The sequence below is a fragment of the Protopterus annectens genome, chromosome 11.part0 (assembly GCF_019279795.1).
Source record: "Protopterus annectens isolate FY-2018-M chromosome 11.part0, PAN1.0, whole genome shotgun sequence".
In the NCBI taxonomy this organism is placed as follows: domain Eukaryota; kingdom Metazoa; phylum Chordata; order Ceratodontiformes; family Protopteridae; genus Protopterus; species Protopterus annectens.
Genome location: NC_056745.1, coordinates 930,110,421 through 930,182,509, shown reverse-complemented (window position 1 = coordinate 930,182,509; position 72,089 = coordinate 930,110,421).

Genomic DNA, 72,089 nt, shown 5'->3' with positions numbered 1-72,089 from the left:
TGTATTTCAAGAAACAAAATTATTTAAAAATATAAATAAAAGCTTTTTACCATCTCTAAAGTGGCATCCTTTCCTGTCAAGCCTAACACTATTCTCTTGGGAGAAAGAAGCCATCCCTTCTTTAACTACGATACCTACACAACTCAAATAAATACGCACAAAGATTTCTGGACTTTATTAATATCACCTTCATAGATCAAATGGTCGCATCTAGGGTTCAGAAATATTGGATGTAGCTCTCATAAATATTTCCACCCTATGCTCAATAGTTACAGTTACCATGTCACTGATCAAATTAGATCATTCGCTACCACTCCCTATGAGAGTAAAACCTGACTTATACAAAACCCTTCTGTGTATAGAAACTACTCTTAAGGCAAACCTAATCTAGCTAACTGATTACCTAATGAAATTTAAGTGCCTTCCTGACCTCAGTGATCCTATCTCACATGCTGAGACATTTGCAAATGATTTCTATGCCCACTTCAAAGAATGCATTGAGGCATCTTTCCCCATAAGACATAAATACAATGTCAAATTTGGGAATAAACTTCTGTGGTGGAACCCTAATATAAATAAACTATATGGTTTACTATGATATAAGTAAACCAGACTATGTTGAAACCCACAATGTTGAAATGCTAAAATATGTCAAATGCTGAATCTTTACTGTTATAGAAACAAATACAAACACTGGTCAAGAAGAGGAGGACAAGTGCAGTCATTCCATTATGTGGTTTTTGTAATTCCTGGCTAGCAACCTTTTTGAAGTGTCATTGTGGGTTTCGGCATAGTCAGGTTTGATGACACCATAGCAAATTAACTATACAATAAGAAAAAGAAACTCATAACATGTAAAAGTGAAATTAATTCCCCGTCAACTAGTGATGAACTCAAAAACATCAACAAAGAACACAGAAACAAAATCAAATCCCCTGGAAAAAAGTATGAATTGAGAATTGCTACCTCTGCTTAGGATAACCACAAAGCCTTCTGCAGCTATGACAGAAATCTGAGAGGTAATCCTTACTAATGCTTAGAGGTAATGTATAATAACAACAACATTTACTTGTCCCCCGAGGACATAATTAATATATTAGTGGACAAATTCAGCTCAGATGTTATTCTGCTATCTTCTCCTAACTATTCCCGTCTTATTAGCACATCCACACCACCCCCTCACCTCCAAGCAGGTCTTGAATCCTGTCCAGGAGGCAATCCTGTAAAGGTTTACAGATATTTTAATTATGTGTAAACCACAATGCTCATGTAAATTTCTTATGTATAGTATTTTAGCAATTGTTCTGGAGCTTTTCTCCCCAGGCCTTCACTGAAAACAGACAGCTCTGTCCAGTCAGATATCCCCGGTAAACAAATGTGAAATAAATAAATAAAATGTTACTTGTTATTTAATCAAGTAGTATATTTAATATAATCAACCCAATAAGTCCTGTTCAAACTTAAAAACATGAACAGCTAAAAGTTCTGGAACAAGAACTATAAGATTACTGTTAGAACTCACCTTCCAAGTTCAAATTCTGGGAATCTCACAGCTGTCTGTTAGTAACAGTTTAGTCAATCAAATTATATATCTGACTGCATTTAGTCAAAGGTATATTGTCAGAAACACACAGAAGTAACACAGATTAACTGGTCCTGTCTATTTTGGTTAGTTGCTGCTAGAGTAGAGAGTTGATTATCCAAACGTTGATTATCCGAAACATCAATTATCCAAACGGAGCCTTTCAAAGTTTTCAGGTAGGAAAAATCATGAAGTCTGAATATGTAAACATTACATATATTCACTTGTGTGTGATTTTTGAGCTTGTAGCCGGCTCGTGTGTGAAAAATATTCTTTATCGCCCACTGGATGTATTCCCTCTGTGCAGAAAAAACAAGATTTTAGAAGTTTTTTATCCAGTTCAATGTATGTTTGATTATCCAAACAGTTTGATTATCTGAACTACCCTAGGGTCGTTAGTTCAGATAATTGTCTCTCTACTGTATGTATCACAGGTGACTACTGACGTGTAAACAGAACTCACTATCAATCAAAGATGTAGTAGACTGTCATCTAGGCACACTCTACAGCTACTCAGTCCACCATGGAGCTGACTGCTGTGTGTGGCATTCATGAGGATGTCATCAAGCACTGCTCTATACTCTTTGATGACACAGAGTTCAGGGCCATTGTAATGATTGGTCTTCTGAGGTATGAGGTGGCATACATCACTTCTATGTCCACCCGTATGCAGAAAATTGTCAGTACCACCATCACCTCCAAGACTGGAAATATTGGTGAAAGTCAGAGCAGGATAGAAATTCAGGGTGGCTGTGTAGAGGTCAGTTTCAGAATACACTGCCCTCAGGCAATGAATGGCATTCCTCCGTTATTCATCATGGGTGATAATGGCAATCAGCCTTCACTGGTAGAACAACTCACCAGTAGAGTCCATTCAAATCAGTGTCCTACAGTTACCCACCATTCCTGCCTAAAGAAGCCCTGAGATATAATATACCAGGTCAGCAGAGTAGGCCAGGTCATAGTCATTTAGTGACAACCGTGACCCCATCTATATTACAGAGGGGAGTTAATCCCTGACACAGATTACCTGTTTCTTTAAAATCTCTGTCATTGCCTCCTGTTACATGATTTCTCCAGCCAATGTGTGTTGACAGCCATGTGTCACTGGGTCCAAAACTACCCATGAATATGATGTTGATGACTATGATCTACTCTCCCTTCTCTTCTGAGTAATGTATACAGAGATGTCTAATGCACAGTGTGGCCTGACTATGTACTGACCAGTATAACCTGAGCATGTATTGATCAGCATAGCCTGGTAATAAGATTACAGGTTTCCTGTTTGTTCTGTATGACACTGTACTGTCACTATATGCTTGTCTGGGCTCATTGTTCTGGAATAAATGTCACCACTTTGCCTGCAGTGCTATGCATTGTTCCTGTGCTTTCTGATGGGAATAATGCAGTTGCTGCCTTACATCTTTTCTTTCTCACTATTGTCAGCCAATGTCAATAAGTCTTCAGTGTCAGTCACTTATATGCATGGCCTGACTGTATTCATATCTCAAATTTCAGCTGCTTACTTCCTTCCAATCATACTATGTAGCATGGCACATGCTAGAAACATCCTGGAGGTCATGGCAGGATCATAGTGAAATGCTCTTCCTCAGACATATTAGGCTGCAAAAGTGGTCTTTGAGCCAGCTGAACTCATGTTTATGCATGCTCTAGGGCTTCCTTAGCTACACCATTTGTCTGGGCTTTAGTGATAATTCAGCATCACCTATAAAACAGTTACAACATATTTGAGAGGATTCCTGCATTTAGATACACAATATATTTAACCTTATACGTTTTCTTTATCCACAGTGCAGACTGTCAAATTACAGGAAGCAGCAATTAAGTTGAGATGTATGCTATACATGTGAACATCACGCAAAGTGTCTGGTTGCTAAGGGGACACATTGTTTATAATATCATATGCATCACATGCCATCTGACATTTCACAGAATGGTAGCCTTTTCTATTCACATACCTTTTTGACTATGGGCCAGAAGGGGTAGTTATTGTTAACTGCAAAGAATATATAGCAGATAATATGGCAGGAAGGTGTGCAGTGTGATAAAGAACATACTAAGTGGTATCTGTCTCCTAAGATCAGACATGCTAATCAATACGTTGAAGAGTTAGGCTGAGGATCCCTCTCAGTATTCTAGAGGCATAGGCCTGAAAAATACCTAAAAATCAGAAGGATGGTTAGGGTAGGGTGAAGGGGGCAGCTACCCTGGATGCAAGGTGTTAGGTGGAGTGATTGGTTGGTAATGCAGTACCTGTATTCAGAAATGTTGGTATGGAAACGAATTTACATTTATACTGATTTTACTCTCAGGACTGAAGTGCTTTCTTCAGCACTTTGTATGTGGTATACGTCATAGCAAATTGCTTGCCACAAATGTAGCAAGTGCTTTGCTATAATTTTTGAAAGTAGAAAAGCCCTTTTAGAGCTGACTAAGAATGTTAGATCATGGAATTGGGCCTTTTTAAACTAGAAAAGACCTTTATTTTTTATTATTTTATGCTCAAGTTGGATTTCAGGGGAAAAATGATCTGGCTAAGAATACTACATAAGGGGGATGGACTTTTTGAAAGTATTAAAAAATAAAAGCCTTTATTTATTTATTTATTTGTTTGTTTATTCGTATATTTGTTTATTTATTTATTTATTTATTTATTTTACTGCTCAACTTAGAGTTGAGAGGTGCCGGATCATGAAGTAGTACTGGGCAATCAATAAGCCAGCTAAGGCTATGCTCAACATGTTCCACGTTGATCTCTGAAACATCACTGTAGCTATCATGGAAGCCATTTATATACTTTTGCTGCAACATGGAAACCATTTATACACTTTGTCTGCGACAAGGATACAGTGGCCAGTCATTCCTATAGATTCCTTACATGCGCAATACATATCAACTAAGCTCTGGTAATGCCCTAATCTACAAGTAACTAATATTCTCCAGTAAAGTTATGGAATGTCACAAGCTGCCAGTAGCTTTTCATTGGCAGCAGATGCCTTCTTGAGCATACAAGAGGGACATAGTTGTGCTAGCAGCTATTAAATGCTGTTCCACAACTGCTCTGCTATCCTGAGCCTCTGATATTTTCAATTTACATTAGCCTTATAGTCTGATGTATTTTACTGTGCAGCTCCCACCTTCCTTATGACAATTAACCTTGAGTATCTTCATTTTGTATACATTAATACTTCACTAAGGCCTCATTTACATGCCTGTTTTCCTTTGCAAACCATTACAGTGTCATTTGCATATACAATCTGCCAAATACTTTTGCTCACTGCACTGTAGCATAGCATTTCCCTTTGGATTGCTAACACTGTGTGCATGGCTGGTTCTTAAGAAATTACAAACTCTGTACTATGAAATCTGTTTAAGAATTCCAAACATTACATTACTCGATTTTAAAATTCACAATTTAGTCAGTTATTTTGCTGTCTGAAAATATCTTCTCTTTTTAAACTGTAACTGATTTAACATATGTTCAGGCTGTTTTTCTAAACTATCAGCTTTTTCTCTTAACTCTCGCCAAACAGCACCTAATGCAAACAGAAATACAGCTGTGTACACATTTGCAAAATATTTGCCAGCATTGTTTTTCTTTTCCTCTCTACAATATATCTAGCTACAAATTCACCAAAATGAAAACATCCAGGCTCCTTTTCCTGCAAATCACAAAAAACATAAATAAACAACTTCAAAATATTTAAAATATTTTTATACCAACAGTTTCTTAATTGCTTCAAAATTCTGCAATGAGTTTAATTAATTAAGAATCAGGTATTCATACCAGAGTTATAACTTATTGCTGTTAATGATCTATTCCGGAAATGTAAATATTCTGCCTGTAATTAAAACTTGGAAGAGAAATTCCTGTCTCCTTCCTTTGTTGAATTCAAGCCTTCCTTGTTGTATAACTACCAAACACACAGACAGAGAGAGATACAAACACATGCATGCGCGCGCGTACACAGACACACACACACACACACACACACACACACACACACACACACACACACACACACACACACACAAGCAAAACTTTACAAAAAAACATTTTTTGGCTGTCCACTACCACTGCTACTTCATTACAGTGGTCTGGCACTGGTACCTGTATGCACTGAGTCTACCAGCTGTTTGTCTCCTACCCTAAGCTTGATTTGTTGTTCCTGGGTCTAGTTGCAGAATTAGGCATCTGGGGGCTCAGTGCATCTGTGCATATGTCTGGGGTGTGGTTTATTTATGACCTACCTGTTTTCCCATCAAACTGTGGACCTAATGGTATGCCTGGGAGTGGGTGTGCAATGGAGATGCGTGACTTATACCCTGCCTATGCAACAGTTCAGCCATGTCTCCACCCTATAGCCCTCTTTAGGCACACCTACTAGTGTGCTTCTCCAGCTTTCACCAATGATAGACACAGTAGGCACCAATATGTACACCCACCCCCCATTCCGAGATGGTAATGCCCATCCCTCCTTGCCATTCAGTCAATTGTGCCAGAGTGTCTATATTATAAGCTCGAATGCTTAAAAGAGAAAGCATTCTTTTATTGAGCTGTAAACAATGAAACCACTAAATAGTGAAGACACGGAACAGCGATTTTTTTTCCCCAGGGAAAAAAATCTCTGCTTCGCAAAAAAAAAACAAATGCAAACACAAAATAAAGTGGGGGACTTTGTCCACCACACCCCTGCTACATAAATATACCAACTCTGATATAGCACCACAGTGGAGGAAATGGCAAAGTCTAGAAAACGGCCCAGTGATTTTTTTCCTGGGAAAAAAATTGCTGTTCCTTGTCTTTGCTATTTAGTAGTTTCGATGTTTACAACTCGATAAAACAACATTCACTATTTTAAGCTTTTTCGCTTCAGATATAGACCCGTGCCAGATGCTAATTGAACTCAGGCTTCATCACTGTATGCCATTAGAGCAGCATCTCACTGCCACTTTTAACACTTCTTATCAAAAAAGAAAGAAAGAAAAAACAAAAATATACATCTAAAGAAAATAAAAGACTCCTTTCATTCTTTAGGACCTTCTTGTAGCAGTAAATCACTATTTCAAGGGAATTAGACATAACACACTATCAGTAATTAACAATAGTCATCAGGAAAATGTTTCTTGCCTATCTCAGTGACTTTCCTGTGTGCTTGTACAATTAAAATGTGCAACTCGCCTTTGCTGTTGCAGTTCCCAAGTGCTCTTGACACAAAGATTATATTGTACTTTCTTGATGCAAAAAAAAAAGCAAGATGCCACTTGGGCTACTCACACTGTTAAGAATTTGCAACCTAATGATAACAGGCTCCTTGAAAAATTAACAACGAAGTAAAACCATATTAGCATGTAACCAAATTGGAATAACAAAGTACTCATAATGGCAACACAAATATATCTTTTTGTGGTGAGAATGATTCACTGCATTGGAGTGCAGGGTTATTTATAAGAAAAACTTGGCAAATGGAACACTACAATAACTAGCAAACTGCAGTACTTTTTTTCATTTGGATACTAATATCACCACAGCAGTATTCTGAGAGCTAAGTCTACACAGAAATGGAGAAAGGAGATGTTACCAACAGGGATGACTGTCAGTAGTGACATAGAAAATAGGCGAGTGTCATAGATAAACTCTCCCAGTTAAATGTTAATTCCTATGTAACTCATTGGATAACTGGCTCACAAACAGAACCCAGAAAATCAAGGTGTGCAGTACTACTTTCGCCAAAAGACCTGTCACCCACCCGAATTTCCTGGGTTCTTTTTGTGGGCCAAATGGTTATCTGTCAAGTTATGCCTTCTATAAACACCATCTTGCTATGAATGGGATTATCCCTCTGAAATACAGACTTGAAAGTTACTTATGAGCACAGCTGCACCTCTGTGCTGAAGTGGATGGCTTATATAGGCAGACTGAGAGTTGAGAGGCAGCATAAAGAGACACAAAAATTGATAGCATGAGACTTGGAAGGGCAAGGTTATAAGACTAATAATGTGGTGTGATGGTAGTCACAGAAGTAATAAAGAGTGACAACAAAGGGAGCAAAACAGGAATTAAGAGGGAAGGATCATGACTAGTGTTAAAACTTTAGGTTAAAAAACCAAGGAAGCTGCAACTGATATTAATGTGTGTGGAGTTAAACATAGTGGATTGGCAGAAATCTAAGTCAGTGATAAATATCTTGAGTGTGGAAAATGCAGGCGTTGTTTTTAGAAGTTAAACATGTCAGCTTATATAGAGGAATGCTAATCTAATTGTGATAATACATTGGCTGTGAAGTAACTTAGGAAATGACAGGAGACAATCACAACAGGAAACAAAATGCAGTTCCCAAGCACTCAGTGTACATGGGATTCAGGGGCTGGTAGATTTATATATATATATATATATATATATATATATATATATATATATATATATATATATATATATGTGTGTGTGTGTGTGTGTGTGTGTGTATATATATATATATATATATATATATATATATATATATATATATATATATATATATATATATATATATATATATATATATATATATATAGATAGATATATATATGGATCCACTTTTAAATCTCGAAATACTGAAAAGTCGAATTTCAGTATTTCTTGACCAGAATGTTGAAAGTGCAGTTGCTCAAAACTGTACTTTAACGAATCTAAGTTTCCTGAATCCGTGGTAGATGTGATTTATTCTTTGCTGTCTCTTTAAGGAGTAGTGTGGTCTGGGATTTCCACATGGCGGCCAATGTCTGATTCAAGTAGGTGTTTAGTTTTTTAGGGTTTTGGGTAGAAGTGTGTTCGTTTTTTTTTGGGGGTGGGGAGTTTTAGGTGTAGGTTGAAAGTGGTGATCTTTGTACATGTGTAGTGTGTGTGTGTGTTATTAATGAGTGTAAGTATGACAGTGTGCAATGGGAGTATAGGGCACAGAAAAGTAGTTTTTTTTTTTTTTTAGTTAGTGCAACCTTGGAGTTGGTATATATATATATATATATATATATATATATATAAGTAGCGGGGGAGTGGGGGGGTGCAGGGGGGGGCTTGCTTCCCTGCAAAAACATATGCTAGACATTAAAAAGGCATGTAATATCTGTCAAGCAGTTACAGAATATTTTCAAACTGTATGATATCCCAGATACAATGTCTAAGTCTCTGAGAGGTATTTATGATAATGCAACTGGCTAAGAGGAGAGATAGAATTTAAAAACGAGGTACGTCAGGGATGCCTGATAGGTATCATACTTTTTGCTATGGTAATAAATGCTATTAAAGAAAGACTAGAAGAAAACAATTATGAGGCAAATTTGATTTACAAGTAAAATTGCTTATAATGATGTGTTATGCAGGTGATACTGTTAATAGCTAAAATGAGGTATGGTTAACTTTTGTCATGACACATTTGAGCTTTCTACTGATGATGGCTGGATTAGATTTAAGTAGAAAAATATAAAAGATTTGCAGAAATAAAGAAATAGGTGGTATTTATTTTAGTAGGCATGATACTGAAGTGTTAGGCATTACATTTGGATATAGATAATACTAAAGCAATGAAATTAGTTAATACAAGACATAAAGAACTTGATTGCTGCATGGAAATCATAATTTTCTGAATGCATTTGGTAATATTTGAAAAGTTATGCTACTTAGGTAGAGTATTTGTATTCAGGAAGACTTGAAGAGGATCAATTAGAATTTCATATTCATCCAGTTTGAGATTTTAGATTAAATCCTGTAAAAAAAATATAGTATTCAAAGCAAAAGATAGATGAGGGCTGGGTTTAATAAATCCAGTAATTCATTTTGACACATTATATTTATTTTGGGTGATGAATGTCATTAAAAAAATAAAAAAGATGTGACTAAAATATTAAGTGTAAAATATGAATGTGTTTTCAAATTTGTGCAGTCCAAGAAGTGTAAACGCCATGTAAAAATTGAAGGAGAAGCTGTTGAATACCCGAATAAAAAAAAAGAATGGAAAAGTTACATAACAGAAGTGACAAAAAGTATGAAAAGTTGTATGCAAACATTATGCTTAAATGTTACAGAACTGACCCTTGACAGGGAATAGAAAGTGACATTGCAGAAGCTATTATAAACAGGAAAAAAAGTGTTGGGTATATTAAAGAATGTGAAGTTTTTAATAAACTTCCAGTGAATTCAGCCATGAAATACAAATAGTAATCTGAAAGGTTATGTTGTATGGACAATAAGAAACAAACACTTGGGCATTTATTTAGAGCATGAAGGAGTGAGATTAATGGTAGAATGGAAAAATGAATATATATATATATATATATATATATATATATATATATATATATATATATATATATATTATAAAGAAATTGAAAAACATAGTTGGGATATAATGGGTAAAGAATTCTTTACATATATTTGCATATTTGCTTGGTTAGATGCAATGAAGATTTATATAGTAAAAAATAGGATGAGTATAAAAAGAAAAAGGCAGAAAAGTGGTTATTGCAGAAAGGGAGGATAAGGAATATAAGGTATTATGAAGTTTATCTTTGATATTGTATGTTTTTGTAAATATAAAAATGGAGAAAGGATGTTGAAAAATTATTTTATTTTAAACTGAGGGTTGTGATTTTAAGTTTTGTGTGATGTTACTTTGATTATTTAAGTAAAGAGCTCCTACACCTTTTGATAAGTCCCCTGAGGTCTTTTTCATCCACCTGACCTGCCACCTAATCAGACAGATGGACCTTTGTTTTATTATCTCATCTGAAAGATGGCACACTTAGAAGTGCAGCACCCCCTTATGCTGCACTACTGTGCCAGTACTGGGCAAAGTAATCCAGCTACCTCACGCAGAAATAGAGTCCACAGCATTCTGCACCAAAGGAAAGTGTACTACCTGTTGAGCTACTGAAACTTCGAAATGTAAAAATGCACATAGCTATTGTATGCATTGCATATTTACTAATGGTGAAAATCAGACCTACTTTACTTCTCCCTGATTAGATTGCTGACCTAGGTGAATACTCCTGTGCAGTGTATAGGAGTATGTATGTGAACATTTATAGTAATATGTGCGTGTGTGTGTGTGTGTGTGTGTGTGTGTGTGTGTGTGTGTGTGTGTGTGTGTGTGTGTGTGCATGTGCATGTGTGCCTGGACTCATGTGCAGTTTTGTTTTGTGCGTGTGTGTGTGTGTGTGTGTGTGTGTGTGTGTGTGTGTGTGTGTGTGTGTGTGTGTATGTGTGTGTGTGTGTGTGTGTGTGTATATGTCTGTATACATATGCATATGTGTGTGAGAGCATGTTTTTTGCCCCCCCCCAGCAAACTATCACAACTATAAGTAGAAGACTGCCACCCATGGCATGATCCCATTCTGAGAAGTACAGAATGAGGTCTACACTGTGTTGCTGTTCTGTCTGGTAAAATGCAAAACATAATGCCACAGCTGTAGTGAAAGAGCTATCAAACCAGCTGTCTTATGCCATGAATTGACAGCTATGTAGTCAGCTATCACAACAGATTTCCAGTTGTGGCTTGTTTCTATTCCAAAACTAAAAAAAAATGTAAAAACAAGATCGGCTAACCACTGATTTTAGTGTGTGTGTGTGTGTGTGTGTGTGTGTGTGTGTGTGTGTGTGTGTGTGTGTGTGTGTGTGTGTGTGTGTGTGTGTGTGTGTGTGCACATGTGCGTTTGTGTCCATTTATACATTTATGTCACTGTAAAGTGAAAGAAAAAGTATTACATCTCACAAAAAAATTAATCATCCTGCAATGTTACAGCTCTATGAGCAGTCCAACAATCCAACCACCACATGAAGGGATGCAAAAACATAAAGTTTAATGAGGTAAGCGCTTTCACTACAACTGCAGCTTCATCAGACCATTGATAACAAATGACAAAATCTATTTAAACAATCAAACAGTGATGTCAGAAAGCAGTAACAATTTAGCCTTCACATAAAACAACACACCCTCTTAAACTTACAGTACTATAAAAATTCTATAAAAACTTAAAACTTTTCAGCTCACATAAAAGCATTCAATAAAAATGCAGTCTATAAAATATTATATAAAACATTAAAACTAATGGAGCATCTTCCTTCTCCTTAAAATGGGCTTGCCATTTAAACCAGGAAAAGTGTCAGCTTTAAACTGATTTATCCAATGTAACTCTGCACGCTCTGTTCTAGTTTTCAAGTCCCCCCTCTTGCATTACTAGTCATAGGTTCATAGGTTCATAGGTTCATACTAGGCTATCTGCCCGAGGGCATTTACAAGCCTAGCCCATAGTTTTGTGGCTTACGCCACCCCTTTAGTATGGGGAACTATACCCATTATTTTGCTGTGCCTCTGTCGAGCAGTGACACTGAGGTAATCCCTGGGGTATATCTGCGATCTCCCATCCATTGGTCAAGATTTCTCTTGAACAAGGCCAGCGAGGTGCTCTGCCTCACATATACCGGGATTTTATTCCACAGCATAGGGAGTCTTTGGGTGATGAATCTATCCCTCCAGCACGTCCTATTAATAGCCGTGTCGAGGTTTAAGTCTTCCGCCCTTGTGGCTCTGACGGATCTAGATTTTTTGAGGTGAAGCATATTCATCAAATCTGGGTTTGACATGGCCTTGTATGTTAGGCAAAGGTCACCTCTGAGCAAGCGGTGGCGACTGAATAGAGCTGGAGTTCTTTCAGTCGGGCAGCATAGGACAGATGTTTGAGACCCTTTATCCTTTTGGTGAGGAACTTTTGTGGCCTCTCCAGCTGCTGCAAGTGTCGGGTCAGATACATTCCGAATGGGGCATTGTACTCAATCATTGGTCTGATGAGTGATGAGTATAGGGAGACTATGACCTCCCTTGATCTAGATGAGAATCCCTTCATGATAAGGTGGGCAATGTAGAAGGTCTTCCTAACTACTTTAGCTACATGGGTGTCGAATGACAGACTACTATCAGCCTGGGTCCCCAGGTCCCTGATAACTTCTTCTGTGCTCAGTGGATTGCCACCTATTTGGTAGCTAGGGGTAACCTTGTTTTTCCCGAAGGGTATGACTATGCATTTCTTGGCATTTAACTTTAGGCCATGGCTCTGGCACCAGTTATCCATTTCTGTGAGACCCTTCTGAAGGATATCTGTGTCAGATGTGTTTTTACTATGGCCCAGTTTGCAGTCATCTGCAAACTTTGTCAGCCATAACCCTCCTGTGTTTGCTTGTACTTGAAAAGTAGATGCCAAACAAGAGTGGGCCCAGGACTGAGCCCTGTGGTACACCACTTGTGACAGGCTTTGAGTCTGACATGGCGCCAGCAACTCTGACCCTGTGGGTTCTGTCACTCAGCCAGTTTGCAACCCATCTTGTGATGTATGGGTTAACATTTAAGCTGATGAGTTTTTCAATGATACCCGAGTGGGGTATTGTATCAAGGCCTTCGCCAGATCGAGGTAGGCTGTATGGACTGCCTTTCCCTCATCAATGGCTTTGGTGACTGTTTCAAAAGTCAACCAAGTTTAGAAGGCATGATCTGCCTTTGACAAAGCCAAACTGGGATGGATCCAAAGTCTGCAAATTCCCTATGTCTTTATTTATGAGGTCCATTATGATCCTCTCCATGGCTTTGCAGATAAGGCTTGTCAAGCTAATGGGCGGTAATTTCCAGGGTCGGTGGAGGCACCGCCTTTGTGAAGTGGGACCACAGTTGCAGTGCGCCACTCCTGGAGTGCGTATCCAGAGGTAAGACTATGATTAAACAGCTATCCTAGCTGTGGGTTTAATTCCCGTTGAGTTAAGTGGAGCACACAGCCGGGGACACCATCAGGTCCCATGGATGCTGTGTTTTTGCTTTGGAGAGCAGTTCTCACTTGGGCGTTGGAGATGTTTGGGGGCTGCAATCGCTTGGTATAGATATCTCTCCTTTTGGGGAGGGGAGAAGTTTGCACTGAACCTGTCAGCCAGTATGTTGGCAATGTCTGTAGGATCAGTAATCTTCACATCATTTTGAACTAGTTCTGAGCATATCTGGGAGTTTCCTCCCAGGTTTCTAACATAGCTAAAGAAGGCCTTATGATTGTCTTTTGAGTCTTTAGCTATTTTTCTCTCAAAATTTGCTTTAGATGATTTTATGAGAGCTCTTAGTTTTTTACTTATAGTGATCAAGGGTGTCTTACCTTTTAAGGATTTTGCTCTATCTTGTAGTAGCTTCCTCCTTTTGTTGTAGAGTTTGTTTATGGCTGGGGTCCACCAGACTGGACGCTTGTCTTTGGTACAAAGAGTCTTTGTTTTGCTTGGGATTGCCTTATCCATGCAGTCCTGCAGGTGCTGGTAGAAGGCATTTGTAAGTGATTCAGCGGCTTGAGTACTGTTTTCCGCCAGCTCGGGGGCCTTAAAGGAGACCACACTAGTCTTTAGAAGTGTGAAGTCGGCTTTCGAGAAGTTCTTTACTGTGGTCTTTTTTATTTCAGGTGGGGTGGGATGAGGACCTCCAGCGAGATTAGTTTGTGATCTGATCTCACCAGTGAGGGGTATACTTCGGTGTTGAACATTGTGCTCCCATGTTCGTGATGATGAGATCAAGTATGTTTTCTCCTCTTGTGGGATGGTGACTAGTTGTTCCATGGCATTTGAGTTTATGAATTCCAGGAACTTTTGGGCTAGGGTGTTTGGGCTTGAGTAGTGTTCCCAGTCTATATTAGGGTAATTGAAGTCACCTAGTATGATGGTGTTTGGGGATACATTTATCCCTCTAGTGTTTTCAGGAAGGCCATGTGAGGTTCCTGAGTTTGTGAGGGTGGCCTGTAACATGCTACAATTTGCAGAGCAGTCTTGCCTATGGTTAATTGCACCTGGATGGTCTCTGATGCATCGTGCGTTGCCACCAGTCTTGAGGTGTGGGTGTCCTTGATGAATATGGATACCCCCTCCTTTCTTGGTATTGTCCGGATTTTGGGGCGGAACGCATGATAAGAGGTAAAACCTGATAGTGCTGGGGTGCTCTCAGGAGCCTTGAACCAGGTTTCTGTCACTGCACAGACATCGATGTTCTCCATACTGAGAAGGGCCTCGAGTGCGTGCATTTTGAGATTTAGACTTCTGGCATTGAGCAGCATTACCCTTAGTTTTTTCCTTTTTGTGTTCTAGGGTGGTAGGTTTAGAATTTGAGCCTTGCCTAAAAAGGCACTATGGGGTGGCAAGAGCCTTTGCCAATATCCGAATCCCAGGGTGACAGGTGCAAGCCGTCCCTTGCGAAGCAGCGTGGCTTGTCCAGCATGTCATCCCAGGCAGACAGACATTGATCCCCTTTGAATGACACCAGAGTTTAAGCCAATTGTTAAAGCTGATCATCTTATCTCTGTATTGTGGCATCATTCTTGGTGAAGGTAGGATACTGCTCAAGGTCAGGGTCATACCTGCCTGGGCTACATAATCAGAGAGCTCCTCAATGTCTCTTTTCATGTAGTCCAAGGAGGTACATCTCAGGTCGTTTACACCAGCGTGGACAATGACTGAGTCGATTTGTACCTGCTGTTGAGAGACCCGAGTGCTTGCGTTATGTGGCGGATTCTAGCGCCCGACAGGCAGCTTACTGTGACCTTCTCCTTACTCAGTCTGGTGAGCGGGACGTCAGTGTGTCTGACTATGGAGTCACCAATGACTAGTGTGTCTGGCATTGTGTTTGGCCTTAAGGGCTGTGACTGTTTGACACTCTGACTGTGAGGTCTATGTGTTGCAGGTGTTGTGTTCTGAGGTGGTGGTTGTTTGGGTGTCTGCTTTGGTGGCCTCTGCTGTTTTGGTAGATTTTTGATCAGAGCCGAGTATGTCTTTGTGTGTTTATGTGTATGATTTGAGGTTGTGATGGTACTATGTGAGACTGGGTCTATAGTGTGTGTGGTAACCTTCTCCTCCTGACTGGTCTTGCCAGTCCTATGTTGAGAGAGCTCAGCCTCCAGTTTGGCCGTATAGTTGCATCTCTCGCATGTATTTGTGTTTTGTGGGAGGAGGAGAGGGTTGTCTGTGTACATGAGGCAATTGTAACATTGCCTCAATATTCCCAGGTTCACCAGCTGAGCAGGAGAGGACACTAGCAACTGATCCCTCGACATGCTAGAAGGACTAGACAAAAACTTTAAAAGAGATTCCGGGGACGTGGGTGACCGAGAAATGGGGGTTTGCCTTTTTGGGGTGCTATCTATAAGAGTGCCGTATCAAGGTAATAAGTACTGTAGGAGCAAGTGCTAGGTTTAACAGATAGAGAAAAGTCTACTTGGAGTCAAGTAGAGATGATCTTTTTAGGTATTAGAGAAAGTGCTAGTAACAGGGATGCTTAAAGGTAAGATTGAAAAGAATGCACTCTGCAGTGTGCACTAGAGAAGTTAGATATCAAAGTAGGTAACTTGAGTTTTACCCGTTTAAAAAGTTAAGGTTTAGTGGAGAGTTACTATTTTTAAAACAGCAAGATGGACTGAAAGGGGTGGTTATTTTTGTATTTTGGTACTATGAAATACTGTAGGATGGCCAATAAATTTAAATAATTGAAGGGGTGGGATTTCAAAAGTGATGGTTTTGTGATTACTCACATAAGCCAGTGAAAGTAGAGAGAAATGAGATATATGGTCAGATTAACATAAGAGGCAGGCAACTAGAAAGACAGTGGTATTTAACAAGACAACTTAAATGGGTGGGAGGGAGGGAAAAATTCTGCCAGACTCAGAACAGAGAGAGCTGTGGTCTCTTTTGAAGTTTTTATATGCTGTTAAAACAGAATGCAAGCAAAACACAAGGTAAAGAAAACAAACTACAGTATTCAAAATATAGAAAGGCAATACAATACTCAGAACAGAGAGAGCTGTGGTCTCTTTTGAAGTTTTAATATGCTGTTAAAACAGAATGCAAGCAAAACACAAGGTAAAGAAAACAAACTACAGTATTCAAAATATAGAAAGGCAATACAATACTCAGAACAGAGAGAGCTGTGGTCTCTTTTGAAGTTTTAATATGCTGTTAAAACAGAATGCAAGCAAAACACAAGGTAAAGAAAACAAACTACAGTATTCAAAATATAGAAAGGCAATACAATACTCAGAACAGAGAGAGCTGTGGTCTCTTTTGAAGTTTTAATATGCTGTTAAAACAGAATGCAAGCAAAACACAAGGTAAAGGAAACAAACTACAGTATTCAAAATATAGAAAGGCAATACAGAAATACAAAAAATAACAGCAAACTAATCTTTCCTTCACAGCAAAGTGTAGCAGAGTCTGGATGAGCCTTTCATAACCTCTAAGACTGTAAACTTAAACTTATGTTCTGAACCTTTTTTGATAACATGTTTTGCTAATGCACTGCATTCATCTAATTTCCTAATGTAATAAACATGTTCGAGTATCCTCTCCTTAAAACTACGATTTGTTTTACCAACATAGTAAGCTTGACAGAGAGAGCACTCAGCATAATGAATCACATGTTCAGTTTTACAGTTTGCATAAAAGTTAAAATCAATATAACATTTGGTTATAGGACAAGCAATATAACTGCTAGTCCATACATATGTACAGTCTGAACAACCTCTACAGGGAAAGGTACCAATACACTGTGAGGTAATAATATTACTTTTTGTTCAATAATTCTTATAGCACAGCTGATGCTTAAGAGATTTATTATTCCTAAATGCAAACTTTGGTCTAGGACCTACAATCCGACCAACCTCTTCATTGGCTTGTAACACCGGACAGTATTTCTTAATAATATTACAGATGTCTGTTGTACCACTAGAATATTTAAAAACTAACCGTAAGTTATCTTGATGTTGTCTAGCAGGACCAACATCTGAACTATCATGTGCACCAAAATAAGGTTTAGCCACAGTATCTCTATCTGACAACACAAACTCACTCATCCTCTTAACATCATAGAATAGCATCTAGAGACAAGCCATTTTTCACCTGCAACAACAGCTTGTCAAGCTAATAAATAATTACTATGTAAATGCATCTTTCTCAGTAACTGTCCCTTAACAATATTCCTGGGGACTTGTCTTGGATGCATACTCAATTTATACAATATACTATTTCTTTTACATTGTTTCCTAAACACCTTACTTTCAAAACATAATCCATCCTTACTAATAGTGACATCTAGGAAATCAATAGAAGAAAACGAGTAAGTACACTTAAACTACAAAAAGGATGTTGAGCTGTGCAAATATACTAAAAACTCATCAAAACCATCTGTAGTACCTTTCCATAAAATAAATATATTGTCAACAAAACATCTAAAAAAAACTAAGCTGTCCAAAAATAAATTATTAATCTGTACAAACTCAAACTCCCATTGAACAAGGACGGAATTTGCATCAGAATTAGTACATGCCGTACCCATCACAACACCAACTTTCTGCAGATAATAATCATGCTGAAATATAAAAACTTTATTTTCTAGTATCAGCTCCAATAAAGAGCAAATCAACATCACCCTATTGTTGCTCATCCCACTCAGCCTTGTAAGAAACATCCTAACACTCTCAACTCAAATATAATTGGGAATTACTGTTAATAATGAGTTGATATCCAGAGTAACAAAAAGCAATTCTGACAAATCATTACATTCATTTTGCCATGCATATAAATTATGCAAAAAAACTTTTTTATCTCTAAGCACAGTAGGTATGTCATTGAGAAGAGACCGTAATGATTTTTCAACAAAAATTGACAGTGGTTCTGTAATCCAGCCTTGGCTGGAGACTATAGGTCGCATAGGGGGGGGTTATATACATTCTTATGTATCTTTGGAAGCCCATATATAAGGGGGACCAAAGGATGTTCAACCAGGAAATAATCATATAGTTCCTTATTAATAAGGTCTGTCATTTTTTGTTGTGTCTTCCGGCTTTTCTCGGTTAGGGGTCACCACAGCAGAACTCCGGTCCGCTAATGATTGGCAGTAGATTTTTACATGCCGAGTTGCCAGCCCTGACACACAACCTTCAATGAAGGTATGCCCATTCATGCAAGTCTTCACACAGAAGACGCTTTAGCTGAGACTCAAACAGGACAATGTCTTACTGTGAGGCGACAATGCTACCGCAGCACCACCAAGGTCTGTCATTAAAAGATCATAAATATAAAATTCAACTTTCCTCATTATGCCATTAATTTGGTACTTATATATCTTTAAATAGGTGGAGCCGTCATTAAGCATAGCACGCATTCATCTAACATAATCAATATGATTTAAAACAAAAATACCACCACTTTTATTACAGCTCTAGTCAGAACAATACTGCAGCGCCAAATGTGGCTGCCCAGACTCTTATATATTCATATACTCTCTCTCTCTCTCTTTCTCTCTCTCTATCTCTCTCTATATATATATATATATATATATATATATATATATATATATTCTCTATGTGTGTGTGTGTGTGTGTGTGTGTGTGTGTGTGTGTGTGTATATTTAATTTATATATATATATATATATATATATATATATACACACACACACACACACACACACACACACACACACATAATCCCAAAAATTCCAGAAGATCAGATACAGTCTTTAAATCAGCATTTTGGTGTGCTGTAATTTTTGATGTTCTTTGCATAACTGTTCTGTGTACCCAGCTGAGGGCTGAGGATTTTTTAGATAATTTTGATAAGGAGTATGCATGTATGTATGTATATGTGTATATATCTACATAGATATGCAGAGATTATCATGCAATTATGTATGTGTGCGTGTGTATGTCTGTCTGCATCTGTAATAGTGGAAAAGGAGACATGAAAGTTGCATGGATTAGTAAGGCACTCAGTTGAGCAGAATGTTAAAATTAAACATGTAAATGAGCTCTTAATGTGATTAAGTACTGTACTGAGTGTGCCTGTCTCTAAACTGCATTGTCAGAACAGTACAACTCACATTTTCTGGGCAATGTCAGTTTTGCTGCAGCAAAGTTGTGCATTTATTCTTGCAATACTTCAGCCACAGTGATTTAAGATGCATCTTTTGATAGGCACCACTAATTTCTCAGAACTACATTAAAAAAAATCAGTCAGTCCTGTTTATAATGGAAATCAGCCTCACCTTTATCCTGGTCACTGCCTCTTGATTTTCACTACAAACACTGATGGGTAGCTCATTATTTTTTATCAGCCCTCTAAATATGCTAGTAGGCTGCAGCAGTGGCTCAAACATGTAATAATTTACACTGTGAAGTTCTACAAATTTGGATTATTTACATCTGTTGCCACTCCCTGAAACACAGGCAAACCCTATATGTCAGCCCATCCTTTGGTAAAGTTATTTTCTTTTTTAAATGTAAATCATAACTTTAAATTGGTAGATGGATGTACGCCTGCAATGTTTGCAGTGTTTCATAGATATATTCCCGACTATCTATTATGTGTACACTGTAGCTTAACAAAAATATGGATTATTCTATCTCATCTGCATTCAATACATTAATAGAGAATCTACAAGCTACAGATTTGTTAAGGTAATGTGGAGGAGTAAACTACATATCCAATATGTTAGATCACGGGCAGAGGCACTGAATCTTCTTTTCTGCCTGAAATCTGTCAATGGAAGCTTCTCATCTTCTAATCCGAGTGTCTCATCCATAACACTACAACTGTTCTTTATTTTTCTTGAGTGACAGATCCTACATTTGTGTTCTGTAGGCATGTCTGCACTCCAGATCTCTCATGGATGACGTTACAGTTTTACATTTCAGAGCACATAGGTGATCTCAAACGAAGGCATCAGAAACATACAAGGGGTAGAAACAGTCTATTATATCTGCATTTCAAGCTAAATATGCAAACAGAATATCTGCTGTTTATTATAATGTTTGCACTGCACAGCAAATTAATTAATTTCAATGTGTTTTTCTCCTGACAAGGACTGTCCTTTTTTATTTTTCCTGGCGGCAGTCAGATTTGCTGCATGTACTTTGGAATGCATTTTTTTATTTTAATGATTTGTTTTTCTCTATCTACACTTTTGCAGCTTAGCAATGATTCAACTACAAGTTTCAGAACTTTTTTTTTGCTTTATGAAGCAATGGACAACTGCAATGCTGATCTAAATGTGAAGTGTATTAAATGATTTTTTATCGAATGACAGCTTATCCTAAATCTCAGAATAAAGTCTCTTCAATTTTAGACTTCTGTCAGATTTGAGTCATAACCTTAATGGTATTACATATTCCTTTCAAATAGTTTTACTGCACCCTAAAATGATTAGCTGAACTTTACATGCTGTGATTACATGAACACTCTTTAAATATCATAGAGCAATCTCTACTTTTCTTAGCCAGTCTGTAGTTGTTGACATCCATATCTTAATTTGCTTGTCGCTTTTGCTCGTCTACATTTTCATATATTTCTCTTCAAGTGGCAGGAATCCAAAAATATAATTTCCTGCACTTTTTCTTAATTCTGCTTTCAAGTTGTCTGCTGCAGTCCTAAATGAGCACTTATAGCCAGCCTTAGGATCATAGTATCATAGGAACTTAGCAGGCTATTGGCCCTGAGGCCCTTACAAGACTAGCCAAGAATTTAGCCCATGTTCCGACAAGTCAGCATCCAATGCCCCTGTCCAATAGGGGCAGGGGTGGAATCCCAGTGATGTATTTTCTGTTCCCCATCCAGTTATCCAGGTTGCACTTAAAAAGGGTTACGAGGTACTCTGCTTGAAATGGAGAGAGAGTCTGTTCCATAGAAAAAACAGATCTGTCCCGCCAAGTCCTATTGATGTCACAGACCAGGTTGAGGTTGCGTGTGTAGGTTACTCTAGTGGAGCTTGACTTGAAGATATGCAGCAGTCCCATCAAGGCGGAGTCTGAGATTGCTTTATAGCCAGTGTAACTTTCTCTCTGCTTTTTGTCACTAACATAGCAAACCCTTCAATAATTGTCCAGTGCAGTCCCTTTTGCTTAAATATGAAAAATAATGTACTATATCATCTCCTGTTTTTGCCTAATTCTGAACTCATCCATCTGGATTTGTTCCACTGCTGTCACTTCTCACTTTCTATCACTTTCAGTACTTATGTCAGGTAAGTTAAAAGCTAACACCCAACAATGTTCAGAGCTAGTCCTCAGTAATACTGCACACACCAACCCAAAATAAGTAGCTAATATCCTAGCTGACAAAATCAATTCACATTTTTTCCACCTATAGTTATAGCTATTCCACATATTCCACAATCCCAGACATCTCCTTTAACTGCTGTGAAATATGTCCTACCAGCCTTCTCAAAAGCTAAGAACACCTCACCCGTGTGCCCTAATGATATAACAGGTTGCCTGATTACCATTGTCAGAGACAGACTATCTACGCCCCTACTTAACCTTTTTAATCTAATCTTATCCATCTGTTATATACCCGGTACCTGGAAAATAGCCATGGTAATGCCATTACACAAGAGTGCCCAAATATGGACCCTAGAACTATAGTCCTAATAGTTTCACTAGCCATATATAAAAAGCTGTGGAGAGTATTATCTCAGAGCTCATTAAGCTGGACATTGAAAATCTCTTAACCCTATACCCTCATCAATTCAACTTTGCCAAAGGAAGGTCCTGCCTCCTAACCTCATTCATTTCTTTGAAGAAGTAACAGAAGTAATGTATAGTTGTTATGTCATAAATATAAAGTATCTGGACTGGTTAAGGTCTTTGATACTATTTCCCCCTGCAGACATTATTGATAGACTTGTAAATCTAGCTGAATTCTTATCAATCTATGCCAAACATTTTTAAATAAAATGACTGATAAACAGCATATATCAAAATGTTTCTAACAAAAATGATTGTTAAACTTCTATTATTGTGGAGCTTTTCTCCCTAGCCACCCACAAAACCTACTTAACCAAACTAAAGACAATCCAAATTTTACCAAACACAATAGTTATGGGGGATTTTCATTATCCCACCATCAAATGGGAAATCTACTTTAGCCCAAACTCACTAGCACAAACGTTCCTTGACTTTGTGAATTCAAATGCCCTGGAGCAAATTGTCCATACCCCAACAAGAGGAACAAACATTCTAGATATGGTCCTCACCAACATGTCAGACAGGTGCACTGCTGCAACTGTTGGACCCTCATTAGTTAAAACTGACCACAAATCAGTCACCTTCAAACTGACACTAACATCAGAACTCACAAAGGGTGAAATCAAACTAAAGAATTTCACCAAGGCAAATTATACCCTCCTAGGTGAAGGTATAAAAGCATGCCAAGCCCCACCCCAAGCTGAAAGTGGTAACTACGCTGAAGCTTACACTAAAGCCCTGTACAATCACTTGCATAAGTGTATAAACTCGGCTGTACCAGATAGAATCAAATCCAGAGCCCCAAGTAAAATCAAGCTGCCATGTTGGGCTTCCAGCATCAACAAACTCTACAATAAATGCAAAAGGCTGCTGTCCAAGAAAACAAAGACAAGGACCCAACAATAGAAAAGCACCCTCCTCAGCCTTAACAGGCAAAATAAGACAACTTGTCAAATCTTCCAATAGTTCCTTTGAAAGAAACCTAGCAAGTACTGCCAAGGATAAACATAAGACCTTTTACAGCTATGTACATAACCTAAAGGGTAGGACCCAAGCATGTGCAGAACTGGTGTCCAGTGGTATCACGCACACTGACCCCAAAGAGAGAGCGAACCTGCTAGGGATAGGTTTGGTGAAAATTTCACTCCCTTATCCCCTCATAACTTACAAAAAACCCTCCCCCAAAATCCCCCCACCTTACATATCTGAAGAGCAGGTCCTCAAAATCCTGTCCAATCCAAAGAACATGGCCTCTATGGGACAAGATGACATCCCAGGCTGTCTTCTAAACAGGCTAAAACATGAACTAGCATTACTGTTATGTACCATTTTCAATCATAGCCTAACCACAGGCTTTGTTCCTGTGGAATGGAGAATGGCTACAGTTATTCCCCTCCACAAAGGTGGCCTAGCAACAGACCTGGGGGAATTACAGACACATAAGCCTGACCAGCCTCATCTGTAAGGCCATGGACCATATCATTATGGACCTCATAAATAAAGACATAGGTGACCTCCAATTTGGCTTTGTGAAGGGCAGATCCTGCCTGTCACATCTGTTGGATTTCTTTGAAAGTGTGACCAAGGCCATTGATGGGGGCAAATTTGTGCACACAGCATACATCGACTTGGCAAAGGCTTTTGACATAATCCCACATTCAGGCTTCACCAATAAACTTAGTGAACTGAATGTAAACCTATTCATTGTAGGATGGATTGCTAACTGGCTGAAAAACTGGACACACTATCAAAGTGGGTGACGCCACATAAACCAGCAGACCTGTAAACAGTGCATTGCCACAGGGGTCAGTGCTGGGCCCCCTTCTGTTTGGTATATACGTCCAGAGGTTCAGGTCAAAACTAAAGGGTTGTGGCTGACAAAGTTTGTAGAAAACTGCAAACTAGGTGCAATCATTGAATCCCCAAATTATGTCAGTATACTCCAGGATGGTCTCACACAGACCAGTGACTGGTGTATTAGTCATGGTCTAAAACTGAATGCAAAGAAATACATCAAGATTCATCATTCCCTTTGGCATAAACAATGTCCCTTCACACTATCAAATTAATAATGATATTCTAAGTACCCATAAGTACCCAAAAAGTGGTAAGGGACCTGGTCTCACAGGTTGACTATGACCTTAACTTTGACTGCCGCATGTCTACTATTGTAAGGAAAGATTTCCAAGTAGCTCACTTGGTTAGTAAAGGCATTGCCTTGAGATAAAAAAGAGGTTATAACCCCCCTGTACTCAGCACTTATCTGGCCCATAATTGAGTATAATGCCCCATTCAGTTTTTACCATACCAAGCATCTACAACAATTAGGGAGACCTCAGAGGTTTCTAACAAAGAAGATCAAGGGCCTCCAGCATGTGCCTTACATGGACCAACTAAAATCTCTGTCACTATAGTCCACATCGTATAGACTTCTTAGGGGAGACTTATGCCTGGCCTACAGAGGAACCCAAGACCCAAAGCTTATCTTTTAGCAATTGTCACATCTTTGGAACATGCTGCCAATTCATCTGAAACAGAGCACCTTTATGACACTGTTCAAGAGATACCTGGATGAGTGGATGGGGCACCCTAAATTCTTACTGGGGATAGCACCCACAACCCTCCTGGACATGGGCAGTCATCACTAAATGCTATCTTGGGTATTGACTGGTACCTCTATGGTATTACATTAGGTTGAAACTGTTAGGCTTATAATGACCTCCGGGTCAATAGCCTAGTAATCTCCTATGATCCTATGATCTTATGATCCTATGATCCTCTGCTGAAAGTAGGAATTTCACCCAGTCAGACTTTCCTGGTAAACAAATGTCAATAAATAAATACAATTAATTTTTTCTGTGGTGTGGTGGAGAGTTAGCTGGTTGAATAATAGAAGCCATGTGGTTAGCAGATGCATAGCTAGGGTGGGAGAAGAAGACAGCCACCCCTGGTGCAATGTGTTAAGGTGATGATATTGGCAGATGGTGATTTATTAGTAGTGCAATACTGTTATTTATTTCCATAATAGGCATTTCTGAATGTGAGTACAGAAGTGAATTTTGATACTGCTTTTTACAGTTTTTACAGCCTGTCAGCGCTTGCTTCAGGTCTTTGTGTGTGGCATTAGTTGTAGTAAACCAGTTGCTACAAATATAGCATGTGGTTTCTTACAGATTTTAAAAATAGAAGACCTTTTTTGTTCCTCAACTTTGAGTTGAGGGGTATAGATTTGTGGAGTGACACTGGGGCTGGAAGAGGCAGCTATGGGTCTGGTAGTTAAAGTTGTAGTTACAATTTCTGAAAGCAAAAAAGTCATCAGTGGTGTACCACAGGGCTCATTGTTGGGCACTCCTCCTATCTGGCATCTATTCCTCAGACCTGACCTTCAAGCCAACATTCCTGACCTATGGTATACTATGTTTGCAGGCAACTGTAAATTGGATGTTGTTATGGAATCTTTCACTGACTTCCAGTTTCTCTAGCACAGGGAAGACCATGTTAATAATTGTTGCAAGGGCAATGGCCTCAGAATAAATGTGAAAAAATGTAGCATAGTTTATTTTGGTAAAAAAAAATCTACATTCCACATAGGTGACACAACCATTCAATCAGACATTATTTTAAGAAAACCATACACCCTTGATGATAATTCCTTATCACACATCCATCTTTAATCCTTTATCAGCCCTTCCAAAACCTCAAGAACAGGTTTAATCTTACTTTCTTACATCATCTTGCTAATCATCATTTAACATTTAAGTTGCCATTTCTTAAAACTCTTACTACTTCCTGGCATAATATTTGCTACACTAAACCAGTTGTGTTACTTTACCTGCTTCTTCTCATACCTGCTGACAGATGCCTCAGAGTGATGCATCAGCTACAACTTAAATACCTTTCATGTACTGGATGTTACCTGTTGCATCTTATTATCTTCAACCTACGCAGAAATTCCACAGGACAGGGAATCTGAAGGAGAGTATATAGAGGTTTATTTTGGTAAAACTCCTGCAAACTAAAATGGAAGGGGACAGAGACAGAGGGACAGCAATGTAACCATACACTGATGGAAGCATAATGCAGGATGTGTTATAGTTACAGCTGGACCATCCACGTTCTATAATATCTGCAGATCCCAGTACAGAATAAGCCACTACTAAGACAAGAAAGCACACAAGACATGCATATAAATGTCCTTCATGATAAACACAGTCACAGCTTTCACACAGTGACACGTCTTCGCAGGATCCATTGCTATTTTTAGATACATGTACAATTCTGTGAGAATTAAGCTGTGGTGTATTGCATATTATGCACATTATGGTGTAGTCTGAGAAAAAAGAGGCCAGTGTCATGAATAATGGGTACTTGTACCTGCAAGAGGCTGCAGAATGACAAACTATTTACACAGCTGCATTAAGAAAATTAGCTATTATATGGGGAGGGCACCAGATTGTGTCCGGTTTGGTGTTCTCAAAGTCCTTACTTAATGGCTGTTGCTTCCATGTAATGTGAAGCATACAGGATATATCCCTCACTTTACAAGTATTTGTCCTGGCAACATTTGCATTCCTCCATTCATATGAAATGCCCATTTTTTTTCATTTGCTATGCCACAATAGATCTGTGGAATTTTATGTTTGGCATTTGCAGGTAGATTCGAGATAATTATGGGATGGGTGATGACACACAAAATTGCAAACATAATGAAGAACCATGCATAGTATATGCCATGTTATTTTCTATATGCTAGAAAATAGTTATTCGTCTGGACAGAGTTCAGAATGAATGGTGGAACCTTTGGATGTGCACAGTCCTACCCCATCTCCATATCAATCCATACAGGGCAAGCTTCTTTCTATGTCACTGAACAAGTGTGTATGAATAGAATCAGGCAAAATATTCTGAAGTGAAAAGGCAGTAAGCACTTAAACATGTTTATAGGATGCTATACTGCAACATTCTACTAGCATTACCTTTTCAGGTGACTGCCCCATGTGATTTTCATGCTGCACCAATTACTACTGGATAACATTTGGGATTTATTTTCTGCCATCTGTGTACTTGACTTTTGCTTGCCATGGTATCTGGATGTGTTTAGGCATGAACTGCAAGGCTCTTTACAGATCATCACACTACTGTTGCAGCTTCAACCATTATGGTTTCTTATTAACTGGTTTATGTGCATGTATGAATATAGGCCATCTTTGTACTTTCTTTGCATCTCTGCTCCACATCCTGTTAATTGAGTAGTTATTTACTTGTCTGTCAGCTGCATCTGCCAGTTTCTACTGGGTTGAACTGCAGTGCATCCTTTCCTGTACTGCGTGCAGTATCATTGTTTTTTCCTTGGTTTAATTTCTCCAAGCCTTTGGGGTTTCTAATACCATTATGGGAAGGGACCCCATTCCTAAGTCAAAGTATGTTTAAAGTTCATGAAATTAGTATTGTTTCAGTCTTTGATGTTAGCCAAAAGTGCTCTTCACAGCATCCACAATGTGCCCGGAATTGACTCCTTCTGGAATTAATAAGAAGTTGCATGTATCGGTAGGATATCTAAATGCAACTGTAAATTCTTTTTCTAAGACCCACTACTCTGTCTACTACTACTGGAACTGTCTGTATATCCTTCTTCCCCAGTGCCCAAATTTCTGCCTGAAAATCCTGGTATTTTATGACTTTGTGTCTCTCTGTATGTAAAACACTTTAATCACTGGATGTAGTTCATTTTTCATTGCTGCTTTTGTTTTCTTTTTATGACTACTATGTCTAGTTTTCTTGTATTTATTTTTTGAACTGTTGGTAATGGGTGATCCCATGTGATATAAACTTCATCATTCTTTATAATGCTTTGTGGCTTATGTTTCCAATGCTTCTAAGCTACTTCAGTGTTGTAATTCTTGCAGAGTCCCCATTGCAACTGTCTTGCCACTGTATCATGCTTTTCAGTGTACAGGCCCTCTGCCATTAGTGTATCATACCTAGCAACAAGTTGTGTGACTGTTTCCAGTTCTACTTTACAAAACCTGTATTTGTAGGCTTCTTCCACATGTTCAGTGGACTTTGTAAACCAATGTGTACATAGTCTACTATCCTGGGCTGCCAATATTCACCAGTCATCTTTTGGTTTAATTTCACCTTGCCATAACCATTGCTGTGTCCAATCCTGTTTGACAGGTTGTTCCAGGAGATTTCTGTACTTGCAACTATATTTATGCCTTTTCCACATTTCTTGCCTTCTCATCTGATCCCTTTGCCTTATATCCTTTTTTTTTTCTGTTTTGTTTTTTGGCACAATCCGTTGTTGCCTATTTTTTGTCTACTTCTGGTAGGATTTCCATTCCCACTTGACACCAATATGCTTCTGCTAAACTAAGCAGGGAAATCATCTTAGACTTGTTCTCCTCAAGTTTTAAAACTTTCACTATGTTTGGAACTGGTGACGCCAGCAGATATGTATGCTGTCCTAATATTGCAGATCTATACATGTAACCATTTTCAAGGAGGGCCACACCTCCTTCAGAATGAGGAATATATAATGTTTGTATTCAATGATTTTTATATATCATTTAATAAGCATAAAGCATTTCTCTTGTTTTCCTGTCCAACTGATCCAATACCTTTTAGAGTCAAGTAAATCATCCCAAAACTGTACATGAGAACAGGAAGAGTAAATTGGTTTATAGCTTGGACTTTGTCCCTGGATATCAGGGCAGTTTTCAGTATTAATTTTAGTCTTCTAGAATATTCCTTACTGAGTTTTGTTTCCATCTGTTTATGTTTTAATGCTGATTCTTTGTCATTTCCAAAATATGAAAACATTCCTCTTGCTCAAGTTCCTTTATATCACATTCCTGTCCCAGACTTATATTTTCTTGGTGCTGCAGCTTTCCTGCTTTAAATGTTGCTTTTGCACATTTATCAAGACCAAATGATATTCTTATATAATCTGAGAAAGTTTTAACCACTTGCATCTGTGCTATAATTTCCTCATCTGATGAACTATATAGTTTTAAGTCATCAAGATGAGAAGTCTTTACATTTGTTTGTTTTCTGGGAGCCATATTGTAACCATGGCCTAATCTATTAAGTGGAGAGCTTAATGGGTTAAGGGCAAGAACAAAGAGTAGCAGTGACAAAGACTCACTCAGGAATATCTCCCTTTGAATTTTTATCCTTGAAATAACTGTCATTTATCATGGCTTAGCTGCAAAATGGTTTGCCACCATTTCACATTCCCTGTAATGTAATATATCAGTGTAGAGTGTATCTTATGTATCTGTAAGCACTTCTTTATCCATGAATGTGGGATGCTGTCAAATGTTTTTTTTTTTTGTAATCTATCCATGCCCTACTTAGATTATTCCACTTTTTACAGTTCTCTGTTATGACTTTATTTAACAACAACAAATAAACCTTTGTTCTATATGACTTTCTCTTGCTACCCTTTTGTCTTATTGCCATGACTGAGTTTTATTCTAAATGACTAAAAACTCTGTCGGCATAAATTCCAGTATATAGTTTGTATATCACTGGAAGGCAAGTTATTGGTCTATGGGTTTTTAGGATAGCTTGCATGTTAACTGTTAAGGAGGAGTATAATGTTTCCTGTTGTGAACCATGATGGTGATTGTTTGGGATGTGCCTACAAATAGTTCTTACATAGGGCTAAATCTTCATGTAAAGATGTTAATACTTTTAGCCAAAAGTTGGGTGCTGCATCTGGGCCTGGGGTTTTCCAATTAGGATTTTTCTTGATTTTATTTAATTTTCTCTAGCTGTTACTTTATCCCATTTTATATCCTATACATTTGAACTTCTTACTATTTCTTGTACTATTTCTATTGTTTAGCATCTTTGTTATGTTCCACAGGGTCTTCAAAGACATTTCTCTAAATTGTGTCTATTTCTTCTCTTTTTGGTGGTGTTTGTATTCCCTTTGCTTTGTTTCCCAATTTTCTATAAAACTTTCTTGGGTCATCAATGAATTGTTTATTTTGTATTTTTCCTTTATATTTATTTGCACACCTTCTAAATTTTTCTGCCTGTGCTGATATCTTTAGTTTATTATTTGCAATAGTCTACAACAGATCCTGGTCTGTTCTGATACTGTGCATTGCTCTTATCACATCTATCTTTCTAAGTATTTTTGTTGGTCTGTTCCCTTGCCTATACTCTTCTAAGAGTGACACTTTTGTCTTAATATTTATAGTTTTCTCTATTTGTACATCCACAATGGCATCTGATTTCTACCCTTCCTTTCCCTTATTGCGCTGTGTTTTTGTGATAAGACTTTATCTGTTATTAATTTAACTGCATTGAGGGGTTTATAATTGGATTTCAAATAAACAGCCTCTCTGATTAAGCATTAATTGTTACAGTGTGTCAGGTGCATTAACAATGATTCTACTGACATTATCAACCTGCAAGCATAACCTGACAGTTTCTGGACTGATGCATACTGTATCAAATGACTTTGTGTATACTTGTGTTGCCAAACCCATATCTGACAGACCTTGAGATTATATGGCATCAGCCTGATTTGATCTTTCTAATTCAGCATTATTGTTTGACCATTACTGTTGTCACATAGCTGAATGTCTCCCATTATACCATAAAAGAATTATGCATCCCCTGCTCTGCAGTAATAGTCTGACTTAACCTTAACTCTCCATAAAATGTACAAGGTGGGCTAAGCCAAGCCAGTACTGAAGTATAAGCTGAGCTTAGACTAAATCTGTCCTGCTCACCTCTAAGCACAACTTGTTTAGTTAATTTCAACCACCCACATCATAGCATTTATTGACTCATATTAATTTTTAATACCATGCACATACAGACATATGTATCTGGTGAATTAGGGTGTGAAAATCCCAACTCTTTGCTTAAGATGATTCTTGATACTTTTCTTTCTAATTTTGCATCCTCATCCCCACCACTGACTATGATTCACCCTCTCTCCAGATACAAACCTGCCCCCCACCCCCTCAAGATGATGCAGGATAAGTTTTTGACCTGCACTTACACTTAGTCCTCCCCTTTCTGCATAATCATTAGTGTGGAGCACAACATTGGTTTGTGAAACTCTAGGATGATCCACTAGATTTCTCTCTCTGGATTTCATAACCTGATAAGCTATTACCCCTAACTACAAATCTTCATTCATGACAGCAACATTATGGTAACATACTAATCAGTATTAATAGCTGTACTGACTAGCATCTCATACTATTATAAAAGGTTATGTCGTGCTGGAAAAACATAAGGAAATTAACAGTTATGATTAACATTATTAGCCAGTCCTATGGTTACTTCTAGAAAAGGTTGTATGACTACAAGACAGGAGATATGTGATACTTGGTATATTCCAGTAAGGGCATACACAGGCAAAAGTAAATAAATTTAACATGCATTATGATTGCACAAACAGTTTAGCAACCACATGTGAAGTGAATATTATGGATATGCAAAAAAAAAAAAAAAACAGGTTAGAGTCCAGTATCCTTGCTTTTGAGTAAGTGTACAGTGCTGTTTGTCTGAAATACTCTAATAATTATTATATGGTGCATGGTTATAATATATTGCTCATACCTTTTTTTTTCAATTACTTTTTATTGCTTTTTTTTTCAAAAACAAAACAATAAAACAGACATGCAGCATGTAAACACAAATGAGTAACGGTAAACACTTATTTACAAAGAATCATCTAGACACTTGCTAGAAATTAAATACTATTATACAATGACCCCCCATTAATACTCCAAAACGTGCAAGCTGATTGGTCAGCGTGCACGTTGTAAATCAGAGTTATAGTAATGGAAAAAGGTCCGGTCGCCCGGACTTTTTCCATTAATATAACTTAGTTTTTACAGCAACAGAGAATGCAAGATCTCCGTTGCTTTTTACAACCTGTCTCGCTATGTTAAATGAGTTTATACAGCTTTTAAAAAAGCAACGGAGCATCTCTGTTGCTTTTTTTAAAGCTGTCTCACTATGTTAAACCCATTTAACATAGCGAGACACTTTAAAAAGCAACGGAGATCTTGCTTTCTCCTTTGCTTTTTTCAAAACTGTCTCCCTATGTTAAATGGGTTTAACATAGCGAGACAGCTTTAAAAAAAGCAACGGAGATTCTCCATTGCTTTTTTAAAGCTGTCTCGCTATGTTAAACTCGTTTAACATAGCGAGACAGGTTGTAAAAAGCAACTGAGATCTTGCTTTCTCCATTGCTTTTGCCCACAGCTGTGATGTACTGCGTAAGTATATGCATGCACAGTACATCAGAACTGCCACAGAATACCAGACAGCTGTGGAAGGGCAGCAAGGAGGCATTATACAATGCCATTATTTAAGAAAAGTATTTTTTTTTCTTAAATAATGTCATTGTATAATAGCAATATCCCACTTCTGGGTGTGTGTAATTCTGGATTTACCCACGGTTGTCTTTGTTTGGCCACTCGGGCTTTGCCCTCATGACCAAACCACACCAACCGTGGGTAAATCCAGCATTACCCACACCCAGGCTTGGGTTATTGCTATAATAACTGACATGGTTACATCATAACTAAAGGTTACAAGGGAACGAGGTTATGATACAAAACTGAGTGCATACTTTCTGTAGGTAGGATACCTTTACTAAAAAGAATTGTGAAAAAAAACTCTAAACTAAATACATATTTACACTATTTACAATGTTGGATGCCATCTATTTGTTTTTATCCTAGAAGCATGTTTTATGTTTAAGTGATACACAATTTGTGTTTAGTAACGTAAATGTTTTTAACTGCCACCCAATTTTCATTTAGTTTTATGTATTCTGTTTGCTTGTCAAGATTGTGTCTAGAAGAGAATTCCAGTATGTTTGAAAGTATGTTCTTTTTTTATGCTTTTAGTAGCTAGTTTGTGGGAGGTGATATACTTAACTGCCATGTCTTTAAAATTGTTCCATGAGATATTTTTGTTATTTACCCAGTTCTTAGATATATAAAATGTAAGTAGGGCATATACTGTAACTAAGATATGCTTGCGCATTCCATTAATTGAACTAGGAATTATGTGCAGAATCATTGTTTCCCAGGAGAAGGTGTTTTTTGCGTATCCAATTTTTTCAAGTTGCACTCTTAGGGAACACCAGAGCTTGAAGATGTTCTTACAGCTCCAGAAGATGTGGAGAATATCCACATCTTCACTAGAGCAGAAAGGGCACATTGAGCTTTTTTTGTAACCAAATTTTTTGAGGACAGCTGGGTATGCGTTGTTGTTAATCATCATTTGTGTATATATTACTTTTTTGAAAGGTGTGAGTTTTACGGTATTGTTGATGGCTTCTTGTTTTTGTGCTCTTGTGATGGTATTATTTATTTTTTCCCAGTATCTTAAGTAAAGTAGCGCAGATTTGTGTTTTAACTCATTTATTAATTTATAGGATTTTGAAATCATTTTTCTTTATCCGCTATTGCTTTAATTATGTTTTGGATATTTTCTATATTTTGTATCTCCATTTTGTGGTTTGAGTATTTTAGCTTTACTATTGATATAATTTGTCGAAGAATATAGTTATAACTGCCTGGCATCTTTAATTTTGTTCTTAAGTTTTTAAGTGTTTCTTCCTTGTGTTGTAAGATATGCCAAGTCTTTAATTAATGGGAATGGTTTGAGATCTATCATTTTGTTGTTTAACTTTATATTCAGGTTCACATGTATAGGTTGTAGCAATATTAGTGAGTTCTGCAGGTTGATGGATGAAAACAGAGATTGGAAAGCTATAATTTCATTTTTCATTATTGGGTGCAATTTGCTAAAAAAATGTTGTTGGGGATGAAGAAAAGGAGTGGCTTTGGGATTTATATTTAGGGAGTATAATAGGTTTGCCCATATTTTACCCCATTTTGGGTACTAGATCTCTTTAGTGCTATCATATTCTGATATTTGAATCAACCGGTTTGCTTTTATGATAAGATAATACAGATTAAAATCTGGGAACCCCAACCCTCCTTTTATTTTTGGTATTGTAAGATTTTGGAAGCTTATTCGTGTTATTTTAGGGTGCCATAGAAATTTAGAGAGGGCTTTTTCCATTGATGTGAAACATTTTTTTTGGTATTTTGAGACTGATAGAATTTAGCTGAAATAGTATTTTAGGAAGAATATTCATTTTAATAATGGCAGATTTAGACAGAAGAGCTAGATTTATGTTTTCCCATCTTGAGATGTCCTGCTTAATTTTATCCCAAGTTTTTAAGAGATTTGATTTATGCAATTCTTTGTAGGTGTGAGAAAATTTTATGCCTAGGTATTTTACGTGTATGTTGAAGATATATCAACTAAAGGGAAATAAGATGCATTATGATTTATAGGGTTAAGAGGAAAAATGGAGGATTTTTGGGGGTTCATGTTGTAATTTGCTATTCTGGAGAATTGTTTAATTGAGGAAAGTATTTTGGGTAAGTCTGTGTTTGGGAGTTCGAAGTTTAGGTCATCAGTGAAAGCTGAGTATTTTACTATTGTGTTATAATTCTTTGGGAAATGGTGATAAGTGTTTTGAGTAATGTGGAGTAATAGCAGTTCTAAATATATGTTAAAAAGGAAAGGAGACAATGGGCAACCTTGGCGAGTACCATTTGTGATTTTGATGGGTTGGGAGTACATCTTATTAATGTATAGTGTAGTGGTAGCATTATTGTAACTCATCCTAATGGCTGTTATAAAAGATGGGGGAAAGTTCAAGTGTAACATTGTTGAGAAAAGGAAATCTAGGTTTACATTGTCAAATGCATTTGAGGCGTCTATTGTAAGTGCATATATTGGCTATTTGTCCTTAGCTAAGAGAGAGATTAAGGTGACTAACAAGCAGGTATTGTCACTTAATTGTCTTTTTTTCATAAAGCCCAGTTGTTCTGTGGAAATAATTTTGTCCAAGGTTTTGTGTAATCTGTTCACTAACAATGAAGTAAAAATTTTTATGTCAAGATTTATAAGGGCAATAGGCCTGTAATTCATAGGGTTTAATTTGACTGAATTTGGTTTTGGTATTGAAATTGTCTTTGAATTGTTTAAGTGAGCCCATACTTTATAATATAGTTGTAAAGTCTTAACAAGATTGGAGCAAGTATGTGGCTAAATTTTTTGTAGAACATTGCCGTGAAGCTGTCAGGACCTGGGGATTTATTCATCTTTAGTTTTTTAATCGCTGTTTTTATTTCACTGGTTGATAAGGGACTGTTCAATAAGTTATATTGTTCTTCTTCAAGGTTTGGGAATTTTAAGTTGTTAAAAAAGTCACTTGTAAATTAGACATATATTGTTGCTTTTCGGGATGATAAATATTGTTATATATGTCCCAGAATGAGTTAATTATATCTTCATTGTTGTATAGTTTTCTATCTTTATAGTGCATTTCTGAGATATTGTGGAGAGTTTTCTTTATGTTTATCATATTTGCTAGTACCTTAGAAGGGGTTTGGGCCCATTCAGAGTATTTATAGATGAGTTTTAGCTCATTTAGTGTGTGTTTATGTAGTTGTATAGAATAAATTTATTTTTGTATTTGTTGTAGTTTCCTTTCTAGTTCTTGTGAGTAATGGGTTTGTAGTTGTAATTCAATGCTTGTGTACTGCGTTTTGAGCAAGCTAATCTGTTCTTGCTCTTGTTTTTTGTACAGTGAAGATTTCTCTATTAAAATTCCCCTTAATACTGTTTTGGTGGCTGCCCATTGAATGTCAAGTGGAATTTGGGTTTGTGATGTATCTTGGTCTAATTGTTTTATAGTTTTATCTATCTCCTGAATTAACTCTTTATGATTTAAAAGGTTATTGTTTAGGTACCAGTTATAGGATCCACTCTGTTTAAAAGTTTGAGAGTTTTCGTTGAGTGTAATTGTGATTCTGGAGTGATCTGAGATTATTCTTTTATTAATTACGTATTTTTGACAAATCCCAGAGAGGTCTGAGGAGATCAGGAATAATCTATTCTTGACCATACTTTATGTGGATGAGGAATAGAAAGTATGTTTGTTTATTGATCTGTCGTGACCGATATTTAGATAAGGGTCAACAAGGTTGTGATTTTTGTATAAGATCATTTAGAGCAGATGTGACCTGGACTGGTTGCTTTTTGTTTTTGTTAGAGCTATTACTAATTGGGTCAATTAGGCAATTCCAGTCTCCCCCCATAATGATAGAATGGTTGGGAAAGTTTAAGAGTAAATTATACATTTTATATAAAAAAGAATTGCTGGTTTGAACAAGGGCCATATATATTCAAGAAGAGAGTATTATTTTTTTGTTTGCGGATGTGTGCTGGTGAAAAAGCATCATCTTCCTTTTGTGTCATAATTACTATTGGTTATATTCTCTTGAAAGGATTCTTTGATAATAATAGCTGTTCCTTTTGAGGCAGAGCTGTCCCATGATGAAATAATTTGCCTGATCCATTTTCTTGAGCTGATTTTTGACCATTGTTCTTTATTTAAGTGTGTTTCTTGTAAGAATATGATATTGGAGCTAGCTTGTTAAATTAAGTGTAGAATTAGATTTAATATTTGACTATCACCTAACCCATTAACATTCTATGTATCAACTGTATACATGTCTAGCTATATATCAGTTGTATATTATTTGTGTGTGGCCTTAAGTTATATTTGTATTTCTAATAATTTAAGTGTTTGTGTAGAGAAAAGAGTTTGTTCAGGATGGCTTCCAACCTATTTTCACCTACCTCAGTGCCTGCCCACATATCTCCCTTTCTTTTTGCGGTATTATACTTTGTATTTGGTTTGTTGTTTTTATACCATCTTGGAAATATGTTGCAATACTGGTATAGGGAGATATTAACTAGAAACTTTTCTTCATTCCAAGTAACATTAAACATACCTGACATACATTGCTTGATCCTTAATGAGGTGTGTACTCTGAAGCATGATAGAACTGTTACAAGTTATTTCACAAGAGTGAGTATTTCTGGTTTTGAAATGTTTGTTGTTTTTTGAGAAGGTATATACTGCTCTCAGTTTTGGTTATAGAGTATTTTGACCATTTACATAAGTATCTAAATTTTTTAACCACAGTTAAAGTAAAAAAAAAAGTTATTACTACCCACATGTTTGAGCCTATTTAAAGTAGGACCAAAAGGGCTTGTACTTTATTCAAACCATATTATTTTGTGATTGTCATTTCTTTTGCAGACTTGTAGTTTATATTTGTGTCTAGTAATATTAGTGCTTTATCCTTTGTGTTCAAACATCATTATATATAGAGTATACAGTTTGTTATACCTGCATTTTGTTTACATTAGTTACAGTTTCAATGACTAGTTTCCCTTAAGTATTGGTTAGAGAATTTTCTATGTTGGATTTTTTACCCCTTTTATAACTGTTTTTATGTTCATTCCTGTTGCTTCTAAAGAGTTTAATACCCCAATTAGTTATAGGCTGTATGTGATTATGTTAAATTTGTCAATCTTACTTGTTGATACAGCAACAATATTGAGAAAACAATATATATACAAAATATGTAAACTATCCAATTAACTGTTATTTTAAGAAAGCTTTAAAACATCATGCTGAATTTAAATGTAATTGTCTCTATTAAGGGCTGATTTTTAAATTTGCTTAAGCCTATAAAGCTTTACCAAACTTGCTTGCAGACAAGAAAGAAAATAAAAGTAGAATTAAAATAAAGCCTTTCTTTTTTTTTGTTAATTTCAAGACAATACTATCCTTCAAGTAAAGTCTGATAGTAAAACAGTCATGTTATCCTTGTCAGTTCACATTTTTACAGTATATAGTGGTTTTGCAATGTATAAACATCCATTTTAACAGAAAAACCCTTTAGAAATGTTTAACATATAAGATTTCACTATCTGAGTCTTTTACATTGCAATTGTTTAAGTTTCCTTGATTCTTTGCTTTATATTTTTACCTTTCAAGGCTTTTCTTTACGGGGTTACCATACTCCATTGAATCCAGTTAATTTGTATACTGTACATTTAGCCCTACAGTTCCCAGCAGTGCTTTGCGGATCCTGACCTTCAAGGGAAGTTGTCATTGACCTCCCATCACTTCCTTGGTTTGGGATAGTCTTGTTTTCAGTCTTCTGCTCATTCAGACAGCTCTCCGGATCAGCAAAATGAGGTAATTTTTATGTATTTAACTTGTAAAATAAATTCTGCAGCTGAAAATGGCCATATCAGTTTGTAACTTGCATTGTTGCTGTTAGTTTGTTGTATTTGCGACTGTTGGATTTATTTTACATTTAATATTATATAGAGTTATGTAGAGTTATGCAGACTTAATGACCACACAGATTAGTCTTTATTTAAAAGTTTAATGTTTACTAAGTATTTAGAGATGCAGAGGTTGGTCATAGCATAGTATTATACTTTGAATATGGAGTAATTGACAGTTAGTCTGCATTAATCATTGTACGAGAAGTTATCAGTATCTTTTGCAGCTTAAAACCACATTTTTGTATTCGGATTACAGGAACCAACTATTAGCAGATGCAGTATGTACTTTTTAGTGTTTTTTATAGCCTTCTCTTAAAACATAGATTTATGAAATCTGGTTGAGGCTTTAGTTTGTCGGCTATAGTACTGTATTGTTTATTTTCCTTAGGCATTTCTCCGAATGCTTTGGTGAAAGTGTTCTTAGCTTCTCTTTTGTTTTGTACACAGTATTTTTAATCTTTATAGCTGAACATGAGTTCTGCTGGGTATCGCATTTGAAACCGGATATACTTTTTTAATTAGATATTAGCAGAAGGGGTCTAATTCTTGACATTCTTGCTTGATGGGAAGGGGTAAATCTTGTGTAATGCTTCTTTTTTGACCCATTCATGTTATGTTTCTTTTCTGTTTGGCTGCCATTAGGATCTTATAGGTGTGTGCTGCATTGAGTAATTTAACGTAGATTTGTCTTGGTGTAGTTGCATCCTGAGTTTTCTGAAGAGATCTGTGTACACGTTCAATGGTAATTTCTTTTGCTATGTTCTTATTATCAACTATTGCTTCCACAATCTCTTTAATTATTGAATTCAGTTGATTTTGGTCAAACACTTCTGGTACCCCTCTTATAATTAAGTTGTTCCTTCTGCTTCTTGCTTCAAGATCAATCATTTTTGACTGGAGTTCTTTTATGATCTGTTCGTTGGTTTTAATTACAGACTTCAAAGCTTTTATTTCAGATGTGTTTTCCTCCATCTTAGTTTCATTTAAAGTTAGTCTAGCCACAATGTGTTCAATGTTAGTTCCTACAGAACTAAGCTTTTCAGAAAATGCACGTATGTTATTTTGGAGTGGTTGTAGGGCTGTTTTTTTATTTTCAACTGAGTATATATTGTCATTTTTTGCTCTCAAAGATACTTTAGTGGGTTTTTGTTGTGACTTAGATGTTTTTTGTCTCTTGCTTGCTGTATCCTTTTCAGGAGTCACAATTGTAGATAATTTTGATTTAGTAGTTTGTATTTCCATTAGCTCCTTACTTTGATCCTGGGTGCTAGCCATTGTGATTTTTCCTTTTGTTCTGAATTCTTTTTCAGGCCTTGTTGAACTGTAGAGGCCCTGCCACATGGTCTCCATCTCAGTTACCCTGCTGGCTTAAAAGGTACTTTAAAAGTTTATGTTTAGCTTTATATTATGAGATAACGCTATTTCCTTGCTTCTTAGATGTTGTTACTGCAGGAGTTATGCAGGATTTTTATTTTACATATAGAATGTTGAGGCTTTGTTGTAGATTTTCTTTTGATTTTTGGAGCTGCAGTTTAATGTATGTCTAGTTGTCAGCGGCCATCTTGGAATTTCATATTGCTCATACCTTTATGTTGCTGGATGTGTGCAACTATCACCAGGTGATGATTCCTAGACGTATGTACAGCAGGTACAGTCCTCTGATGTTGCATATTGAGATGTGGTTTATAGGAAGTAGTTTTATAATAAGATGTGCTGATGACATGCAACCAAAACTGGTTAAGTATATAGGGGAACAACCTAACTGTGAGGCAGTTAGATAATAATTAGTTTTTTATTGGCCCACTACCTAGGGATGTCATCAGCATTAATTTTCATATTTAAAAGGAGTCTGTGTCACATAACTATAATATACTTATAGCGTAATTTGTCTAAGTTATCATTATGTGTTCCCAGATAAGGGATATAAAATTGCAAGCATTTTATACCTTCCACATAAGGTATGATGATAGTGTGGAGTCACAACATTTACCTTCCATGTAAGGTATGATGATAGTTTGGAGTCATGCATCTACCTTCCACGTAAGGTATGATGATAGTGTGGAGTCACCACATTTGTAATGCACATTGAACATATTATCTGATGCCCCAAACCTGTAGAGACAATATTATATTGAGCAGTATACAAGAAAAGCTTTAGATTAGTATTAAAAGATGTGAATTATTCTTGACTTTCTAGTTATATTTTGACTATGGCTAGTATTTATTTCAGTTGTGGTGATCTTATTGTATGTTTATTTAGTGTTTGCATAATTTATTATATTCCTATACAGTAACATCCAAGTGCACTCTGAAATTAGGATACAATTATGTCAATAAGTTGTGTAATACATGTCTCTGACAGATATTCATGGGTATAGAATGTCCAAATGAACATACATCATCTTTACCTTGATGTGCCTGCCAAAAGAGCAGTTAAAAAGGCAGAAAGAGACCCATAGTAACACTTGTAGACCTATACAATAGTATACATCAAGGATACTACAGTTTTATTGTGGCCCAAAGTTCCTTTAACTGCAAGAAACATGCACCTCCATTATCCATACAGACATATCGCCCATAGCCAATAGAAGGCAATAGCAGGTTATTACCGAGAACATATTATAATGCTATAACATTTATTGCACATGTGGTTGTAAGAATGTCTGGTAAACATAACACATACTGAACATATTTTATATTACCTGTGACTGTCACAATTAGCAGTACATTGTGAAGCACATGCTTAGTGTTAAGAAATTGTATAAACATTTCTGCAAGTATGTGATGTGTATTTATAAGGCATTGGATATTATGTTAACCACAAATGTGAATCCTGCTTTCCAGGTTCTCTCTCATATAACTACAGTTTAACATCACGATAAAGCATAGAATAATGGCATGTGGTAAGGGGCAATATAGCTTCTGGTACTGTTTTGTGAGTGGTATGTGAATGAATTGTTATATTTTCACACTCCATCGCAGTACTAGTATGTATGCACCATTGCTGATTTGCTGTTGCACAATGCTTTACTTGCTACACCATTCAGTACCATAGACATGTATGCTCATACTCCTTAGACTACAGGTAACAGATATAACAGCTTTATATGTATTCAGTCATGACCATACTCCAAGATACTCTGTGATACACACCATGGTAGTCTATCAGGGATATTCTAGACATACACGCAATGTCCAAATTTTTATAATTACACTCACTCTGCTGGTAGGTCCTGTATCACATATATTTTTTTTTTTTTTTGCAAATCTATGGAGATTACAGAAGTTAGACTGACATTGTTGGTGTTTATCTCCTCTGAGCGCTTTTCTGATTGATAGCAAGTTATTCAATATAGCTCAGGTAATTAAATCTTCTGTGTTTGGTTTACCAGCTGGGTGTAAGAGCCTGAAAGCTATCAATGACATTGTTATAGCATGGTTTGAGTCAGTCCTAGGAAACGTTACCTCTCTGTGTTGGCAATATTCAAAAGATGATGGGAAGCTATTAGGCATGGCCTCTCTTAGGTGTGTCACTTTCTCCTCCAAAAATTACTATAGCCCCTCATGGCCTACCCATTCACCTAGTCCAGATGCTACTCATTGTTCCAGTCTTGACCAAGACACAGGGTCATGTCATTAACCCTCACAGCAAATAAAGGTGAAAAGACATAGCTGCATAATTCTTTTTCCCTGCTAGATATTGCAGGTACCTAGACTGCATTAACAAACTCCGGTATGGGTTATTGCTAGGGCTACATCCCTACATCAATGTAGCTTGTTTGCAATGCAAGACTGGCAGACTTTGAAACATACTATTGGATCAGGAAGTGTTTTTAACATTATCACATCAGTCTCTGGTAAGATACACATTTTGCAGAGAATAAGATTCTGAAAGACAGCAGGTTAATGCAGCCCATTATAGGTTCATAGGTACTTACAAGTTTATCAATTGATGAGAATCTTTAGAAGCCTAGTCATACATTCCAATGATATTGTAGCCCTTATATTTTACTTATGAATAACCCAAAGACAAGCAATACATATGCATATTACCCCTATCCATGAAGGACAAGTGTGCTATCCTAAACCAGGGGTAAATTATGTATTACATCTGAATAGTGTAAGAGGGATTTTGCATTATGTGGAAAGGAAGGTGATACCAAATAAGTGGTATTCTCTGTGATACAGGTCTATACCTCCAACATGTTCTATTTATGTTGCAAAAGAGATTTAGACCTCTTCAGTGAGTGTTTATGCCCCTAGTGGATTTGTACATGTGTAGTAGGTCTGACAGTATAGGGTTTATTGAGGATCTGTATGCAAGGCAGAGATCACCTCTCAGTAGCCAGTATGATACTGAAAAGAGGAATATGACTTTGAAATGGTCAGCATACTTTTTATGATTGCAGGAGTTTGTTGTCAATGTGATAATTGTAGGTGTTTAGTTTTATTTGGGAAAGGCCCTTTTGAAGGATCTTGATGTCTTCTGAAGAGCTGATGACTGCATCAAGTTTGCAGTTGCCTACAGACTTGTTTGGCCATAAGCCCTTAATATTTAGCTTTGACCTCTGAGAAGTAAATCCCAAAGATAATTGGCCCAAGGATCAAACCCTGAGGTACCCCACTAGGGGCATGTCTTCTGGAGGAGGAAAAGTCCCCCCACCCTAATTTTGTGAGTTCTCTTTGTGAGTCAGCTTGCTATCCAATGAGGTACATATGGATTTAAATTTAGCTTGGTGAGTTTATCAGCTATGCCTAAGTGTGGGATGGTGTTGAACTCTTTTGTGAGGACTAGATATTGTGATGTGTACAGATGTTTCCTCATCCATTGCTTAAGTAACCTTCTCAAAGAAGTCAACTAGATTAGGTAGCAGAATCTGCCCTTGATAGAATGAACTGGATTGGGTTAAGAGTTTATTTTATTTATTTATCCTTTGTTGATTGGGTTAGTTCTACTAGGCTAGTAGCTTCTTTCCAGGGGTGACCCAGGGTAGCATTTATACTACTGGGAGATATTTAGCCAAGGCATCAGAGAGTTTCCTCTACTCTTTTCAATAGATGCCGTGAGATCTTTTACATCCACCTGAGGTACCAGCAACTCAAGTACTTGGGGTCTTGGTTTAACATCTCATCTGAGTTATAACACACTCAGAAGTAAATCACCCCCCTTATACTCTACTACAATAGAGTGTCAGTACTTGTTCTACCTAGTGTGGGAATAGAACCTACAGCGTCTGCACCAAAGATGAGTGTGCTACCTGTTGCACCAAAGACACTAGCTGTATGTTGCCTATGCCTCTATTTATCTATTGGATAGTGATTCTTTCTGTAGCCTTACAGATGAGGTTGGATAGGCTTATTGGACTATAATTGCCCGGGTCCATTGGTGCTTCAACTTTGTGTATGGAGATGGCTGCTGCAGTCCTTCACTCATCTGGCATAAACCTCAATTTGGATTCTAATATTAAATAGCTTCTGTAGGAGACTTGGGCGGTCCTGTTTCAGGCTGACCATTAGGTAGCTTGGTATGTCATCTGTCCCCAAAGAAGTATGGGTTCTTGGCTATGAATAGTCCTTTGAGGACTTGTTTCTGGGAGATAGTGGGGAGGGATATCTATATGTGCTTTGAGACTGTAGAGGAGAGGGAAATTTGAGCCAAATGTATCCACTGGTAGATGGGCTATGTCTTCTGGATCAGAGTATGTAATATCGTTTACAGTTCGCTCTGCACAGTTTTGACCATTGTTTCTGAGGTTTCTAATATAGCTGAAAAAGGCTTTATTATAATTTTTTGCCTGGGTGGCTATTTTTACCTCATATCTGGATTTACATGCATACATACATACATACATGCATACAGATATTTCAAGCACTGGCATTAATGCCCTTCTAGCCTGCCAAAATACAACAACACTTGTTTCCATAAAAAGTGTTCAGGCTGTTCTAAAAATATCCAAACTAGTGCTTTCTTTGATGTAATTAGGTAGTCTGTTCCATGCATCAGCTGCTCTCTCAGAGAACTAATTATTACACTTCTCATTCATATAGAATCTTTTAGACAGGCTGTCTGGTGATGCTCTATTACTTTATAATAACCCCAAAATCCCCAGAGGCAGCTGTGTCTAAATGCCCTATATACCTCAATTATATCTCCTGTTAGATATCTATAAGAGACACTGTACAAGTTCAGATATTTTAGACTTTTATAATAACTTAAATTTTCACAACCATGGATGCCCTTGGTATATTTTTGCTGTACTCTTTCCAGTTTACTCATGCTTGTTTTCTTATAAGGTTTCTATATTGTTATTCCATACTCAGCTTTGGGTCTAATGCAACTAACAAACAATGACTTCATCATTTCTGATTTCCTAGACTTTATAATTTTGTTTTATACAAACCATAGTTTTATAGCTATCATTAACCAAACTGGTTGATACGATTCGAAAAACTCAGAGCTGAATCTACTCATATACACAGGTCCTTAAATGAATCTACAGTTTCAACCACTGTGTGTTGTATTAAATGTTCACCTTTCAGTTTATGTCTCCCAAATCTCATATGCTTAGTTTTTGACAAATTTATCAGCATATTATTCTCCTACACCCAAATGGCCAATTTAGTGAAGTTCTTTTGTAGACATGCCTTATCTGTAACACATATAATCAGTTTACCAGTTTGATGTCATCTGCATACCTCAGATGAAAAAGTTAGGTCTGAAAGATACAATCTAAACAATTATGGGCCTAGGACAGAGCGCTTTGGGACACACCATAACCAAGAATTTCACCTGTCCGATTGCTGTATGATACTTGCTATGTCCTATTTGTAAGCCATGCAGCTATCCATCTTATCAAGAGTACATCAATACTTAGTTGTTCTAAATTGTTGATCAGTGTTTTGTGTATGATCCTGTCAAATGCTGAAGTTAAATCTATATGTCATGTCACAGCACAATTTTTCATTCATAGCTTTTATTATGTTGTTATATTGATATATTGTTATATTGTTATAGAACATCATGTTATAGATGGTAATAGATCTATTTTCAACATATGGATGCAAATATATGGTTTCAATTCCCATGCTATCCAATTCCGACAACAACTTATCCAATATTACCTTCTCCATTATTTTTCCACAACATGAAAGTAGACTTAAGGGTCTATGTGACTCTGTGTTTGTCCTACTCCCCTTTTCCTTAAAGACAGGTTTATTAAGCGCATGTCTCCAGTCTTTAGGAATCTCCCCATATTGATATGACCTAGCAAATAATAGATATAATGGTAGCTCTCTTTAATCTCTCCAAATCTTTTGGGGTTATAATACCATGGCAGGAATGCACCCCATTCCTAAGTCAAAGTTCAATTAAAGTTCATGACTTTAGCATTGTTTCAGTCTTTGATGTCAGCCAAAAGTGCTCTTCGCAGCACCCGCAATGTGCCCAGTAATGACTTCTTCTTCAGTTCATATGGGATTACATGTATTGGTAACATATTTAAATAAGATTATAGATTCTTTTTTATAAGACCCATTGCTCCTACTACTATTGGAACTGTCTGGGTAACTTTCTTCTACATTGCTTATGTTTCTGCCTGCAAATCCTGATATTTTAGGACTTTGTGTCTCTCTATACACAAGACACTGTAGTCACTGGGTGTGGTGATATAAGTGATCAATGCTACTTTTGTCTTCTCTTCATGGACCACTATATCCATTTTTCTAGGGTCTACATTATATGAATGCTCAATGAGCGAAAATACCAGACATCAGAAACAATATTGTGGGGGGGGCTGCACCCCCCCACACACACACATCCTCACTAAATATATATTCCAACTCCGAGATCGGACTACAGTGAGGAAAGGGCAAAAACTCCAATCTTCACTGTACTGCAATCCCACAACACGCACCTCAATGTCCGGGAGTTTCGCTCATTAGAGTGTTCGCTTATATGAACTTTCGTTCATATAAGATAGACCCGGTTTTCTACACTACATTTGGGTCTTGTGAAGTCAGCCAATATGTGTGGAGTCCCACGATTACAGATCTATACATGTAATCAATTTCAAGGAGGCCCATCTCTTCTTCGGAATAGGGAATATATAATTTGGTATGCACTGATTTTTTTATAAATCATTTGGTGAGCATGAAACATCCTTCTTGTTTTCCTGTCTAACCTATCCAACACATTTTGGGGCTAATCAATCACTCCAAAACTGTAAGTTAGGACAGGAAAAGCAAATTGGTTTATAGCCTGGATTTTGTTCCTAGATGTCAAGTCTGTTTTCAGGATTCATTTTAGTCTTGTAAAGTATTCCTTACAAAGTTTTATTCACATTTGTTCATGTTTTATTGTTGATCCTTCATCAATTGCCAAATATTTATACACTCCCTCTTGCTCAAGTTCTTTTATATCACATTCTTGTCCCAAACTGATGTTTTCTTGGTGCTGCAGTTTTCCTGCTTTGAAGGTTGCTTTTGCACATATGTCAAGACCAAATGACATTCTTATATCATATGAAAAAGTTTTGACAACTTGCAGTTGTGCTTTCAGTTCCACATCTGATGAGCTATACAGTTTTAAATTATTGACAAAGAGAAGATGAGAAGTCTTTACACTTTCTTGTTTTCTAGGAGCCAAATTATAGCCATGGCCTAAGCTGTTAAGTAAACAGCTTAATGAGTCAAGGGCAAGGCAGAATATCAGCAGTGACAGAGAGTCACCCTGGAATGTCCCCCTTTGAGTTTTTTTCCCTGGAATAATAAGTTGTCCTTTATCATGGCTTAATTGCAAAGTGGTCTGCCAATGTTTCGTGGTCACTGTAATGTAGTCGATCAGTGTAGGGTGTATCCTATACATTTTTAAGTACTCTTTTATCCATGAATGTGGGACACTATCAAATGCTTTTTTGTAGTCAAACCATGCCATACTTAAATTCTTCCCCTTTTTACAGTTCTCCACTATGAATTTATTTAATAATAAATGATCCTTTTTTCCATTTGACTTTCTTTTTTTGCCCTTTTGTTCTATTGCCATAATTGAATTTTCTTCTAAATGACTATAAACTCTGTCAGCGTCAATTCCAGTGTATAGTTTATACATCATTGGAAGGCAAGTTATTGGTCTATAATTTTTAGGGTAGCTTCCAGGTTCACTTTTAAGTAGGAGCCTTGGTTTTCCTGTTGTTAGTCAAGTTGATGTCCATTCAGGGTATGAATATAAATAGTTCTTACTCATGGCTAAATCTTCGTGCAAAAATGTTAATACTTCTAACCAGAAATTAGGTACTGCGTCTGGGCCTGGGGTTTCCCAATTAGAGGTTTTTCTTAATTTTGTTTCAATCTCTCTGGCTGTTACTTCATCCCATTTCATATCCTTTACATTTAAACTTCTTATACTTTCTTTTACTTCTTCTATCCATTTAACATCTTTGTTATGTTCCACAGGATCTTCATAGATACTTCACCAAAATGTATCTATTTCTTATTTTTTAGTGGTCTTTCAATTCCTTTTACCTTGTTTCCCAATTCTCTATAAAACTTTTTTGAGTCATCAGTAAATTACTTATTTTGTACTTTTCCTTTACATTTATCTGCATATCTTCCAAGTTGTTCCACCTATGCTGAAATTTTTAGTTTGTTATTTGCAATAGTGCATGATAGATCCTGATCTGTTCTTTTGGTACTGTAAATTCTTGCTGAAATGCTCTCAGATCATTATTATTAATTCCATCTCCTCTCTGTGATTTGTTTGGATCCAGTTTGCTCAGTTCTTTTTCAATATAATCTAATTTGATTCCAGTATCTGAGGTTACCTGGATGTCACTAGGATGACTTATCACTGCCTTTATGGAACCAAACTGTTTTGCATAAGATTTTGTAAATTTATCTATAATCTGTTGTGTCTGAGAATAAATCTTAGAATCTACACAGTTTATCAGTGTGTATGTCTTTACTCTTTTCATGTCTTATGCATCTATAAAAAGGTTTCCTATTATGCTCAATATCTTTATATAAATGTTCCTCAATATTTTCTTGATCTTGTCTCACACTATGCTTTATTTGTTTGGCCAACTTATTTATTTCAGTTTTCAAAGTTGTAGTGTGAGCTCTCCTTTCACCTTAATCAGGTATATTGTTCTTATGGAAATGTATGTCCTGATGTTATATGCCTAGATCCTGATGTTAAACATTTTTTTTTATTTTTTGCACTCAAATAATTTCTCTTTCAAAACTTTCCACATTCCATCTGTAGATTTTCCACTGAACACATCACTCCAATTAGTTTTACATAGTGATGGTTTTGCTTGTATATATCTGTAACTAATCTTTTCTGCATTGTTTTAGATTTCATTTTGTCAGAATTATCTAGCAACAAATTTCATCACTTTCCACATTTCATCTGCAATATTTGCCACTAAACACATCACTCCAGTTAGTTTTACATGATGATGCTTTTGCTTGCATATATCTGTAACTAATCTTTTCTGCATTGGTTTAGAGTTCAGTTTGTCAGAATTATCTAGCAATAAATTAACCTTTATAACCCCATGATCACTGCATATCAATAGTAGTAAAACTTGACTTGAAGTAACAGTAATGTATTTAGGAGCATAAACAATGTCTAGTATATTCTGTTCCCTGGTAGTTTTTTTTTTTTTCACAGTCTGAAGCAATTCTTGTTCCTGACTGTGGTTGATTAGATCAGGGACTATAGTTTCCTGTTGAGTTCAGCAAGGGCATTTTTAACATTTGGAGACATTTATTTTTATGTACAATAAGCTGTTTTTTATTGTTGAGACTGTTTATATTTGGGTTCCATGATAGAAGTTAATTTTTGAATTCATTGTTAAAGGATTCACGATGGAAGGGAAAGCTGAATTTATCCAGATCATCACTCAGTTTAAGTAGATTAGCTTTGGCATAATTTCTGAATACTGAGTTATTGGAGGATGTTCCTGGCTGCAGATGTATGGCAAATGTGACTGATTTCTGGTCCTATTTGACTAGGGGGGGGGGTGCAGGATACAACTGCTAGATAGTACAGCTGCCCCATATTGGTAAGAAACAAGTCAGAGGATTTTATTTCCCCTAGCTGGGGTGTGGACTAACTGGTCAAGCGAATTTGTATTTATGAAGTCCAGAAATCTATGGGCACATATGCTGGGGGATGTTTAAGTCTCCCATTTGATGGAGGATAGTTGAAATCTTCCAGGAGAATGGTGTTTTTCTGAATACTTAGGGATTCCATAGGTAGGAGGTATGGGCCAAGGAGGTTATAGAGGGGTCCTATAGATAGCTATGATCTGATATGTGTTTTTCTTAATTGTAAGCTGGACATAGAGAAGTTCTAGGTCATTATCTTGTCTACCAAGCAGTTCTGTCATGTGAATATATGCACAATACAACCACTACATATTCATGGATTTTCAAGAATACACCCACACATGCATCCACTCTCTCTGATGAATCCATTAGCTCAACAGATCCGGAACTGGGACGTTCACAGTACAAAAAAAATCTTGGGTTTAAAACTGAACCAAGTCAAACTTGCACGCATATAAGGCAGACATGAGGCAGACACTATGATTTGGCAGCCTAAAGACATACAAGCCATTAGTGACCTGACTGTGCCCATGCCTGAGATTCCAGGTTTGCCCTGCTGTGGTTACCTTGCCAAGTTATTGATCTGAATCACCACAATGGTAATATGAGTGGTGAACATAGGGAAGCAGATGCCAGGGTAACACAACTTTGAAAGCAATGCATTATTGTTTTGTTACATGACGTGTAGTGCAATGTTTTTCAGTAGTGTTTTTTTAAGTCGGGTCTCATAAATTAAATAGCAATGTTGTAGAGGATTCTTCTTATGTCTTTATTTTCTGTAGTCTGTCTTGTGCCCAAATCCCACCACAGTCTCCTAGTGTGATCATGAGACCCATATCTTATATAATGCTTTTCTTCTGTCTCCACATAAGGTAGGTGGTGTCAGTAGTCATGTCCCACTAGAATGGTCATGGTCATGTCTCTTTCCAGTCACATCAATATATACCAATAACAGTGACAAATGAGTAAACTGCATGACAACTGTAGATGTCAGAATGTTACCTTAACAGTTGACTACAAAGTCTCCCTATTCAGGCAGTACCCCAATTATATGACACTAACATACCATTTATTAATGCATGCATGGATATGGACATCTACAAAATTGCTACGTCCACTAACATCTCCTGATACAGGCTCTGCTGTGGTTTCTTTTGAATCTGCTTACATTCTTTACAGACTACCAGCAGTGACTCATGAAAGATTGACTGTGCCTGCTATTTATGTTGTTCTTACTGAAGACAGTGCCCATGACCCTATTCTATATAATATTGTAATTTGTGTATTAAAAGCATAGAACTTTGAAACATGCATAATTCAGCAGGTAAATCACAGATTCAGTAAAAGGATGCAACAAGTCAGGGTAGATAATTATTTTCCTCACTCAGTGTGATTTGGACATCTTTCTGCATTATTCTTCACATATATAAAAGTGGGAAATGGACTTTTGAGAGCTACATACTCTGACAATTGCAAACTAAGTAGTATAATTACTTCAAAGATGATGCTGAAGTTCTCCAAGATGGTCTACAAACAAGACTTATCTGGAGGCGTCATCATGCCCTTAGCTCACCTGGAAAGCCCCATTAGACTGCAGTATGAGGTATATGACAGAAAGCCATGTATTTAAATTGTGTGATGTTTATCGAGACATGAGTCATTCACCTAGCCAGTTTGTAAGTGATATTAGCCAGATATGGAGAATGTTCTCATAATCATTTATGGATTTTTCAGAAGAAGGGTGAGTAGAATGATAAGAAGTGCACTAGGGATTTTTGTTTTGGCAGGGAGACTTAATTATGTTGACAGAACAGAACAGAAAACATGGCCAACTACTGATCACAGTATCTTTCCATAGGGAATTTACATTGGGAAAGAAATTCCCCTTTTCATTTTGACCATATCCTACTGCTTCTTGTAGCAATTTGTTAATGTGAAAAAGATTACCAGTTTCAAATGCTTTGAAGAAAATCCACCCAAATATCAGTGACCACTCTGTTGTTGTCCAGCTCAGTTCAGACTGAGGATAGCAGTGAAGACTGAGAAGTATCTGTACCCCATGCTTTGCCTGAATTCCTGCTAAAATTTGCTTAGGAAGATGAAATGTTGCAAATGATAATAAGTGGTGTTTGCATATGGCTTGTTTTATAACTTGGACCACCTTCCATCTTGAGTAGGTGGAATAAAGTTTATTTCTATTGCTTTGGGATATAATCCTAAATGATTCTGCAGTTGGAAAAGTTAGATATTATAGGATCACAGGATCATAGGAGGTCACTAGACTAACAGCCCCAGGGCCTTTACAACCCTAGCCAAGTTCAACCCATGCTCCCAAGGGTGTTTGGTATAAGCAGACATTAAAATCAGCACCTATTGCCCTTGTCCAAGATGGACACAGGTGGCAATTAGTGGTGGTAAAGTTACAGCTGGTACACTGTACAACCTGATTTTCAGGGGAAGAGAGTTGAATGTTGTATTGTTGCACATTTAAGTTTAATCAGGAGTTTCTTTTTGGTACAGTTGTTGGAGGCTAGTATATATATATATATATATATATATATATATATATATATATATATATATATATACTTGGAGGATTTGAAATGCAGAATGCTGTAGTGAAAGTAGTTGGAGAATTTATGTGGTAAGCTGCATGCTTAGGAGGCAGAATATAGTTTAAAATATTATTAATGCCAGTTTACAGCATTTGTTTGACTGTCCAGAAGCTGATTGAGATTGATAAATCATCTAGCAAATTTCTAAATAATTGCTGTTTTTATTCTATCAGAAGGTGCTTATAATAAATACTTGTTGCCTGAAAACACCTTCAGGGATTGCGATGTCCAGGTGTGTGGTGTATTTTCCAGATCAAACTTTACAGAGATCTGTGCCTCTTATAATCTGTACTGTAAGCAATGCATACAACTTGACTGTGATACTTAATTTATGATTGGGTTATTATGGTTAAATGATCGCTAATAAGAGTAGTTAAAGTACTGTAATGCATTACCTAATGTGGTAACAGGACTGAGCACAAGTCCCCTCACTACTGTTAATTATCAGTCAATATTTTTCGCATAGTGAGGGTGGCACAGTGGTGCAGCAGACAGCATTGTCATGTCACAGCAAGAGGTTCTTCAGTTCAATTCTTGCCTGGGGTACCTTCTTTGAAGAGGCTGAAAGTCCTCCCTGTGTTCATATAGGTTTCCTCTGGGTGCTCTGGTTTCCTCCCACATCACAAAGACATGCAGTAGGTGGACTGGATGCTCTAAACTGGCCTTAGGTGTGTGTGTGTGTGTGTGTGTGTGTGTGTGTGTGTGTGTGTGTGTGTGTGTGTGTGTGTGTGTGTGTGTGTGTGTGTGTGTGTGAACTGCAGTGGCAGGTCTAGCCGCTCAGTGGTGTAAACCTTGGCTTTAGATGATTATCACTAAGTGACACCTTGACCCAATGTGCAGAAGTGGGAAAAAGGGGTTGTGGATGGATGGATGGATTTTTCACATAGTAAATTTTATTGAAGTTGTAGACTTGCATAGTACAGAATAACTTAATGATATTTAGCTAACCAGATGGAAGAAGTAAAAACAAATAAAGTGCCCAGGCGAGACCAAGGTTCCAAAAAATGCAATGTTACAGTTATCGTTGAGACCCGGGTAAGAGAAAGCGTCTAGTTGTAATTGCCACTCTAACTCACGAGTCTCTAATAATAAAGATTGCGGGCCCCCCCTTACATCACACTTTACATGGTCAATGCCCATGAATTTAAAACTGTGGCCACAATTGTTCAGTATATGTTTAGAGAGGGCATTGTCGCTCCTCTGATTCTTGATGGCATATAAATGTTGGTAAATACGGTCCCTGAATCGACGGTCCGTTTTACCAACATAGAATGCATAACAGCATTCACAAAAGGCCACATACACAATAGATTTGGTATTGCAGTTGATTTTATAATTAATGGTGAACTTCCTCTTACCAATAATGAAAGAGTTTCCTACTCGTAAATGTGTGCACCATTTGCAACACCCACAAATGTGTGTTCCCTTATGTCTAATCATAAGGTCAGCTGAGCTATTTCTCTGTAACATGTCTTTAAGGTTATAACCTCTTTTAAATGTGAATACCGGGGTAGTGCCCAACCTTTCATGTAACCCTGCGTTAATGATAAAGTACCAATTCTTACGAATGATTGAGCACAAAAACCCTGAATGTAAATTAAACGGGGAAATAAAGCCGACAGAAAAAATTGGCTTAGTGCAAATGTAGGGAACTTCCACATTGTTGTCAGCAATCAGAGTCAAATTCCCTGGTAAGCCCGGTGACATTACACTATTTTCAACTAAATCAGCCTGCTCTTTGGGAAATAGCAGTGGTAAATATATTCCGTTCACTCGTTTAGTTGACACTTCACCTATCAGATCGAAAATAAGGTCTTCAGGGTACCTGCGGTTTCTGAACATGTCAGCAGTGAGCATTCTTTGTCAAATGCATCACTAGTGCTGCACATACGGGCAGCTCTGACCAATTGCCCTTTAACAATAGATCGCTTCTGCCTCCAAGGATGGCAACTTGTAAAATGCAGAAAAGAATTGCAATAAGTTGCCTTCCTATAAATGGATGAACAGAATCTATTGTTGTTGTTATCTTTAACCAATTGGACATCCAAATAGTCGATCGCAGAAGCTGAAAAATGATGAGTGAATTTCAAAAAGTCAGTTGAAGAGTTCATGTGTGCTAACAGGTTTAAGGCATCTACCTCACTCCCTTTAAATAACACAAAAACATCGTCAAGGAACCGAGTGTAGATCTTAGAACACTCAACAAACAGTGGGTAATTGAACAAATAGTTCTTCTCCCAATAGGCAACAAACATGTTAGCAACACTGCTGCCACATGGGGAACCCATTGCTATACCTTTCTTTTGGAGGTAATGCTGGCCATCAAACACAAAAAAGTTGGAGGACAAAACTATGTTAAGTAGAACTGTGACCAAATAGATGTCATTATTGGATGCTCCGCATTCCCGGAGCATGAGTTCAATCCATTCGACAGCCTCCTCATGTGGTATTGATGTGTACAAATCAACCACATCGATGGTCAAAAAGTTGAGGCTGCTGTCGAAAACGGTCTCATTGATCAAGCTCAGAAAGGACCAAGAGTCTTTACAAATTTGGGGGATTGTTTTCAGGTATTTGCTAATGATGCTGTCAATAAGACGAGCACAAGGATGTGTGATGGAACATCTGCCATCTACTAAGGCCCTCATTGGTGGATCAGTGAGGCTTTTGTGAATTTTAGGGATCCCAAACATAACAGGCACCCTGGGATAGGAAATGTCAATGAAGTTGTACGTATCAATGTTAATCCTACCCTCTAGGTAGAGATCCCTAAAATATCCTTTAATTCTATTATAAGTGCCCGTTAATTCGTTTAACGAGGAACTTTCATAAGCTGATGTATCTAATACCTGTGACATACGGCTAGAATATTCAGCTTTGTCAAAAATAACTAAACCCCCACCCTTGTCTGGCCTGGTCACTCTCACTGCTGAACTACAAATTTTGTTTAAGGCCATGAGTTGGTCAGAAGAGATGTTCCTACTAGCCCTATCGTCTCTCCCTACTGTGTGTAACTGCCTAAAATCCAATTCACATGCTTTCTCAAACGTGAATAGGCTAGGGTGTAAGGGAGGATTGAAGGTGCTAGGTAACTTTAAGCCAGGTGCAACACCAGAAAAATCATTATTGAAAAAAATGTTCAAATTGAGCTTGCGCGCATAAAGTTTTAAATCCATCAGTGTTTTGGCCAGCCTGAAATTATAATCAGGTACAAAATTCAGGCCTTTAGCCAATAGTTCTATTAGTTCTTCGTCAATAATAACATCCGGAAAATTGTAAATAAAAACGTCCCCTTTTTTATTGGATGACACTGACGGAGTTCGCACAACCTCAGTTGTTTCACCCAGTATGGGAATAGCAGGTTCAATCAGAGGTTGGATTAATTCCAGTTCTTGTTCCTCTGAAATCAGTTGCTGCTCTTCCCTAAAAAAGGCTTTTGATAGTTATTATTGTTTTTGTTGTTAAATGATTTTATCCTGTTACTTCTCCGAGGGCCTTGCACACCCGTCAATGCACCCCGATCACTTCCCGAACCTGTATCAGTTGAAGCTTGTACAGCCTCATCCCCATTGGGATTAACCAACGCATGTACTTCGGTCTCCTCATGGTTGCCCAATCTATTAGACTTTTTAAACAAGTTTAGGTAAGCAGAGTTAGTCTGGTATGCCTGTCTGTCTCTCACCAATTTCTTAACCTTGTTGGCTTTCAGTTTGACTAGCATAGCATCAATGCTAGTGAAAGTCCGGTTATAATCATACTTGTATCTGTAAAAATTTTCATCGGCTTTAATGCTAACATCAAGCTTTGAAGCCTCGTCAAGTAAAACAGAAGTACGTTTAATGTAGTTCTTAATCATTAACTCTAGGAGTTCAGCCCCTTGCTTGTTAAATAATGTCTCCAATTCTGAAAGAAATAGAGAGTCAGTGAATAACCCTGTAGGGGTAAATGAACTACGGAGCCCCTTAGGTATAACCCCTTCCTTCAAGCACTGCTGGAAGTAGGAAACTTCCAGTTGGAGTTTTTTAATTTTCAACAGTGTGCTATCCAGTACTTTCAAATTAGCTGAAATATTGTCAAAGGTGTTACCTTGACTGGGAGAGTCAGTCGCCGGTAAGCCTGATCCTGCAGAACTGCCAAACAAAAAGGCAGTCGAGTTTTTCGCCCATTCGGCCATAAAGGGCATCCCAATAAGCGCGTCGACCTCACCAGTCCCATCTTGACTACAAGAATGCAAGCTGGTGTTAGTTTGAGAAACAAGATTAACACCGGCGTTCTTATTATTGATATTGTTAACAGTATTAAACGAGTGCAAAGCCGAACCATTGTTAACCGGCTCGGCCGCAAATGAAGACCCTGCCCCAGATGAAGCACGCAGGCTGGTCTGCAGCATATGAGGTGCTTGGCCAGCTGGAATATCCATGTTGCTGCCTCCCGACAGGGACCGGTTACAATCCATTAAATTTAAACCGTTAGTTCCCCCTTGACTAGCGCTGATTCTCTCGATATGGTCCAATCGGGAATTCATAGTGTCCAATCGTTGAGAAAGCGCTACCATCAGCGCTTGGATGTTTGCCTGATCATGAAAATTATCTGCACTGTTAGTGCCGAAGATGATAGGTGAACCAGGGCTCAACGGAGCACCAGAAGCCATACTACACAGTTGAAAAGAGCACCAAAACTGTAAAAACAAATAAAGTGCCCAGGCGAGACCAAGGTTCCAAAAAATGCAATGTTACAGTTATCGTTGAGACCCGGGTAAGAGAAAGCGTCTAGTTGTAATTGCCACTCTAACTCACGAGTCTCTAATAATAAAGATTGCGGGCCCCCCCTTACATCACACTTTACATGGTCAATGCCCATGAATTTAAAACTGTGGCCACAATTGTTCAGTATATGTTTAGAGAGGGCGTTGTCGCTCCTCTGATTCTTGATGGCATATAAATGTTGGTAAATACGGTCCCTGAATCGACGGTCCGTTTTACCAACATAGAATGCATAACTGCATTCACAAAAGGCCACATACACAATAGATTTAGTGTTGCAGTTGATTTTATAATTAATGGTGAACTTCCTCTTACCAATAATGAAAGAGTTTCCTACTTGTAAATGTGTCCACCATTTGCAACACCCACAAATGTGTGTTCCCTTATGTCTAATCATAAGGCCAGCTGAGCTATTTCTCTGTAACATGTCTTTAAGGTTATAACCTCTTTTAAATGTGAATAACGGGGTAGTGCCCAACCTTTCATGTAACCCTGCGTTAATGATAAAGTACCAATTCTTACGAATGATTGAGCACAAAAACCCTGAATGTAAATTAAACGGGGAAATAAAGCCGACAGAAAAATTTGGCTTAGTGCAAATGTAGGGAACTTCCACATTGTTGTCAGCAATCAGAGTCAAATTTCCTGGTAAGCCCGGTGACATTACACTATTTTCAACTAAATCAGCCTGCTCTTTGGGAAATAGCAGTGGTAAATATATTCCGTTCACTCGTTTAGTTGACACTTCACCTATCAGATCGAAAATAAGGTCTTCAGGGTACCCGCGGTTTCTGAACATGTCAGCCAATAGTGAGCATTCTTTGTCAAATGCATCACTAGTGCTGCACATACGGACAGCTCTGACCAATTGCCCTTTAACAATAGATCGCTTCTGCCTCCAAGGATGGCAACTTGTAAAATTCAGAAAAGAATTGCAATAAGTTGCTTTCCTATAAATGGATGAACAGAATCTATTGTTGTTGTTATCTTTAACCAATTGGACATCCAAATAGTCGATCGCAGAAGCTGAAAAATGATGAGTGAATTTCAAAAAGTCAGTTGAAGAGTTCATGTGTGCTAACAGGTTTAAGGCATCTACCTCACTCCCTTTAAATAACACAAAAACATCGTCAAGGAACCGAGTGTAGATCTTAGAACACTCAAGAAACAGTGGGTAATTGAACAAATAGTTCTTCTCCCAATAGGCAACAAACATGTTAGCAACACTGCTGCCACATGGGGAACCCATTGCTATACCTTTCTTTTGGAGGTAATGCTGGCCATCAAACACAAAAGAGTTGGAGGACAAAACTATGTCAAGTAGAACTGTGACCAAATAGATGTCATTATTGGATGCTCCGCATTCCCGGAGCATGAGTTCAATCCATTCGACAGCCTCCTCGTGTGGTATTGATGTGTTCAAATCAACCACATCGATGGTCAAAAAGTTGAGGCTGCTGTCGAAAACAGTCTCATTGATCAAGCTCAGAAAGGACCAAGAGTCTTTACAAATTTGGGGGATAGTTTTCAGGTATTTGCTAATGATGCTGTCAATAAGACGAGCACAAGGATGTGTGATGGAACATCTGCCATCTACTAAGACCCTCATTGGTGGATCAGTGAGGCTTTTGTGAATTTTAGGGATCCCAAACATAACAGGCACCCTGGGATAGGAAATGTCAATGAAGTTGTACGTATCAATGTTAATCCTACCCTCTAGGTAGAGATCCCTAAAATATCCTTTAATTCTATTATAAGTGCCCGTTAATTCGTTTAACGAGGAACTTTCATAAGCTGATGTATCTAATACCTGTGACATATGGCTAGAATATTCAGCTTTGTCAAAAATAACTAAACCCCCACCCTTGTCTGGCTTGGTCACTCTCACTGCTGAACTACAAATTTTGTTTAAGGCCATGAGTTGGTCAGAAGAGATGTTCCTACTAGCCCTATCGTCTCTCCCTACTGTGTGTAACTGCCTAAAATCCAATTCACATGCTTTCTCAAACATGAATAGGCTAGGGTGTAAGGGAGGATTGAAGGTGCTAGGTAACTTTAAGCCAGGTGCAACACCAGAAAAATCATTATTGAAAAAAATGTTCAAATTGAGCTTGCGCACATAAAGTTTTAAATCCATCAGTGTTTTGGCCAGCCTGAAATTATAATCAGGTACAAAAGTCAGGCCTTTAGCCAATAGTTCTATTAGTTCTTCGTCAATAATAACATCCGAAAAATTGTAAATAAAAAAGTCCCCTTTTTTATTGGATGACACTGACGGAGTTCGCACAACCTCAGTTGTTTCACCCAGTAAGGGAATAGCAGGTTCAATCAGAGGTTGGATTAATTCCAGTTCTTGTTCCTCTGAAATCGGTTGCTGCTCTTCCCTCATGGTTGCCCAATCTATTAGACTTTTTAAACAAGTTTAGGTAAGCAGAGTTAGTCTGGTATGCCTGTCTGTCTCTCACCAATTTCTTAACCTTGTTGGCTTTCAGTTTGACTAGCATAGCATCAATGCTAGTGAAAGTCCGGTTATAATCATACTTGTATCTGTAAAAATTTTCATCGGCTTTAATGCTAACATCAAGCTTGGAGTTTCCAGTTGGAGTTTTTTAATTTTCAACAGTGTGCTATCCAGTACTTTCAAATAGAGGAATAGAATCAGAGGAGCGACAACGCCCTCTCTAAACATATACTGAACAATTGTGGCCACAGTTTTAAATTCATGGGCATTGACCATGTAAAGTGTGATGTAAGGGGGGGCCCGCAATCTTTATTATTAGAGACTCGTGAGTTAGAGTGGCAATTACAACTAGACACTTTCTCTTACCCGGGTCTCAACGATAACTGTAACATTGCATTTTTTGGAACCTTGGTCTCGCCTGGGCACTTTATTTGTTTTTACAGTTTTGGTGCTCTTTTCAACTGTGTAGTATGGCTTCTGGTGCTCCGTCGAGCCCTGGTTCACCTATCATCTTCGGCACTAACAGTGCAGATAATTTTCATGATCAGGCAAACATCCAAGTGCTGTTGGTAGCGCTTTCTCAACGATTGGACACTATGAATTCCCGATTGGACCATATCGAGAGAATCAGCGCTAGTCAAGGGGGAACTAACGGTTTAAATTTAATGGATTGTAACCGGTCCCTGTCGGGAGGCAGCAACATGGATATCCCAGCTGGCCAAGCACCGCGTATGCTGCAGACCGGCCTGCGTGCTTCATCTGGGGCAGGGTCTTCATTTGCGGCCGAGCCGGTTAACAATGGTTCGGCTTTGCGCTCGTTTAATACTGTTAACAATATCAATAATAAGAACGCCGGTGTTAATCTTGTTTCTCAAACTAACACCAGCTTGCATTCTGGTAGTCAAGATGGGACTGGTGAGGTCGACGCGCTTATTGGGATGCCCTCTATGGCCGAATGGGCGAAAAACTCGACTGCCTTTTTGTTTGGCAGTTCTGCAGGATCGGGCTTACCGGCGACTGACTCTCCCAGTCAAGGTAACACCTTTGACAATATTTCAGCTAATTTGAAAGTACTGGATAGCACACTGTTGAAAATTAAAAAACTCCAACTGGAAGTTTCCTACTTCCAGCAGTGCTTGAAGGAAGGGGTTATACCTAAGGGGCTCCGTAGTTCATTTACCCCTACAGGGTTATTCACTGACTCTCTATTTCTTTCAGAATTGGAGACATTATTTAACAAACAAGGGGCTGAACTCCTAGAGTTAATGATTAAGAACTACATTAAACATACTTCTGTTTTACTTGACGAGGCTTCAAAGCTTGATGTTAGCATTAAAGCCGATGAAAATTTTTACAGATACAAGTATGATTATAACCGGACTTTCACTAGCATTGATGCTATGCTAGTCAAACTGAAAGCCAACAATGTTAAGAAATTGGTGAGAGACAGACAGGCATACCAGACTAACTCTGCTTACCTAAACTTGTTTAAAAAGTCTAATAGATTGGGCAACCATGAGGAGACCGAAGTACATGCGTTGGTTAATCCCAATGGGGATGAGGCTGTACAAGCTTCAACTGATACAGGTTCAGGAAGTGATTGGGGTGCATTGACGGGTGTGCAAGGCCCTCGGAGAAGTAACAGGATAAAATCATTTAACAACAAAAACAATAATAACTATCAAAAGCCTTTTTTAGGGAAGAGCAGCAACCGATTTCAGAGGAACAAGAACTGGAATTAATCCAACCTCTGATTGAACCTGCTATTCCCTTACTGGGTGAAACAACTGAGGTTGTGCGAACTCCGTCAGTGTCATCCAATAAAAAAGGGGACTTTTTTATTTACAATTTTTCGGATGTTATTATTGACGAAGAACTAATAGAACTATTGGCTAAAGGCCTGAATTTTGTACCTGATTATAATTTCAGGCTGGCCAAAACACTGATGGATTTAAAACTTTATGTGCGCAAGCTCAATTTGAACATTTTTTTCAGTAATGATTTTTCTGGTGTTGCACCTGGCTTAAAGTTACCTAGCACCTTCAATCCTCCCTTACACCCTAGCCTATTCACGCTTGAGAAAGCATGTGAATTGGATTTTAGGCAGTTACACACAGTAGGGAGAGACGATAGGGCTAGTAGGAACATCTCTTCTGACCAACTCATGGCCTTAAACAAAATTTGTAGTTCAGCAGTGAGAGTGACCAAGCCAGACAAGGGTGGGGGTTTAGTTATTTTTGACAAAGCTGAATATTCTAGCCGTATGTCACAGGTATTAGATACATCAGCTTATGAAAGTTCCTCGTTAAACGAATTAACGGGCACTTATAATAGAATTAAAGGATATTTTAGGGATCTCTACCTAGAGGGTAGGATTAACATTGATACGTACAACTTCATTGACATTTCCTATCCCAGGGTGCCTGTTATGTCTGGGATCCCTAAAATTCACAAAAGCCTCACTGATCCACCAATGAGGGCCTTAGTAGATGGCAGATGTTCCATCACACATCCTTGTGCTCGTCTTATTGACAGCATCATTAGCAAATACCTGAAAACTATCCCCCAAATTTGTAAAGACTCTTGGTCCTTTCTGAGCTTGATCAATGAGACCGTTTTCGACAGCAGCCTCAACTTTTTGACCATCGATGTGGTTGATTTGTACACATCAATACCACACGAGGAGGCTGTCGAATGGATTGAACTCATGCTCTGGGAATGCGGAGCATCCAATAATGACATCTATTTGGTCACAGTTCTACTTGACATAGTTTTGTCCTCCAACTTTTTTGTGTTTGATGGCCAGCATTACCTCCAAAGTAAAGGTATAGCAATGGGTTCCCCATGTGGCAGCAGTGTTGCTAACATGTTTGTTGCCTATTGGGAGAAGAACTATTTGTTCAATTACCCACTGTTTGTTGAGTGTTCTAAGATCTACACTCAGTTCCTTGACGATGTTTTTGTGTTATTTAAAGGGAGTGAGGTAGATGCCTTAAACCTGTTAGCACACATGAACTCTTCAACTGACTTTTTGAAATTCACTCATCATTTTTCAGCTTCTGCGATCGACTATTTGGATGTCCAATTGGTTAAAGATAACAACAACAATAGATTCTGTTCATCCATTTATAGGAAGGCAACTTATTGCAATTCTTTTTTGCATTTTACAAGTTGCCATCCTTGGAGGCAGAAGCGATCTATTGTTAAAGGGCAATTGGTCAGAGCTGCCCGTATGTGCAGCACTAGTGATGCATTTGACAAAGAATGCTCACTATTGGCTGACATGTTCAGAAACCGCGGGTACCCTGAAGACCTTATTTTCGATCTGATAGGTGAAGTGTCAACTAAACGAGTGAACGGAATATATTTACCACTGCTATTTCCCAAAGAGCAGGCTGATTTAGTTGAAAATAGTGTAATGTCACCGGGCTTACCAGGGAATTTGACTCTGATTGCTGACAACAATGTGGAAGTTCCCTACATTTGCACTAAGCCAAATTTTTCTGTCGGCTTTATTTCCCCGTTTAATTTACATTCAGGGTTTTTGTGCTCAATCATTCATAAGAATTGGTACTTTATCATTAACGCAGGGTTACATGAAAGGTTGGGCACTACCCCGGTATTCACATTTAAAAGAGGTTATAACCTTAAAGACATGTTACAGAGAAATAGCTCAGCTGACCTTATGATTAGACATAAGGGAACACACATTTGTGGGTGTTGCAAATGGTGCACACATTTACGAGTAGGAAACTCTTTCATTATTGGTAAGAGGAAGTTCACCATTAATTATAAAATCAACTGCAACACTAAATCTATTGTGTATGTGGCCTTTTGTGAATGCTGTTATGCATTCTATGTTGGTAAAACGGACCGTCGATTCAGGGACCGTATTTACCAACATTTATATGCCATCAAGAATCAGAGGAGCGACAACGCCCTTTCTAAACATATACTGAACAATTGTGGCCACAGTTTTAAATTCATGGGCATTGACCATGTAAAGTGTGATGTAAGGGGGGGCCCACAATCTTTATTATTAGAGACTCGTGAATTAGAGTGGCAATTACAACTAGACGCTTTCTCTTACCCGGGTCTCAACGATAACTGTAACATTGCATTTTTTGGAACCTTGGTCTCGCCTGGGCACTTTATTTGTTTTTACAGTTTTGGTGCTCTTTTCAACTGTGTAGATGGAAGAAGTAGGCAATAAGTCACTGGAGGCATCAGAGATAGTGCCAGCAGCATTTATATGCTTAGGAACAAAGGAAAGGACATGTCTATCTATCTATCTGTTCATTTTCAGCCATGGCTAAGGGAGTATCAGAGTAAGGAAACCTGCTTGATCTACACACAGTTATGGTTTTCTGAATTGTTTTAAGCATTTTATCATACAGTATTTGTGTGCATTTGATTAAGCAAATGTGGTTGCTATGTGCACAGCTGGGCTTTCAGAATTCTCTGTAGGGTGATACTGTGTTGTGGGAATCAGATTAAGTAAATGTGTTTGTCTCGCATGCATTTGTGCATTTTCAAAGAGCTCTTCTTATGCATTCATCATCTACAGCTGCAGAATAAAGAACATAGTCTAGAGATAAACGTTGCATTGTTATATGTTTATCAGACTAAAAAAAGCTATTTGTAGGTATCTGAGTCATGTCTTATAACACTTCAGTGATTTGATAACTTTAAAAATAAATTCAGCACATTAATCTCAAAACTTTAGCAATATATTCAAGAATTTGACATCAATCAAAAACCGAAATCAAGTTAACAACACTTTAAGCAAGTGGTTTGGAAATAATAGCTTTCTGAATACACATAACATAGTGCACTGGTTCTAGCGTTTCAGGTGATAACATATATCAAGAAATGGATTGAAATTATTGAGTTACTCATACCTCATATGGACCATATTTCAGGGCAACTGCCTTTAAAATAGCATTTAATAAATATATTCATTTTAACTAAATGGATAGAAGCATGCAGGAATTCTAAAAGCATGCTTTGACAGCATACAGAGTATATTCTGAGTTTTCATACATTTTAAATCATTATCTGCAGTATTAGCGTTTTCTTGTAATTATGAATGGTACAGCCACAGTAAAACAGATTGACAGTTGAAATACTTGTTTAATAATGAGCCCTACTTTGCAACTAATTATCATGGCATTTGACTTGAATTGACAAGTGATTTGAATAGATTTATTCCTAAACAGTTAAGAGGATCTATTATATCTTCATCACCTGAAAACAATTTGCTAAGACAGCTCCAGTACTACACCATAATAAGTTTATTTTTGCCCCTGCATGAAAAGGCAGTGAACCAAAGTAAAACGGATGCTTCAAATGCATATATGAGGTTTTAGAAACACATCTCTCAAGTGTAGTTCATTTCGAGGAATGTTCCTCATTTGGCGCCTTAAAAGTTCATGTTCCTCGAAGTTTCACATTGAAAGGGTCTGTTACACATTCAGTGTTAGGAATATTTTAGCTGATATCAATGGTAAATAGAGCTGAATCACATTATTTCATTAAAAGACCTATTCTAAAAGTAAAAATATCAAGTTTAGCCATCCTGTGAGCTTTCTTGTTGAAGTTATTAGTAAGCCATTAGTAAGTATTCCACATTTTGCCCATTTGTTCCACATTATGAGAGGCAGTGTTCCTCATTTTGGAGATTGAAGGTTGAGACCTATGTTTAGAAATGCTTTGAACTGTAAGTCTAGATTTATTAGTTACAGTATATATGTGTCCTAAACAGCAAAAGACAAGAGCTACAGCTGTTAAAATGGGGCAGGAAAAAAATAGCATATCATTAGGTCATTAATGATTTGGTATGCTTGAGGCTTTAGCAAATAATATCTACATGGGCTAGGATTCATAGGCATGTCGTGCAGTATTCAATGTGCACTTGCACTGGAATAGACCATGCACTGAATTGCCATGAGGTAATAGGGATTCATAATCCCATCCTGCACTCCACTGCTGTGAACCCAAATGCATAACAAAAGATATATGCAAATGAAATGGGCTAGGAGACTGAGAGCTTAATGATAATCAAATGTATGCAAGATGAACAAGTCATGAAATTGTGCCTGACTATATAAAGGCACAGCACACCAAAAATTACAAGTATCTGAATGAAGAGGCTCAGATTGCCAGCAGTAGTTGCATAGCAGCATTACGTCTGTTTTATGCCACCAGTTACTGTTCTTCTGAGCCAGATGCTGTCCAGTACCAAAGTAAATGTTGCAGCTAGGGAACTCAGTTACCATAATATCACCTATCAAGAAATCATTAATTATGTCAGAGTTGATTAGTGCATTTTTGTTGATTTGTGTTACCCCAGGCAGAATATCAGGAATGCATGGATTCACCTTATCTGTAGAGATTGTGGTGTGTATATTTCTTTTTATACTTAGAACAGGGACATTTCAGAGAACAGATGTGGGCACCCTGGCCTCTAACTCTAGAAGACTCAATACATTCATCATCATAATGATTCTACATGTGGAGGAGTGGGTCTACTTCAGAAGACTGAAAAACTAAAAGACTGAAAATCCAAAATACTGAATGATTAAAAACAAAATGAAAACTCCAGCAAAGTTAGAACTTCCACTGAGTGACCTCCCAAACCTCTTGTATCAGAGGAACATGGGATATATGCAAATGATCCTTATGAATATCAGGTGCTTCAGCTAATTGGCGATTCTGAATGCCCGTGACTTGTTTTGTCATTTTAATGGACAATTTCAGGCCAATAAAGCCAAACCCCACTAATTGTGGATATGCATATTTCAGCCTTGTTATGACCTCATCAGCACAGCACAAGCAGAGTGTTTGACTAAGCATTAGAAACACAGGGCTGTTATACTCAGCTGATGTCCATTATCATTAGGGTCACTGCAAAAATATCCCAAACAACAAACTAAAACAATGAGTGAGAAGGTCACTGAAAAACCAATCAGTAAAAACAAAATGAGAACTCCAGCAAAGCTAGAACTTCCACTGAGTGAGAGGTTTGGGAGGTCACTCAGTGGAAGTTCTAGCTTTGCTGGAGTTTTCATTTTATTTTTACTGATTGTTTTTTCAGTGACCTTCTCACTCATTGTTAAAATACTGAATGATGGAATTTGCCCCTTTTCCACTGTTGTGTGATCTTGAGTTGGTATATATAGTTAGTATGGGGTGGGAGGGGACCCAGCCCCCCACATGAGGGTGCTTTGCCCCCTGCATTAAAAATGCATTCAGTATTTTGAATTTTCAATCTTTTGGTTTTTCAGTCTTCTGAAGTAGATGCGGAGGAGCATATATGGTTTCCTAGCTTACCCCAGGAGACAGCTAACACCAGAAAAGTGTTCTACAACATCACCTTTCTCTCTGAGTTATGATATTATACACATGTAGAAATAAAAATGTTTACCTTGTCCACCATTAAAAAGGTTTGTGAAGAGGAAAAGGCTTACATTCCATGGGCTAGCAGGAAGTATGTGAAATAAAAGAGATCACAACCGGTGTGTACACAAAACCCAGGCATTTCTGTTATTCACATATGTAACACACGTCTCAGCTATGGATATTGAAGTGTTACAGTGCCCCCCATTTAGTGCAGATACTGTGACTAATATTAATGCATATGGCTAAATTTACAGGAATTGCAAAGGTATTAACCCCTCTCAGGTACTGATACTATCTTAAGGGTAACATTGTATCCCTACTGGAGCCCTGGCTTGTGATGTCTGTATGGAACTCACAGGGCATGGTCAAACACTTATATACCACAGCACAATCTTGAATGCACAGTATTCTGGGCCACTTGCTTGGCCTGTTCAAAAGCCACTTCCACTGCCTCAGCTTATCTGGGTGAGCACACAAGTATGATCATACAACTGACTATAGGCTGTTGTATGGTCAGGCAACAGCCTGTAGGATGTTTTTGGCATCTTGCAAGTTCCATAATTTGCTAGTGAGGAAGCAGGCTGGGTGGTCTCAGGATACTGGTGCAATTAGACTGTGCTCACATATCTATACAGCTGATAGGTTGCGTCAGCACCATAATTTGATTAATGCAGTGAAAAAGCAACAACTGGCAAATGCACATCTATCCCACAGATAGTGACAGGAATAGTACTTTGCAGCATAGGTGAAGGTGTGATGTCTAGCTCAGGCTTATGGGCTGTGATGAGCTCACAGTGACCGTACATTATCACACAGAACAAACATGATGCATTGAATGTTAATGTTAGACTATGCTGCTCAGTACATGGATGAACCACACTGTACATCGGGTATTCCAACATTTATCACACATGAGGAAGGATGGAGTGGTCTACAGTCAGCATCGTTATTATGTACACAGTGGTACATGGATGCAACACACACTTTTGGGGGAGGCACATTACAAGATAAGCTGGCAGCCTTGTGGTTACACAATCTAGGGGTCATATTGTATTAAGCCTAGAGGGGGGCTATGAGAAGACAGGTACACTGCATCATAGTCAGTTTCCCCTTGTAAATCGGTGAGTGCTCCTATATGTGATCATGGTATTGTGACACATGAGTCTTGAGGTGATGGGTACTCTATCTCCTAAGCAACTTCCTTGGGTGATGGTGTGGGGATGGCAATATATGACCATGGCCAAATAGGAGTCTTGAGTTGTTGATCATCATATTCCACGTCATACACAATTTTGTCCTGCAAGGGATGAGGTTGCCACTACATGACTATGAGCTGCAGCTGCTATGTAGGCCTGTTGCGTCAGGAATAGGGGTCTCCCCTGACAGGGATGGTTTCTGATTGCAGGAACATTATCTCAATGATGTCCACTTATGAAGTGTCCTGCCAATGGAGGTTGAGTGTTGTGGCCAAACATGATGAGGTGTTGCAGAGTGTACTATTCATCCAGATGCAAGTGAGAACTGTATACCTTGTAATAGCTCCCATGTAGCCACCTTAGTACAAAGTATACCCCGATTATGCTCAACACTGTGAGTGTGGGCAGAGATAATGGCACCCTCTGTAGTAAAGTGGAGCTGACAGTGGTGCATGTGCCACCACAGATCTCATAAAACTAGTAAATACTGTGTCCCTTGATTATGTATCTTCATAGATATCACATAGCAGAGTAATTGTGTCCATGCTGTAGTAGATACATAAAATAGATTATGCCTTGATGGTATTGTGGTATATCTAGCTTAGCCATGTGCTGCTTGCATGCCAGGGAACAACTGTAATACGTGATGGTATTGAACACCTTTGCATGGCTGCAAAATGGTTGATATATCCACATCAGATGCAGTGCTCTTATCTGCTGGTGCAGCCACAAGGGGGCATCACTAGTGATTGGAGCCATGGGGAACCCTTCCTCCAGCAGGAATGGTGAGTGCTCAAAGTGTGCAGCCTTATGCTCATTTCTGGATGAAGACATATCTTCAGCCTCATATGAGGTGGTTGTGCATGAGGGTGTATGTACACCTAGTGCTACTGTGTCATCAGACTATGAATCTGGTATCTGTGTCTCATCATCATCATCATCATCAATCATTGTACAAGTACAAACATCAGCCTAGTGGTCTAACTTATGAGTACACAACCAGAGCAAGCCTGTACCTGTGCCAAAACATTCCTCATATGACAATCACAATTAGGATGTTCATTCATGCTGATGAGCCATACAATCCCAAACTATTTATGTTGTCACACTGAAGTTGTTGGATACTTCCTCTCACAAAACACAGGATGCATGTGCTTTGGTTGATGTATGCTGTCTGAGTGCAGTCTTAAATTACAGAAATCTGCTGAACATGGTAATCACCTGGTGCATCACCACAGAGAAGCATGGACATTGATTTAGAATTAAATCAACATCCATTCTTCTAGAGATTACCTCAAAATAACTGTCCTCCTACAAGGCAAGAAAAAACTCCTCTGTCTCTGTTAGGCTACTACTCTTACAAGACCTCTCAACAAACCTCGGAGCTGTTATCGAACATGCCTTTGCCTTGACATAATGCTGCATGACAGTGATGCACAACACAGCTTTAATAGACAGTCATGGGTTCTACAGTATTTATGCTATGGATTGCTATTTTACATACCTGCTCCATAAAGGTTGTCAGCACTCCTTCTCCCCAACAGGTGCTCTCCATGTATCCAAGTACCTATAGCAGGACATCATGTCTGCTTTGCTGATATTGCCTAGTCTTTGCCTTGCTTATTGCTGTCCAGATGTGCAGGCACCTCCAAACACATGACATAGATCTACAGATTGTACTGGTGGTGGTAGGATGACAGCTACATCCAAAAATGTAACTTAGTCATCCAATGCAATAATCACAGGGACAGTTAATTGCATTATATGACTGCCTGGCATCAGTGACATAAAGTGCAATTTGCTGCATATGCTTGACTCCCTTACAGACACAATGTGCAGAGTTTGATTCTCACATGGGGTAATTGGCTAGGCTTAAAATGGCCCACAAAGGCAGTTAGCCTAGTATGAACCTATGACTCTAACATCTTGCGGCTGAGATTTCATACAGGAAATCTGTGCTGGTTTCACATTACACTACTCTGCAGATCCTTTCAATTTAGGAGCCACACTGTAAGCACAATTCGGTACGGCGGTAGCATTGTTACCTCACAGCAAGAGGTTCTCCCGTTCGATTCTCAGCTTGGCTTGGGAGTGCCTTCTGTGTGGAGTCTGCATGTCCTTCCCGCGGTTGGGTAGTGTTTCGAAAGACATGCGTGTGTAAATGGGCGTGCCTTCATTGAAGGTTGAGCATCGAGCTGGCACCTCGGCGTTTCGTAAAAATCTACTGCCGATCATTAGCGGACCGGCGTTCCGCTGTGGCGACCCCTTACTGGGAAAAGCCGAAAGACAAACAACAACAAACAACTGTAAGGACAATTCAGACTCAAACATTTTGTTTCATAGAAAAATGAGAGTATTTTCAGAAGAGATTTCGAAGAAGGGAAGCTTCTAGTGTACTTGACAGCATTGGAAAGAACTTTCATATACAGTATATTCTGATGAGTATCCGCTGGAGTCCTACATTATTAATATCAAAAAGTATTATTCATTCACTTGATTTCAAGCAAATATCCAAGGTGTATATTCATGCAAGTCAAGTTGCTTTAAGAGATGTGTGTGCGTGTGTGCACATGTGCGCGTGTGTGTGCGTGTGTGCTTGTGTGTGTGTGTGTGTGTGTGTGTGTGTGTGTGTGTGTGTGTGTGTGTGTGCATGGTAGAGGTGGTTGCTGGTCCTGGACATTTTCAACTTAATGCTTGAATAGCTGTGTGTGTGTGTGTGTGTGTGTGTGTGTGTGTGTGTGTGTGTGTGTGTGTGTGTGTGTGTGTGTGTGTGTGTGTGTGTCTGTCTGTGTGTGTGTGTGTGTCTGTCTGTGTGTGTGTGTGTCTGTGTGTGTGTGTGTGTGTGTGTGTGTGTGTGTGTGTGTGTGTGTGTGTGTGTGTTAAAAAACTATATATTACAAGTAATATGCAACTTTTTCCCTTATAAACAGTGAAAAAAGGAAAATTTTACATTGCAACCAAGTAACTATTTCGGCAAGTAAAGGAATACTGGGGTATCAAAGTATTTCTTAAGTATAAAATACACAGTTTATCTATGGTGTGTGAGCTTCCTTCCTAGTTGCTGGTAAGCATGTCACATTCTACCCATCTGGTGCACATTCAGCAAGATCTAAGGTTGACTGTGGCTATAGTTTCTTTAATTCTTTTACTTGTTTGTGTTGTGGTATGGTATGGTATGGTATGGTATTCTTTTCATGATGTTATAAGTCTGCTTTTACCTGTATTGCTTGTATTGATATTCACCAGATTGATTGTTTCGTTTTTTACTTGGCTTGCCCATCTAGGGCTTTGGACTTTTGCAACTTAAGTTGTTTCTCCCAAGTGTCTCTAATTTTTAAAGAACTGGGTAGATGGCAAAACAATTACAGAGTAACATTTTTACCATACAATGAGGTCCTTCCCTAGGTGTTAGTAAATGTTCCACATTTTGTCCATTTGAAGATAAAAAGTTGTCTATGCCTGCAGTGTCTTTATTTTGCTTGTTGGTGCTATGGATGCTAAGGTAATGTCAAAACATACTAAACTTTGAGGGGGCGTGGCTAGGATGCTGAACTGATAGCTGCACTTCATTTTAGCTCTCTTACCTCAATACAATTCCTGACAGGAATTTTACAAAATAATATTTAATTTGAAGAAATTTTTATTACTAACTTATTTCTAATAACTCTGAGCATCTATAAGAAAAATTTTATTGTCAGAACTTGAATAATTCCTGTCAAATTAATTACTGGAAAATCAGCACCAATATCAGCTTTACAGCATGAGTCATCTAAGGAATACAGCACAAGACTCTTCTCTCAAAAAAGACCTGCAGTCTCTCATTACAAATATACAGGAACTTACAATAAAAATCGACAAGATGGACAATAAAATAGATACTTTTAAAGAAAAGTGCTCACAACAACTGGAACAGCTTCAAGAAATGTTTATACAGCAGAAAGGACAGATATCACTTATTGAACAGTCATTAAGTGACATTGACACTAGAGTCCAAATAGAAGAACAACAAACTGAATTCTTACTTCAACAGAATACATATTTACTAGAAAAGCTTGATGATATGGAAAACCGAACAAGAAGAAATAATATTAGAATATATGGTCTACCAGAAAAATCTGAAGGGGACAATATGATAAACTTTCTTACCACCTGGATACCAGATGTAA